Source organism: Saccostrea echinata, unplaced genomic scaffold (genome assembly GCF_033153115.1).
Source record: "Saccostrea echinata isolate AGI-Se365-2 ecotype Australia unplaced genomic scaffold, CSIRO_AGI_Sech_v1 ptg000009l, whole genome shotgun sequence".
Taxonomy (NCBI): Eukaryota; Metazoa; Mollusca; class Bivalvia; order Ostreida; family Ostreidae; genus Saccostrea; species Saccostrea echinata.
Genome location: NW_026889758.1, coordinates 28,464,013 through 28,518,915, shown reverse-complemented (window position 1 = coordinate 28,518,915; position 54,903 = coordinate 28,464,013). Strand labels below are relative to the sequence as shown.

The following is a 54,903-nucleotide window of genomic DNA, read 5'->3' as shown; positions in this document are numbered from 1 at the left end:
CAAAATTTGTAGTTCTCCACCGGCAAGTGGTGGCGTCTCCATATGAGTGAAAAATTCTCGAGAGGGACGTTAAACAATAAACAAACAAACAAACATTACAACTGTATTTAATTTGTTTGACAATCATTGAATACATTACAGGGAAAGGATTTTCTAAGGTGCGAGAACTTGTATCCAATTCCTTTGTATTCAGTTTACAACAAAATATGTTCAAAACAACGAAAGAATGTTCAATTGTCAACAGCACAAAATATTGACAAGATTATTGTGCAAACATTACATAAAGGATAAATACGTCGCGGGTTCGAATCCCACTGTGGGACGTGGAGACCGGTCCTTCGATGAGACCGTATAAACCGAGATCCAGTGTCGCAGTAGGTGCTGGCACGAAAAAGATCCCTCACTGCGCAATGGCTCCGAGTGCGGAGTATAGGTCAAAATTTGTAGCTCTCCACCGGCAAGTGGTGGCGTCTCCATATGAGTGAAAAATTCTTGAGAGAGACGTTAAACAATAAACAAACAAACAAACAAACATTACAACTGTATTTAATTTGTTTGACAATCATTGAATATATTACAAACAAACATAAAGGATAAACAATACAAACTTTTTTTTTTTCAGAAATCAGCAATAAGTCTTATAGATTTATGTTCACATTGATATTTTGAATAATGTTCTCCAGAGTTAATGTATTAATTTTGTAGGATTTTATAAAAAATGTCATAAAATGTTTTCAAAAAATTATACAGATTATACAGAAAATGGCACAAAGTTTCATATTTAAACACGAATTTTACCATACATTTAAACTTGCCATGGAGGGGGGGGGGGGGTAGCAAAGGAATTGGAAAAAGGGAAGCCAGTTGTAATACAAAGATTTGATTCAAGTTCAAGTTTTGGTGTGTACATCAACCTTCATGTAATGGACAAATGCATTTTATTTTCTGTTCAATAAATCAAGCAAAATAAGACAAAAGTCGAGATCAAGATATCACTTTATACCATCCGTTTTTAATTTATAAAGAGCTTGTTTGTATTTCATACATTACAACAATGGGATTTTTTTTTTACAATTGGTACACGTTTCAAAAGATTTTTTTAACGAATTATTTTTTTTATTGGGGGGGGGGGGGTGTAAAATCAGTATAACAGCTCTGTTTAAACTTATAATTAAGGCATTGGTTAGACATTGCTTCAATTCAAGAAATTAATTTTCAATAGTCTGAGGATCCAATAAATAAATAAATAAATATATTACTTTTTTAAAAATTGCGCTCACAAAGTTCATTCTTTACATCATTAAAGCAGTCTTTAAGATTTTTCGTTGAGTTTCAAAATTCAATTATAAATTAGTGTAAGAAGACGCAAAAATAAATTAAATGTGTCATAATTAACTGTAAAAACTTCGTTGCAAAGACACTGTATCTTCTTCAAGCTTTAAAATATAATTCTGTGACTATCCAAGATAAAACCAAGATTCTGAAAAACGAACATAATCTTCTTCAGTATCGTATGTTTTGTCGAATTCCCTAACTTCTTTATATTTCAGAGCTACTACATGTACATGTAAGATAAGTATCGAGCTTTTTCGACATATTATCTTACAATCTATTGGAATTCCCATGGGTACCAATTGCGCCTCGTTATTAGCAGACCTTTTTTTGTATTCATATGAAGCAGAATTTGTTCAAAATCTTGTACGTGAAAAGAAGAAAACACTTGTTGTGGCCTTCAACTCGACATTTAGATATATCGACGACGTATTGTCTATTAACAATGGCTATTTCCATTCTGATGTCGATACGATATATCCTTGTGAGCTTGAGATAAAAGATACCACAGAGTCTGACACATCTGTTTCATATTTGGATATTTTACTTGAAAAAGACATTAATGGTAATCTAACAACAAAGCTTTATGATAAACGTGATGACTTTAACTTTTCAATCGTCAACTTCCCTTACTTATGCAGCAATATACCTTCATCACCTGCATATGGGGTATATATCTCCCAGTTGATTCGATACACAAGAGCATGCTCTACGAATGTACAATTTCTAAAACGAGGTAAATAATTGACAAACAAGTTGATGAAATAAGAATATCAGCTGTCTCGTTTAAAGTCATCATTTCGTAAGTTCTATGGTCGATACAATGACCTTGTCAGCAAATACAATTTATCATTGAGTCAAATGTTGACTGACATTTTTCATACAAATTGTTAGGCTATTATTTACACACTGAATTGTCGACGGATTTTTCCGTTATTTCCCGATGATGACAAGGAGCACACGGCGGGTGTGACCGGTCGGCAGGGGATGCTCACTCCTCCATGGCACCTAATCCCACCTCTGATGTTTGGAGGTCCGTGTTTGCTCTGCTCCTATTTTATATTGTTTGATGGAATTTTGAGTCTGAATACTGTTCATTATCTTCATATATTTCATTATCAAATTTTAAAATACAATTTCCACCTCTCCGGAAAAAAAATGATCATTCGGACGAGACTTTGCCAAAAAATATTAATTAGATAAAACAAGAGGCCCAAGGACCTTAACGGTCACCGGAGTATAATACTGCAATGTAAAGGATCCATGAAGTATGAAACGAAATTAACTGATATGCGAAGCAATGCTGCTCAAGAATTTCAAAAATCTGGTAAAAATACCCTTGTTTATTGTAACGTGCTAGACCGATCTCCTCGGGATCATACTTGGTTTTCCCAAGTCTTACAGGGATGATAATGAATGCAAATATACAGATACAATGGACACTTGCCTGTTGTGTAAGGTATTCAATTTATACAGATATGTTTTTGTTACTTGCCTAGTGCTACAATTCAGTACACACAGACTTGGGTATACAAAGGGGCTATTTGCAACTTGTCATTAATTACAGTAAGTCACCCTGGCTCTCTGTGATTCTTTATTCACTTTGATAAAGTATAAAACAACTGTATCCAGTCTCTTGTCAACCTTGACTCTTCTACCAGTGAGAATAACTTAGATCAACACAGTGTAAACATGTTGTGTATAACTACAACTTTTGCTGAATATATAAATAATCTTGATGTCAATCTTTTATACTGCTTTCCAGGCAAGATTGATTGATTGATTGTATGTTGTTTTACGTTCCATTCAAATATTTTTCACTCTAATAGAGACGTCACAATATACCAGTGAAGGGCTTCAAATTTAGACATTTACTCGGCACTGAGGGCCATTGAGCAGTGAGGGTTCATTATCGTGCCAACGCCCACCGTGACACGGGGCCTCGGTTTCTAAGGTCTCATCTGAAGAACCCGCAAATTTCACTTCGAAGTGCCTAGCGCTTGGCGAAGGAACAGTTGCTACCTACTTTTTATCCACTTAAGTCAGTCGCGGCTGTGATTCGAACACACGACCTTCTGATCACGGAGCGAGTGCTCTACCGACTGAGCTACCGAGACAGTCTTCCAGGCAAGAATCTGACTTTGAGCATGCTTTGCTCATTTAAACAAAACCTTCATTTTTATTTTATTTCTATATATACAACATTCTTTCTTGTATTCTCGTTCAATCAAAAACCCTGTTAATTAAACTCTCCACCGGCAAGTGATGACGTCAGCAAACAAACAAACAAATAAAGACATTGGGCCGAATTAAAATTCAAATGCTTCAATCGTTGTGTATTTACCAGTGAATATTTCAACAAATATATGAATCATTGAGCAATATTTTGATGAAAGACTGCAGTATGTCGCCCTGAATTTCGATTATCAAACTTGACGCACATTTGTTTTTAATGAATGATGTACATTTATGTCAGTTATTTTGCTGCCACTTTTAGCTCCATTGCAAACATTGAATTGCTCCTTAATTAGAATTAATGACTAAGATTTTTAATTTGCGAGTGCATTTTGCTTCGAAATTAAATGACAATTTTAAGAATACTTTGAAATCTGAAAGTGCATGAAACAATATATAACCAAATGTAATCAAAGATAAGTTATTTTTTCTTACAGTTTAATGAAAGTAAATTCTAGTCGTGTTTTTCAAAGCAATTATTTTTAACTTTGAATACATTTTGTTAAAGAAATACTTTGCATACAAATGCCATTTAGTTCTTCTTTATAACTAAGGTTAATGTAATTTGGTAAATTCTTGTGAAGAAATAAAACAGTACTTGAGAATAACCAGAAGCCCTAAGTTACAGAACTAGGTTCCAGCGACAATTTAGAATTAAAGAACGATCAACAAACACAAATACACACATATGTAAGATCTCGGCCTATATTCATGATAATATTCAGATTTGAATGACTTGCTAACAATTTTTTTTTGGCACAAGTATTAATTGGGGCGTTGGGATGTTATTCCTTTTTAAATTGCTACCCCAATTTAGTTGATATTCAGTTCATAAATGTATGTCAATTGAAAAAGTGAAAAGCAAACAAAGAATTACATCGCGAATAAATTTAAACCTAATCGCCGTTCTTTTCAAGCATTGGAAATAGCGCCATACTCATAACCCTCATTATTAAAGCCATCAAGATTTAAAAAGGGAATTTTCCTTAAAGATCCCAAGAACTAATTTTAATTCCATGCAATATGGGATAAAACCAAGAGATCGAAAATAGATACACTCCTTAGTGCGTGCAAACAACAAAACATATTGGTTTAAGGTAAGAGAAAGCAGCTTGTTTTATGTATTTACAAATGATGTTAAATAAATCCTTGATTTTCATTATAATTAATATTTAGATATAAGTAACTTGTTTAAATAAATATTACTTGTATTAGTAATAATAGAGTTAATCCCCTTTGAAGTTATATTGTTATCGTTCCTTCATTAAAAAAGTTTGTTATAATTATAGAATATTAGAATATGAAACCAACAGTAGTGGTGCTCTATTCCATGATATTCATTATAAGATGTAAATTAACGCCCGCTGACAAACTTGCCGGAGGCTTACGTGTACATGTAAGTACGCTGTGTTTCTAAGGAATCGGGGCTCCATTTTACAAAAGAACTTACGACTAGGATCAAAAACTTAGATGACTGTAAAATCTTTCGGAATTAATCATTTTTTTTTTTTAAAATTGCTTGCAAGAAGGATCTTTTAAAATGCTTTCGAAAAAGTTTAATACCATTTTCAAATTAATTACAGACGAAAGTTAATTTCGCAAAATCAAATGCTGGTCTTTGTCGTGAGTTAATTTGCAAAACAGACCCTAGGATCAAATATTTTAATTAATGATTAATCATACACTTTTGAAATAATATGCGTACATAAATAGTTGCATACAAGTATGCCAATATATCAAAGTATTCTCAAAACTAAGTTCAGTTGACAGCAGCGTGTTAAATTTTTCCCTTTCTAACGGTATAAAATGACGACTTCTTTGTGAAATAACACTGTGGAATTTCCTTTTCTCTCAAGGAAAAATGAAACAAGGTGAAAAAATAACATTCACATTATATTATTATGCAGAGAGTGATTATAAGAATCAGTTATATTAGAGTAGGATAGAGAAATCTCACACAAAGGGGTCATTTTTTACCATCCAGGAAAAAGTTTACCGAGTCCAAGACAGCATCTTTGATTTCTTTGAGAGTGGGATTTATTGAATGATTGTTTCCCTCGCAATTACTGACATTTATTTCAGATCATTTATATTTATTGCTTTCACCCGAATGATAGAAAAGAGTCATTTGCTATATGTATCACTGTAGGACACAATTGTCATATTAGGTATCGCGTTTGCCGTCGGTGTATAAGTACGAAATAATGACCCTAGTAGAAATAAAATAAAATGAATCCCGGTCGTAGAAAGAAGTAATATGTTGTATGAAAAGAACCCTAGGGGCAATTTTCTACAAGTACATCCTATAAGAAATTGAACCCCGTTGAAATATGACTCATAACCCCCCCCCCCCCCAATGATACAAAATTTTAAATTGGATGTCAATGTTTTTTATTGACTCTTTTCCTTTGCAGTTCTAGGGATTTACTTGATAGAAATTTCTTTCGCAGTTATGGATAGATTACTTGCATCTTTACTTTATACGATTGCTATATATTCTGGATGGTTAATTGATGTATGTTCTGTCGGTTTTATTGAAAATTCACTTTTTAAGTCTTTTAAACATTTTCTAATTCAAATTGTATTCAGCTGGTTCTCAACACTTCAATGTATTATCTTATTTTTTCAAGATATATTCGCTATATGCACTAAAATTAGATGTATGTAAACTTTTAAATTCATTGACTTATAGAAAATGCACTCAAAGGCGACTTGGTTACTCTCTCTCTCTCTCTCTCTCTCTCTCTCTGGAAGATACAAGGGAAAACAAAAAATATATGTTTAAAACAATGATACATTTGTCAAATCAACGTGGAAGTATTTCTTCATAATGTAGATTGAAGAAGATTAATATTGTCAATTTATCATAAATCATAGTCCGAGATTCCTCTCTTATGCGGGGGAGAGTCAGAGCCGAGGCCATATTGAAAGTGAAAGTTCAGCAATACCAACTGGTGTCACGACTCTGCCTACCTTTTTCAACTTTACTTCGCAGATCTAATTTCCGAGACTCGAGAACTCAGTAAAGGAATGATTCTTCTATAACTTAAACGGCCCTATCACAAGCATCACTTGAATTAGGTCGATAGCCACCTCGCCATTCGGTTTCTTTTCGCAAGACGTCACATACAAATACAAAAACTGTCACGTGAACAAATCATGTGTGATGCTGTTGCCATGTTTAGCTCACCTGAGCTGAAAGCTCAAATGAGCTTTTCTGATCACATTTGTCTATAGTCCGTCCGTCTGTCTGTCTGTCTAGCTGTCTGTCTTTTTGTCTGTAAACTTTTCACATTTTCAACTTCTTCTCCAGAACCACTGAGCCAATTTCAACCAAACTTGCCACAAAACATCCTTACGTAAAGGGGATTCAAGTTTGTGCAAATGAAGGGCTATGCTCTCTCTCAAGGGGAGATAATTCAGAAATAATGAAAATATTGTGGTATCTTTAAAAAACCTTCTTCTCAAGAACCACTGGGCCAAAAAAGTTTAAACTTATATGAAGTTTCTTGACATAGTTTAGATAGATTAAAGTTTGTTGAAATGATGACCCCTGGGGGTAGGGTGGGGCCATAATGGGGGATCAAAATTTTAGATAGGAGTATATACATGTAGGAAAACATCTTTAAAAATCTTCTTCTCAATAACAACAGAGCCATGTTTAGCTGTATTGATAAGGAAGCATCCTCAGGTAGTGTAGATTCAAACTTGTTCAAATGATGATCCCTGGGGGTAGGGTGGGGCCACAGTGGGGAACCAAAATTTTAGATAAGAGTATATAGGAAAAAATCTTAAAAAATCTTCTCAAGAACAGCAAAGCCAGGATTAGTCATATTGTTATGGAAGTATCCTCAGTGTTCAAATGATGAATCCCAGGGTAGGGTGGGGCCACAACTGGGGATCAAAGTTTTACATAGGAGTATATCGGAAAACATCTTTAAAAAAATCTTCTTCTCAAGAACAGCAAAGCCATGTTTCGTCACATTGATATGGAAGCATCCTCTGGTAGTGTTGGTTCAAATTTGTTCAAATGATGACCCCCCGGGGTAGGGTGGGGCCACAATGGGGTATCAATGTTTTACTCAGGAATATATAGGAAAAAATCTTTAAAAATCTTCTGCTCAAAAACAGCAGAGTCATGATAAGTCTTATTAATAGGGAAGCATTCTCAGGTAGTGTAGATTCAAGTATGTTAAAATTATGACCCCCCGGGCATAGGGAGGGGCCACAATCGGGAATCATAGTTTTACAAAATCTTTTTAAATCTTTATGGATCTTCTGCTGTAGAAAAGCATTGCCATTAGTTATATTAGAATATATAGAAGCATTCTTAGGTAGTGTAAAATTCAAGTTTGCCCCCCCCCCCCTCACTCCCGTGTAAACTTTTCAATACTGATTTGTGCTTTAAAGGTCAAAGGTTCAAAGTTGTTGATATCCATAGGAAGGTCTTGTCACAAGGATTACACATGTGAAGTATGAAAGCCCTAGCACCAACCATTCAAAAGTTATGGCCAAGGTTAAAGTTTTTAAAAAGTAGGTCAAACTCTTAGGTCAAGGTCAAAGGGTCAAAGTTGTTGGTATGAAAAGAAAGGTCTTGTCACAAGGATTACACATGTGAAGTATGAAAGATAAATGAAAAAATACGGCCAAAGTTAAAGTTCGGTAAAATTTTGCAAAACTGAGTCAAACTCCAAGGTCAGGGTCAAAATGTCAAATATGGTGGTACCCAAAGAAAAACACACATGTGAAATATGAAAGTCATAGCTCCAATCAATCAAAAGTTATGTGCAATGTTAAAGTTTTTGCGGACAAACAGACAGACAGCTAGACAGACGGACAGGGCTAAAACTATATACCCCCGAATCTTCGATACAGGGGCATAATGAAAAATCATTTGTTCTTTTCTGTGCTTTTCACAGCACTTTTATGTTTTTGTGAAAACTCCACACGTGTTTTGCCCACGTGTAAGTTTGAACGATTGGAATTTTATGTATTTATGTGCTGACGTCATGCGCAAAGAAATCGAATGCGAGGAGGCGACCTAATTAAAGTGGTGCTTCATGTCTGTAAATTGGTCGTTTAAAAGGTCCATACCGATGTATTTTAATAGTTTGTTCGGTAACTGTATATTATACAGTTTTAGTTTCAAAATAGAGTGTCATTAGCTCATAAACATGTGTTATATACTACTTACACATTTTATATTAACGTTCGATGCTAAGAATAGAAACACCCTTTGAATATGCTATTTATACTATCAATTTGAGCCAAATAATTCAAAACATTAATGAAGCATCTGCGTTTCCGTCGATATATATTCACTATGAATAAATAATAAAATAGATAATAAAATAAGTTAACGGCAACAAAATATAGACGGAGTACTTTGAACTACCAAATTTTGCTTCCTTAAATGAAAACATGTTTTGTTGATATGGTAGTGAAATAATATTTGTTTAAGGAATGAATTTAATAGCTACCCAATTTATACGGTATAAAGTGGGTTGGAACAATTTACGCTTTTTTTATAAACCGCGAATATAATTTAATTTTCATTCATTTAGTGTGAGAAAAAAAGATGATTGCCCTTAAAAAAAAAGAGTTCAAATTGTACAAAATTTAAATGTAACGTCAGGCGGATCGGTACGTTTTTGACGCAAGTCATTGTGACGTAGGAAACCCAATTTATACGATATAAAGTAATTTTTTATCCAATCAAATACCGCGTTATAACCAGAATTAAATTATTTTAGGAATGACTCTAATTCTTGGCCAAATTATTCGAGTATAACCTGGTTTGGGTCAGTTTACGCTTTATAATCCGCGAAGCGGAAATGAGAGGATTGTATGGATACAGATAATTCAGCTGGTTGTCAGGGGTGTGTGTCCCCATACCAAACCAGGTTATACAGAAATAATTTGTGTTCCTTTTTGGATATTAACCAATCAGATGCAAGAATACAAACAAAATTAAATTATATGTAATTATGGAAGAAAAATGATAACTCATATGTGCTGTGAATGAATGTAGAATAGGTAAATTCTACCCTGAGTTTTATAAATAATCCAAAAGATCGAAAGAGATCTCTCTTACACTGTGTCATACAAATTGTTGCCATATTCATTTTTTAAGCATTCAACGCCTGCACATGGAATTGAAAACTATACATTGTCCAGAACTGGCGAAACACAATCGTTCAAGGAATTTGCTTTACTTTCAATAAAAGGTACGTTTTTTTTGGTTTAAAAAACACATATTGAGGAAGTGGTTTCCAAACACAGTACCGATCAGATGAGAACTGCTGATCCTTCTGATCTGTTTAAAGTATTATTAGAAGTTGTATCCAGTGCTCCCTTTACTGCTAGGAGTATCATTTTTAGGTTTTTAATTTTAATCGATGATATACCGGTATTGTTTATAACTTGTCTTTTGGATTTTTGGGATTAGAAGCTTTAAGTTCTCGAAACTAATAAATGTGATTAAACAGTTCATTATGTTTTAACTTGTAGACGTGTGGGAAAGAAAATCATGAAAAGTTAAATAAGCACAGAAACTTCAAAATACACCAGTACTTTTTTTTTTGCAGGAGAGGTCAGTTTAACAAAACATCATGTGAGCAAAAGAGATGCATTTGGAAAATTTGCGAAAGGCTTTGTTGATGGTTCTATACTGGGTCCTATTGGTGGTGTTGTTGGCGGTTTTATTTGTTTATTTTTCTGCCCTGGTGAGTAAAGATATTCCAAATAAACGATTTCATTGAGCATGAAAGACATATAAAAATCACACCCTATAGTCATTTTATGATTCTACTGATATGACCAGACCCTCCTCCTCCAAACCAACCTCCTAACTTTGATTCCTGCTATGGACCCACGGATCAATTCGCAGACTATGGACAAAGATCAACAGTTGTTTCCTGGCCGTCCCCATCTGCTTCTGATAATGAGGATGGCACTTTATCGTAGATATTATATTCTTTCTCTCTATAGGCATTCTTGCTGAATTGAAATTAGATTCTTCAAGAATTTTCTCTCTCTCTATATATATATATACATGTATATATACATGTATATAAGGTATCCAAAGTGATATACATGTATTTAATCCTCTCAGGGTGTCTTTGGTTCAAGGAAGTCCACCTGGTAGTACTTTTGAGAGTGGATCTCACACAATCATCTATAGAGCATCAGACAGCAGAGGTGCCACTACACACTGTTACTTCTCCTTCAAAGTGACCGGTAAGTTTATTAGAATTTTACTTTTCTTTTTTCTGTTTATAACTATTCGTATTTTGTGTCCCTTTGATTTAACTCTTTCCATCAACAAATCAGCTTTGAAAAAAGTTGGTCAATAAGCGAGGGCATTCCTGAACGCCGATTGAAATGAAGAGCGAAAAGGATCAGGCTATTGAAATGAATCCTAATGTTGAATCCTAAGTCAGAAAAAATAAGGACAAATTGTTTCCAGTGCTGAAAAGTGAAAAGATGAGTTGTCTTTTAAGTACATGTATGGACCTTAGAACTAATTTCAAACGTGTTTATCATAACATCCATAACACATACTCTTTTACGGAGACAATATTTGAATTGAACGTTGACATTACTCTCGAAAAGAAATATTATTTACGTGGACATGCTTCTGTTTTTATTTATTTGTTTAATGTGTTATAATTTATGCTTATTCAATTAATAACCAAGAGTTCATTTCTTCTAACTACAATACTTTGCAATTCTTACATACTATTTTAGCATTTAAATCAATTTGTTCGTATAAGCTTCTTATCAAACAAGCAAAGTGCTAATTAATTATATTCTTTTCAGTGATTTCTTGCAATCCTATAGTCTGGCCACTGCATGGATATGTTAGATGTGATAAAGCAGAATTTATATATGGATCCAAATGCACTTTGTCCTGCTTTGAGGGCTATGAAATGGCAAATAGTTCTACAGAGGAACCCACTATTATCACGTGCGACAAAACAAGTGACAACCTGCCAGTTCTGGATAAACCTCTCCCAACATGCAAAGGTAAATGCATTTTGGCACTGTCATAATACGCATAGATACTTAAATCGAAATTTTAAAAAAAAATCCATGGCATCCATTATATCCATGTATACTAGTCAGGAACAAAACTTCAGTGAATTTATAGCTCACCTTAGCCGAAGGCTCAAGTGAGCTTTTCTGATCAAAATTTGTCCGTTGTCTGTCGTCGTCGTTGTCGTCGTAAACTTTTCACATTTTCATCTTCTTCTCAAGATTCACTGGGCCAATTTCAACCAAACTTGCCACAAAGTATTCTTGGATAAAGGGAATTTAAATTTGTTCAAATGAAGCCCCTCCCCCCCCCCCCTTCTTCCAAGGTGAGATAATTATAAATTCGTGAAAAATTAATTGCATCATTTAAAAATCTTCTTCTCAAGAACCACTGTGCTTGAAAACATGAAACTTATATGGAAGCATGCTCAGGTAGTGTAGATTCAAGTTTGTTCAAATCATGCCCCCGGGGGTAGGGTGGGCCCACATGGGAGATCAAAGTTTTACAAGGGAATACATAGGAAAAATCTTCTTCTCAAGAACAGCAAAGCCTTGATTGGTCATATTTATATGGAAGTATCCTTAGGAAGTGTAGATTTAAGTTTGTTCAAATCATGACCCCCAGGGGTAGGATAGGCCCACAATGGGCGATCAAAGTTTTACAAGGGAATACCTAGAAAAAATCTTCAAAAATCTTCTTCTCAAGAACAACAAAGCCGTGATTGGTCATATTTATATGGAAGCATCCTTAGGTAATGTAGATTCAAATTTGTTCAAATCATGACCCCCAGGAGAATAGACGGCCATTTTTTGTCATATCAATTCAAAAGCATCCCTATGAAGTATAGATTCAAATAAGTTCAAATCCCCCCGCCCCCCCCCCCCGAACCACTTTTGTATTTAAACTTTTCAAGACTGAAATGATTTCTGCTGTTTACTAGCCAGAGTGCTCAGGTGAGCAAATGTGGCCCCTGGGCCTCTTGTTTTCTGTAATATTCTTGTATCGTCTTACTAGTACTCTGGTCAATTTTTAAGCTATCACCTGTCCAGCCAATGATCCTGCTCTGATCCCAGAGAATGGGCAAGCAATATGTACTCACAGCAATTACAAATATGATACTGCTTGTATAACTCAGTGTAAAAACGGATACAGTTTATCATCAGGGCAACTGTTCTCCTCCTGCAAAGCTGACAAAACATGGTCAAGTGAACTTCCTGATTGTAAAGGTATATCGTACTTATACATGTACTCCATGTGACTTGTATTTTCGCTCTGTATCAATTATTGTTGATATCACTCTGTCACTAAAATGTCGTAATTTTTATTCAATCAGATAGCGAATCACCAGAAATAAGTAACTGCCCTGGTACAATATTTGCTTATACTGATCGAAACAGTCGCACAGCTTCAGTATCATGGTTGGAGCCACTTGCGACTGACAACCAAGGGTCCGCCATCCTGAATAGGACCAAAGGACCTGCTCCGGGATCAATTTTTAATATAGGATTTACTGAGATCAGATACAGGGCTGAGGATGCCGAAGGGAACGTATCACCCGAGTGTTCCTTCTTCGTAAATGTCGAGGGTATTGTAATAATTGTCTATTGTTTTGCATCTTACCAACTGAAAGGAAAAATAATTCTATGATTGCTATTCATCTTTAAAGAAAACATTCTATACATTTTTTGAATATAGACTTTATATAAACTTATAATTATTACCTTTAAAATGTAACCTTTAAATTTCTTTTTCAAGAGGTTCGCTGCGACCCACCTTTAATCGTTGACAAGTATCTGTTTTATCAATGTCCTAATGGGTACACTTACGGCTCCACATGTCAGTTACGATGTATGGGAAGCTTTCCATTAATTGGCAACGACACGATCACATGTGAGAGGAATGACAGCTTTTCTCCTCCTCTGGGATACTGGGATATGGGCGATGCTGAACCATTCTGCCAGAGTAGGCAATGTTTATAATATGCATTTTTGCATTTCAAATGCATTGTATAATTGTCTGAACATGCAAAATAAACTTTTTTCACAGAAAATCCATGTGATATACTACCACCACCAGAAAATGGCGCTATGGTTTGTGACACCTGGTTATTCGGAATGCAATGCCAAATGCAATGTTCTGATAAATATGACATACCATATGGCACTGTTGGTTCTAATGGGGCTCCATTTACGGGACTTTTTACATGTTCAGAATCGAAAGGAGAGTATACACCATCTAATAATGTCCCCGGATGTACGGGTTTGTATTCTCTCACTTTACTATATTCTATATACAAATAGGTTTTGATAACTTATTTACAGTAGTTTTGTATACCTTTACTGTATAAAGGAAATATTTTCTGTTTAGAATTTCGAAGACCAGGAATGACCACTGTCTTGGGGGAGTTCTTTTACTATACTGGTAATTGTAACGATCTCACTGTATTGGATGATATTAAAGAAAACTTTATCGACAAGATGCAGCTTCTTGAGACCCAAGGGTGGAATGGTGTATGCCCCACACAAATTGACTGTAATGTCAATAACACTGTGGTTACATGCGGTCCTGTGACCGGAAGGAGGAAACGTGACATTTCTAATTTCTTCCGGGTTGAAAGAAGCACCCACGAGATACGGGTCGAATTGACAATGATAACTACTTGGTATAACTTCAACTCGACTGGAGGTTCAACATTTTATTTCCTTGAAGAAATACAGAAAAAAGTATTTAATGTTATAAAATCCTCCGCATCTAATGGCAATTTAACTGTAAGAGGATTAAGTCCTGACCTAAACAGTTTTGTGCTCGGTTGGAGTGATCCATATTGCCCCGAAGGATCAATCATTCGGTGGTCAACTTTGACTTGTGGTAATATTATTACTAATTGATTCATGTATTAATTAATATTTTTCGCTTAATTTAATACTGTTAAAGCAGTTAAATAATTGATTCAAACTTACATCTATTCTATACTTGAAATGCTGCAGTTCCTTGTGCTGCCGGAACATACCTTGACAAATCAGATGCAATGAATCCAGCGTGTGTAGAGTGCCCAGTTGGAACTTATAAAGATAATGATATTTCATGTACTGCTTGTCCAGCAATGACATCAACATTGACCAATGGAACTCAAAACTTTACCGACTGTTTAAGTAAGTAGAAAAAAGGTTATGGTAAAATTTTATAAAGGACTCGTAAGCCATTTACATTTCTATTGACAATGTTATATTAAGTTAATCTAAATAATTGATATCGATATTCAATTGTGTACACACCAAGTACTTTATTGTTTTGTGCAACTGCATTTTTTTTTTAAATTTCCCGGCTTCATGTATGTGAGTGTTTTCCCAAATAAACGTGATGTAGATTCACTGTGCTGCTTAAGGCCATGTAGAATATTGACAGTTGAAGTATAATTTTTAGAAAAATGTCAACCTGGAGAATATTCCACAACGGGTCTTGAGCCGTGTCATTTTTGTCCACGTTCCTCATACCAAAATGCAGAAAGTTCCAGATCATGCATGGATTGTCCTGCCGGTAAAACATCATATCCTGGAAGCACATCAATAAGTAATTGTTCAGGTAAGTTAAATACATATATGTTCCATGTTACAAGTGGTTTTCTATCAAGAGTCATGCTTCTTTAGTCTTGATTAGAAGTTTTGTTATCACAAATATACATCAAATCAGAATTAATGATTTGGGTATTAAACTCTTTGAGCTTTAAACTTGAGTGAACTTTTATGGTCACCTTTTATCCGGCGTCCGTCTTTCTGTTCGTTATCCGTAGTTGTTGCATATTTTTAATGACCTCTCTTGAACCAATAGACCAGTTTCAACCAAATTGGCGAAGACATATCTTTGGGTAAAAGGGATTTGAAATTTTTCAATTATAGAATCCTTTCCTATTCTAAGGGAAGATAATTAAAAATTAGCAAAAGTAGGAAGACGTCTAAAACTCTAAAGAACCATTGAGTCAGAAAAAAATTTAATGATCATTAATGATCATATAATCATAAAAAAATGACGTCACATACATGTAAGAGTTATAGAGATAAGCTAAATTAGGGATTCAAATTTTTCTTAATTAGAAATATACATGTATAGAAAATCATTTAAAAAATTATTTTAAGAATAGCAGTACAACATTATTTTTTTTAATATGCAAGGACTTGTTAGTTGTGTGGATTGAATTTTTTTTCAAGTATTTGATCCTAGAGAAAGAGTGGGGCTAAAATCCGTGTTAAAATTTTACATAATGCATGTATATAGGGGAAAAAATCTAAAGAACAAGAATAATTTAGTCATATAGATTTGGAAACATCCCCATGTGTTGTAAATTCAGTTCGGCTAATTCATGACTACTTTCATCAAACGTAGGGCCACAACAGGGTGTCAGAATTTTCACGGAAAAAGGAAGGAATTAGAATCTCTTAAAACTTCTTTGTTGTGGCCCATTGGCCTTCTGGCTTGGTAATGAGCCAAATGATTTGCTAATAATTTTATGGACTTAGAATTTCTGTTGCATGACTACAGAAAAGTGAACTATCCCAACATTTCTCTTATAGATTTTGATCTTGTTCTCTCCAACGCCAGCAGTGAAACATTGTTTTTTCCTGCATCAACTGCTCAAGTTGCCTTTTCTTTCATGACATGGATTAACCCCTCTCAAACGAGGGCTAATATCAGTCTGTTTCAGACGAAGTCGACGGCATTCACATTGAATGTATATTACACCAATGAACTATTTATTGAAATAAACAGGTAATTAAATTTTGACAGCTGTAATAAGGATATTTTTAATTGAATAACATTTTGATATTTTGTGAAATCAGAAGGAAAAATCGATTGAAATTAATGAAAATATTTTGTCTCTTTTATGTATTTTAGCAAAAGTATCCAAGCTAATGTAACGTTTCCTATAGCCTTGTGGTCACATCTGCTCGTGCGAGTTACTTCTGTGACGTCTTCTTTGACGGTATTTTTGAACGGTGTCAGTGTATTACACACGCCGATTTCTTCGTATGTCCCAGCAGGGAGTACACTAATTGACGATACGTCCCAGTTAAGCCTAGAGTTATATGAAGATACTAGAACAGGTGAACAGTTGTTTATTTGGTTCAAAACTACAACTTGCAATTGCCCATATATAGTTATCTTTGTTAAGTGTAAAGTTGCATTAAATGATATTTTAATTTTCTTTCATTTTAAGGCTATTATATCTCAGAATACCAAGTTGAGTTTACAGCACTGTCTGATGCTGAAGTTGCCTCTGTTGCCACATCCTGTCATATGAAGAGAACGGAGGCACAAATAACAATGGACACGTTCAAAAACTTTTCACATGTTACTGGACAGAAGCTTTTGATTCATAGTCCGAGTGTATGTGACAGTGCGTGTTTTTTTCCTCCTTTATAATATATAACGATGACACCAAAATTTCATAAGCATGTTATAAATATTCATCATATTTGGTATTTTTCTATTTGAAGATGTGAATCAATGCATTCCAAATCCTTGTAATGACCACGAATGCCAAGACAGAGTAAATAGTTATAAATGTCTCTGTACTAATGGATATCACGGGGAAAACTGTCAAAATCCACCAGATTACTGTCAAGGTCATCCCTGTAAAAATGGAGGAACGTGTACCCCTGCAACAAGCAACTTCACATGTACATGTCCTACTGGATATAAAGGATTCATTTGTGAAATCAGAACGGGTAAACGTAAAAAATAAAATTTATTAAACAAACACACACACACCCTCAACCACCCCCCCCCCTTATATATATATATATATATATATATATATATATATATATATATATATATATATATATATATATATATATATATATATATATATATATATATAATTGTCTGTTCATTTGATGTTTTTATCGAGCAAATCTATAGACTGTTTTAATATAATCATTGTTCTATACAAGTATTCTGTAATCTATTTTGTTGACATCAAATATTTCGAAAGTTGATTTGATTTTCATTTTTGACAACCATAAAGTTATGATATAACAAAATAAAAAAAATCATTGAGGATGTTTAAAGAATCAAATTTTGATTCAGTAAATGGTGGGTGGAGTACCTGGGGGTCATATAGTGAATGTTCCGTTTCTTGCGGTGGAGGACAGAAATCCCGCACTCGACTCTGCAATAGCCCAACACCAGATCCGGATGGTATCCCGTGCAATTCTTCAGAATCTACTGAAACTACATTGTGCAATACTGTTATATGTCCATGTAAGATTTACCAGCAGAATGGTTTGAATTCACGAATTATTAACTGCTAGAGTGAAAATGTCTTGAAAGTGAAAACGATATTATTTATTTTTTGGGGTAATGTTTTAACCAATTTTTTTTTTTTACCAATACAGCTTGTCCCTCCATACAAAGAGGATTCGGAAATATTCTCAATTGTACTAATACTGCAGATGGCCATAAATTATGTACATTGCAATGTCGTCCTGGTTTAACATTTATGTTTGGAAATTTACCTCTTCCTTTGTATATCTGTGGTGTAAATACATCATATATATGGAACGGAAAACCTCCATCGTGCGGTAGTAAGTAATAAATAATAGAACCATAGCTCATGCCAAATTTTTAATGAAGTAGTCTTTAAAAATTATCATTGGCTCTTTTATTTAAATACAAATTCTACTTCAAATGTACATTGTAAGCATAATTTATTTTAGGAATATCCAGTCCCTCAAGGATTTCCACACTTTCAAACGTACAGTACAGCACTTCTATTCCATGTGATAGTTCATCAAATGCCGCTGCAAAGCTGAAGAATAGCTTAGAGTCTGACCTACAATGCTCAGTAAATAAATCCTGCTCTATTAATGTAGACGTTCCAGGTAAGAATTTAAGGAAGTGCGTCACTCTGTCAAGAACAATTACTCCGAAGAGTATCATTAATTTGAATAAGATTTAAAAAAGAGAATGAAATTAAAGTTTTTTGTGCAACAGTTTTCATGTATCAATGATATTGTACATAGCCGCATGTATTTCCTATAATAGGGCAACAAATAAAAATGTTTTGGAGTGAAATATATTGAGATATGAAACAGTATTCAAGCTCAAAAGTTCATTTAACCAACATAAATCAGGAGCAGAGCAAGCATAGACCTAAAAAAACATCAGAGGCGGGACCAGGCGCCATGGAGGAGCGAGTATCCTTCGCCGACCGGCCACACCCGCCGTGTGCTCCTAGTCATGATCGGGAAATAACGGAAAAATCCGTAGACTCATTGTGTAAATAATGGCCTAACAATTAGTATGAAATTAAGCAATTAGTATGAAAAAACGCCAGTCAGCATTGGATCTAATGATAGATTATATTTGCTGACAAGGTCATTGTATCGACCATAGAACCTTCGAATTGATGACTTTAAACGAAACTGTTGATATTCTTGTTTGTCAATAACGTACCTCGTTTCATACGTAGAGCATGCTCTTGCGTATCGAATCAACTGAGAGATATAAACCCTTTATGCAAGTAATAATAGTATTTTGCTGCATAAGTAAGGGACGTTGACGATTGAAAAGTTAAAGTCATCACTTTTAACATAAAGCTTAGTGGGATATATCATGTCGACAAATGAATAAATAGTGTTAATTGATAATACGCCGTCGATTTATCTGAATGTCGAATTGAAGGCCACAACAAGTGTTTTCTTCTCATGTATAAGATTTTGAATAAATTCTCTTCACATGAATACAGAAAATATGTCTGCTAATAACGGGGCGCAATTGGTACGCATGTAAATTCCAACAGATTGTTGGAAGACCTGGTCTCCATAAAAACCACATAGATATTGACAATCAGATACTCAAGCATCTTTTTAATATCATCTTCAGAGTACTTGTGTGTACAATCAAAATTTTTTTTTAAAGAAAATACTTTTGCAAATGACCAATGACAAGGAAAGTATATTTACGCGTTCCATTTTTACAGAGTTAGCCTTGTACATCAATATTTATTACCATAAAATTAAAATTGAAGTATATTGGGATGTCTTGCAACGATATCACATATGATATTTAGTCTATTCTATTGAAAATGTAGTTAACAAAACTGAATTATAACATAACTATCAACAACGTCATAATTTCTGGATACTTATTTTATTTTGAAATATATTTGTTTAACAATTTTTTAACTAAAAATGCATAATGAACTGATAATGAACTTTAAACATTTTTAGTTACTTAACTGTTGAATTCAGAACCTTAGAGATATATTCAAAGAATTTACGCTCCATCATGTTTATGTATTCGATAAAATATGAACAATAAACTGCAGTGCAAGAAAAATTATATAACTTTTTAATAATATGAACTTTCTTGAATTAGTATTTTATAAGATTGCATTTTTCTAGAATACAATATATATATATATATATATATATATATATATATATATATATATATATATATATATATATATATATATATATATATATATATTGGAATCTGAAAATTGCAAAGATATATATATCACATTTGCAAGATGAATTATCTTACCAGGTTGCCCGGCAGTAGGTGTCCGTCGACGACGTTCGACAGCATCCGATACTCAGACCATCACATTGTCGTACAATCTTACTGCTGGGGATAATTTAGACTTGCAGCTATTTTACGAATCAAATAATGGTGAGCAGAAGAAACTGAAATACATGTACATTAGTGTTGTTTTAAATATACAATAATTTTCACTTATCACATTACGAATTTAGCAAGCCGGAACCTTCAAGAATTACTATTTGCTTTGAGTGAACTAGAAGCATCTGCAAGTCAAATAAACAGCTCACATAGCATATTGTCGTTTGAATTAAATGGTGTGCAATATACATCTGAGGCAGTATCGACAGACTCCGTCGTAGAATGCTCTCCTGGACAAGGCCGGCAAGAAGCTTTTTGTAGTATGTTTTGAATATTTTTAACCATGATGTGTTCTGATTCGCTGAGACATTTTCTCCATGCTATTTCTGTTGGCTAATTTCAGCGTTGTATTTCAGTTGACTGTCCATTTGGTACTTACTCCTTCTCAAATAATTGCCCTCTGTGTCCTTTGGGTTCATATCAAGATGAGGAAGCACAGATATACTGTAAACCATGTCCTTTGGGAATGAAAACAACCGCAGAAGGAAGTCAAAATATCTCGGAATGTTCAGGTGAAAAGTTTTCGAAAAAAAGATAATGTAATGTTGTATTATAGTACATACATGTATGTCATGTGTGTTCTTTTGACGATACATGTATATAAGAGTTGTAATTTAAATTTTGCAGTGACCATTGAGTCAACAACATTTGTACCATCAAGTACTGTGACGAATATGACATCCCCCGGGTCTGCTTATATATCATCGACCATCTCAACTTTAATTTCGTCAGAATCTTCCCAAAACACTTCTGACATATCCACCACTTTAGACACACCAGTGCTAATAAACACTACCTTTTCTTCACAACCAACAATGGAGTCTAGATCTTCTTCTGCTACAACTTTCACAGGTCAAAGCACGACAATCCCACCAACCACCTTCATAAGGAGTACCTCCGAATCACAACCAACACAAGAGGCAATGACTTCAAAAGCTCATCATTTTACAACTACCCCTGATCCATTGATAACATTATCGTCAAATAATCAAGCAACAAAACGTTCAAAGGAAAGAAATAATGAAGGTATTATACAAATCGTAATTATTCTTCATATCATAGACCCATAATTTTAATGCAACAATTAGAGTAATGCAAAACAAAATATTTATACAAGTTAAAATACAATTTTGATATCATAGTAAAATAAACCATTTTACTTGAAATTTAGATGGATCAAAAGCAGTTGTCATTGCAGTTGGTATTATAGGGACAATCTTTGTCCTGCTATCAAGCATTGTTCTGAGTATGCTGTTCCATAAAAAATGTCAAAGGTAGGTCAAATATTCGCTTAATTCTGTAAAAAAAAAAATGAATAAGATAAAATTGCTTTCTTATGGAACTTGATATTTAAGGAACTCCTAGTGAATGCCAGCACCATCAAAGATTGAGAAATATTTATTTAAATGTTTTAAAAATCTTCGATTACATTGTAGAGCACGACATCGAAGAGATCTGTCCTTAGTAGGAAGTTGGGTGAGCTTAAATATGGTCAAACCACAATATTCAGACATGTCAGCAAAGACAAACTTTAGCTCCAACTTTACACTGAGTGGCAAAGAGCATGGATTCTCAAAATCTTACACTTAACTGAAGAGAATGCCCATAAGTCAACTATCTACTGCCTACTATCATTGTGATTCATGCAAATAATAATTTAATTTGATATTACTAAATCCGAGGTAAAAAAAAAACAAAAAAAAAAAAACAAAAAAAAAAAACATGTAACATTGATTAAGGGTTAATGAAAATAAAATCTCCTTGATTTCAAAATATTTTCTTATTCTACGAATTATTAAAAAAAATGCTGAGCAATACTTGCACCTATTGTCAACTGCAAAAAATATATATTTATATTTTATTAGTTGTTTTAAGTAAGGAAAAAACTTAAGAAGCGGTGACCTAAATAGTCAGAATAGAAAATATCTCATTTTAAATGTCTGTTTAAATATGTTCATTTAATGAATAAAATGATACAGTTTTGTAAAATTTAAGTTTAATAACTTTTTTTATTCATCTCCTTATGCCTCTTTCAATCGTTATGTAACAGTAATTTAAGAGAAAATAGTGAATCACATGAAGTGACATAGTGATGCAAAAAACGAGGAAATGAAACAAAATTGCTTGGCTCAATCTAAATTTTGTTCAATTCTTAGTATTTGGATTCATAAAATTGCACATTAACGGCGATAAAAGAGTCATTGGCTCAGCACAAATTTATTTTTTGCTTCACCTTCAATGCATGTAAGCATGCGCAGAAAACATGAACAATCATCATGGTCTCAGTCCAAAGAAGAGGGAAACAGAGGACTTTGACTGAATCTGGAAAACCGAAAAAAAGAACAACATAATTTTACCAGTGGCACATGCTCCTATTCGATGTTTCTAATCGCTTTCAGTTTTCAATGTGACGTTTATGGGTTATGTGCTTTTTCTGCAATGTTGTTACCGTTGTTACTAGTAGATGAGAAACGAGGAAAATATTTTATTGTTTTATTGATTGTAAAAGTGAGTGCATTAAAAAAAAATTGACACGAATAATTTTATTGCATAAATATAGGATCTCCCATGTTTTGTAGTTAGGTATGATTTTCATCCAACGAGTTATGTGGGTTTTTTTTAATCCCCGAGCCTTGGCGACCCTTGACATGGGAGATTCTTTTTATCCCACGTTTTATACATTACTATCAATATTTTTACACTGTTTCTATATAGGAATTCACTTCATTTTACGTCATCACTCACGCAAGACCAATTGTGACGTCAAAGCAGTGGGTTATGAAAAAAAAAATATCCAATGAGATATTTGTTATCCATGGGATAGACATGGGATGAATAAATTATGTATACTTATGTCTATTTTCACATGATTGTCTCATGTTACTGACTATTCTGCAAGTATTTAGTTATAAATTTTCATCTTTTTTGCGACATTTTTCTATAAAGCAAGTGCATTTTACACTTTGTTTAGGACATTTATTGGAACAAGATATAAACTTTATTTTTCTCAATTACTAGTAGATATTCCTACATTCATAGACAGGGGTTTCAAATGATCGTTTTTGTTTGTATATCCGTTAGTTATTTCATCTGCTTAATTTGCATGATCTTAGTACAAATATCGTTTCTGCTTGAACTTTAGTAAGGCGTAATATTCAAAGGCTTGGTTTAACTGACATGTATAATAGCAATTGTATTGATAATAATTCTTTGAACATCGTATTTCAAAGAATGTATGACGGTTATAAACAAGATATTATGGCAAGAATTTGTAATTCTCCTAAATATTTTTTATATCAACATTTAGTGGATAATGTTGTACTACAGAGGTATTTAAGAAAACCATTACATTCAAAGTATAGAATACCTATTAGTCGTTTAAGACTATCAGCGCATGATTTAAAGATAGAGAGGGGAAGGTATTGTAACATAGAAAGAAAAGATAGAAAATGTGAAATATGTATATCAGATGAGATAGAGGATGAATTTCACTTTGTATTAAAATGTCTTCGATATGAAGAACTAAGAATTAAATATATCAAGAGTTATTATTTAAAAAAAAACCATCAGTATTTAAATTAGTACAGTTACTGAGTTCCACAAATACTAAAGAACTATGTAACCTAGGTAAATTTCTGTATTTTTCTTATCAATTAAGAAATGATGTATTAAATAGTGTACAATAAGAAATGATAATACATTAAATGTTATTGTTTATGTAATTGCCACATGTAATTTATATTGTAAAGGATATACTACACTTATCCTGTGCAAAGCTTATGTATAAATATTTATGTCTCTGGTTCAAATAAAACATGATAAACATTCTTACATAATTAGCGTCTCTCAATTAGTGACCTAGATTCTCATTGGTTGCCAGATTAGCTCATCAATACTGAGATTTACACAGCTTTTCATTCACGGGTGAAATACACATGGAATAAAAATGTTTCAGACGTCAACGAGTGACGCAAGGAACCAATTACATCGTTTCTTCAGTAAAGAGGTGTGGCTTATGTCATCTCATTGTTTGTTAACAACAATCTGAAGTTGCTAATGTTATGAATTTCTTAACCAATGAGAATCTAGGTCACCATTTGAAAGACGCTAATTATGTATCGCCGAGATTGTCACGCCTTACTGAAAGTTCAAGCAGATATGATATTTTTGCTATTTTAATAAATTGTCTTTGTTGAAGAAATAATTATTAATAACTCTAAGTTGTATATGAAAGAGTTGGTATATGATGTACATTTTATATTGTCGATCACTTGGATTGGGCACAAATGGAAATATGTGGTTTAGTCCAACCAGAATGTTTGCAAGTATTCAAGCAAAAATCAAGGTCATATCACAAGTTCAAAAGCAGTCTAACTAATTGAAATGAAAAAATGTTTCCATGCATTATTTCTAATCACTGTAAAAATGCCTCAATATTCAGGAAGTTGATGAAATCAAAACCTGGAGCCGCTTTTCAAATTGGCTAGGTTAGGCTTCGGGGTCATAAAACTCAGACGAGCTCATTTTTAAGCGTTAAGCGCAGCGCAAAGCGCTTACTGGCATCTTAATACTACTTCCGTTCGCGATCCAGCGCCAATAAGCAAGTAAGATAACTCCACTGACTCTTCTAAAAGTATGCAACTGGAAATCCCCGACTCCCTTTGGGCTATTTTGGTCAAGTACTGCGTTACGCGCAGTTCTAATTATAGATGTCAATAAGAGAGATAGAGAGTACGAAATCCGCTCCTAGTGGATGTGGGCGGTTCTTATCTCTTTACATTGTAGTTCATTTAAAAATTATGTAGGCACACACCACTTGTGCAACATATAGCTAACAGTTACTATAGTGTTAATTCGAAAAAGTTATGAAAAAAAACATCTTTGGTGCAAATATCTTGAAAAAGGCTCATAATAGGTCATGTAATGCAGTGATTGAATACGTACATATTTTTAATATTTGAATACGTACATATTTTTAAAACTCAGAAAATTGATTTACAGTGTACTTACGTTCTATATAATTTATATCGATATTAACTAATATTTCTTCTTCTAGACCCTTATTTCAGACAATGTAACTAAAAACATGATCGATCTTTTTATTATCATCCTTGCTCAATGTACAGCGCTATCAATGATGTCGAATTTCGCATCTCAGTACCAATTAATAACAGACTGGAATGCAGTCATGGACTGTCTATACTCGTGTTGTAATCTATACGTTTAACACAGATAATTTTTTTTTATGAAATATGGGGAGATAACGAGCCGTATTCGAGCTCAAACGTCCATTAAACCTCACAAAATAGGAGCATAGCAAACACGGACCTCTAAAATTATGTAAATAATTTGCAAGGAAAGGCAGTTTGCGGCTGTACGTACATGTAGGGCGCAAAGACTTATAAATGAAAACTAATTTCTCGGAATTATTTATGACAAAAGTGTGCAGTGCGCAAGATATGGCGAAAAATGCAAAACCTTAATGATTTTCAGTATTCCGTTTCACCGAACACACCAGTGCAGTGGATATTTTATTCCTATCAGGACGCCATTGAATGTACTTCTTATAAAATCCTTTCTATAGAATCGTAAATTTATAACTCGCTTATGAATATGCACAAAAAAAAAATGAAATATACTAAAAAACAATTCAGACAAAATATTTAGTTGTTTGAAGATTTTTTATTCTTAACTTTAATAAATATGTTATCAATTAGGAATTATTTTATCGAAGCAGTAAAAAATAACGTCTATTTTTAAGTGCACTTCTTACAAATAAAATGATCACAGTCAACCTTCAATCTGAAACACTCATGAACACGGAATGAATTAATTATTAACAATTTTTAGCTGTCATTGTTGCACATAAATGAGAGGAATAAATCAGCGACATTTTCATGTGTTCAAAATTGATCAAAATATACATTTTCCAGCGAATATATAATGTATAGCTATGTGTATAGTCTGAATTTTGTTGGAAAACTCGTCGACCCCCCCCCCCCCCCCCCCATTGCTTGCAGTTTATACGTAAAGCTAAATTTTATAGACTCTTAGGGTGATGGAGAATGGTAGATGTTGAATATAACTAAGTGTAAACCGAGGCACCCCAGGAATCCAAGAAGACGAGCGTCGAACCTTTCAACTTTTTATATACAGAAATATTATATATAATTTTAAAAGTCCTAATTACAACGACTTTTTTGTTTTAAAAAATGTATTCAGACCCACCTAGGAAAACACATAATACACAAAATAAACAATCCGGAAACCAAGCGCCTATGGTTGAATACACCGCAATATCCATCACTGTGGGATTTATAAAAGCTTATCAAAGACTCTTTAAGGCACAGGAGAAAGAAGTGCTCTTGAAATATTTTGCCTAACATTGACCATGTTAACAAAATTTAAGAGAAACTATATGTGATTGTCTTATTATATTTTTATGATACTTTACTGATACGAAGCATTGTGAATAAGCCATTTTAATTTGAAGTTTAGCAAATTACATTGGCTCGAATTTTCTATAATTTTATTTTCTCTTTTTCTTGTGTAATGACTTTTCGAGAATTTTTCACTCATATTGAAAATACACCACTTGACTGAACTTAGACCTATGGTCGGCACTTATGGCCTTTGAGCAGTGAGGATCTTTTTTGTACTAACACCTACTGTGACACGGAACCTCGGTTTATACAGTCTCGTCCAAAGGACCGGTCTTTACTTCCCTTTGTGGGATTCGAACTTGCGTCGTATGGATAAATTCGCAATGATGTTAAAAAAATCTAGAAGCGAGTGCTGCTCATAACTGCAAACTAGCTCTTAAAGGAACGTCGGGGCGAAGAGTAAATTTGGATTGTGCAAATTGCTCCAAATGAACGTTTTTCCATAATAACTTCTGGAAATGCCATTTAACACAAAAAGACTTTTTCCCATAACTGCAGTATTGCTCTTTCATGCGATAAACAAAGTAAACTTATGAAAATGAAAAAAAAGTAACAGACTTGCTTTGATGAAAATGTATAATAAATTTCACTCTCTTTTTTAAATAACGACGCCATGTGATGACACAGTCTCGAACCTTCAAATCTATCCTTGTGCGGTTTAAAGAGGCTGATACAAGTTTTATTTTAAAGTGAATATGTATAAACAGCAGTTGCACTGTCAACATATTGATTATTCCAATACAACAGACAATTTAAATGCAAAATAAATCTGATGAGTTTCAAATTGCAAACATTGCTTAGCGCTTCCCAATACTTTCAGTACTTTGATTTATCTAGGTCTCACTTTCCCACTATTAATCCCTTTGTAAAAGTGAGACTGAAATCAAAAGTGAGCTCGTCTAAATTTTATGGCCCCGTACGAGATATATTGTGGTAAAAAGTTAAAATATTTTTCTCTCAAACATGCATAACTTTCGGATGATTTTACAATGAATTTTATTTTAAATGAGCGAAGCTTGCTAAAACTGTTAGGTATGCACTGTATACATGTACATTGTTGTCTGTCACTTTTGTGACGTCAATTATAACGATTCTTTAGGAATCATGAAAACGGTATATGGAATAGGAGGTCAAATGGAGGGGGGATATGAATTTTATATCTGGTGAGCTAGGGTGTCATGTTGAGATAGAGGAAGTATGACCTACATGTATGCCATGTCAGTAGGCAACATCATGTGGTATGGTTTTGTACAGAATTTCTCTCTACAAATGGAATCTCGAGATTTTTATCAAAGGCAGGAAGATTACGGTTTCCGGACAATATATTTAGAACCTATTTACAAACGTTTTTCATGATAAACGGTTGATTCTATTGTTTTTCAGGTGAAGCTACGCAAGTTTCATTATATCTGCTTTAATTGATTTGTGGGAACCTTCCGTTTCAAAAGACCTTCCTCTTAAGAAACTGACCATTTTACATTGTAGATTTTGAAATAATAAGACAAAGAGGCAAGTGTATTGCTAGAATTTCTTCTTGCTTTAATATGCTGAATTAAGTAGCGTGTAAGTTTTATTGTCTACGAAAAAGAAAGGTCATTTTCACCATGGATCACACCTTTTCAACCATATCTGCGAGAAATTGATATGTAAACATCATAAAAATACATGCTTCTTTATCAAGATTATTGCGCCAAGAGATAAATAAAACTCATTTTTAAAAAAAATCGAAGCCTAAAAGAGAATAACTTTCTGCTTGTTTTTTTTCTGGTATACTTTATTGATGTACAGTAAATCAATATAAAAGTAACATTTTTAAATGCAAAACTGCAAACTGAACTCTGTGAATCAAAAAATTTATCTGTTCAACACTACTGAAAAAATAATGATTTTAATTGTTGCAGAATATTTATGACAAGATTTTGTATCCTTTAAAATTACATTCATGTAGTTAAAAGCAAAATTTCCACAGGTTCTGAGATATACATTTGTAAGTAAAATCAACTAAATAATTAATTTTTTCCAGTAATTTTTCTGACATTGTACAATTGCAAGTTACCTCTCCATATTTCTTGAAGCACAGCTAATTTATCCAATTCATTGGGTGATAAAATTACATATTTAACAAGCCACCTGTACATTTTCTTCGGAACATAGATTTTTATACTTATCACAGAAATCATTGTAGTTAGAAATCTTCAGTTTCTCTATGTAAGACTTCTGAATTTTGTCAATATCCCCGGACACTGAGCAATCGTTAAATCTGTATGAACTGGAAAAGGTAAGAACCTCGGGCGTCAAAATAAAATCTGAAAAATATAAATACGGTCCACAACAATATAATTCTCACACTGATGGAATGGTACATAAAATACTTTACAAATGGTCATAAACTACAATTAAGGTTAAACAATCATTGTTTTGATAAAAAGAGAGACTGAAATGCATTTACCTGTACAGTTAGGCAGGGGTCCATTAGCAATCCAGTTCCCACTAGATCCACAAACATACCACTGATTGTGATCGAACTGTAAACTGAGGCTGTAGTTCCCTCCACAATACACTAGACAGAACTGACCAAAGTCGGTCTTCCAACCATTACAAACCCGAGCACCATTCACAGGTACGTTTAGTTCTGGGCATGGATGTGCTGTACAAATTTTCATTTTTAATAATAAGTAAGTAACATGGACCATAATAATAACTTTATTTATGAAGCAGAGAAAATCCAATATACTTACGTCGAATGGTAATATTGAATTCACATGTTGTTCGAAGACCATTGGAGGGCTTCAGTGCCACGTACTGTGCGACGAAATCTCCCCATGGAAACGTCCAACTATCATCTGGATAGTTTGTTGTAATATCAATACTTGTCCCAACGGGGTCATGAAAAGATGGTGCCGTCCAATTTACAAAAATTGTTGGTTTATGGGAGAATATGAACATGTCACTCGGGCAATCAATTGTTACAGGAGGCTGAATATCTGTGAATAAAGTTACAATAAACAATAAGAATGTCTTTCCTTTTCTTTTACTTGGTATAAATTTAAGTTGAAACATAAGAAAGGACCGCTGTATATCCTTACCGTTTTCACAGTTGACACCATTGTAACTTGATGTACAGAGACAGTCATATCTGTCTAATCCATTTACACACGTGCCCCCATTCAGACAGGGATTACTTGCGCACGAATTTATGACTATAAGAGATGATACAAGTCAAATACAAGTCAAATATGAACACCCTATGGAAAATATATACATGAGTATTTTTTCTTAATACTCTTATAATAAAAAAGGTTAATACATGTAAGTGTAGATTCTGACCAAACTGGATACTTAGAGAATAGATTTATAGGAGAAAATATTAGAACCATATCTGATCTTATAAACTATACTAGTATTAAGAATATTCCTGGACTAATTCTCTTAGTTGATTTTGAAAAGGCATTTGATACAATAGAATGGCCTTTCATCGATAAAGCTTTAGAAATATTTGGATTTGGTGAAAGTTTCAGACATTGGGTTCAAATCCTGTATACAGATATCTCTAGTAGTGTCATAAACAATGGGTATACAACCTCTTTCTTCAAATTAACTAGAGGAGTGAGACAAGGATGCCCTTTATCACCCTACCTGTTCATTTTATGTGTCGAGCTACTTGCAATAGCCATAAGGGCAAATAGAAATATACGTGGAATAAAAATAGGAGAGACAGAATTTAAGATTAGCCAGTTAGCAGATGACACTACATGTTTTCTAAGTGATGAAAAATCAGGAATTGAAATATTAAATGTTATTCAAAAATTTAAGTACTGTTCTGGTCTGAAAATTATTTTGAATAAAACTGAAGCAATTTGGATAGGAAAGAACAAAAACTTCAAACCAGGAATCTTGCCAGTGAAATGGTCTGAAGGTCAATTTTTTACTCTTGGTATTTGGTTTAGTTCAAGCGGTGAACAAAAGACCCTTGCTAAAAACTTAAATACAAAACTAGATGAACTAAAAGCAACTTTGAATTTATGGAAAATGAAGAATTTAACACTTATTGGCAAAATTCTAATTGTAAAAACTTTAGTAATATCAAAAATAGTATACCAAGCACAAGTACTTCCAATTCCCCTACAAATGATAAAGGAGGTGTCTAAAGAACTGAACAAGTTTATATGGAATAATGAAAAGCCAAAAGTTAAAAGTTCAGTATCCTGTCAAAAAATCAATAAGGGTGGATTGAAAGTTCCTAATCTTGAAGCACAAATGAAATCATTAAAACTTGGTTGGATTAGAAGGATATTTATTAATACAAGAGCAAGATGGAGAAGTATAATTCAATCTTACCTGAATGATATAGAATTGAATGATTTTATAATTACCAGAGGTTGTCTAAATAGGCTACATGCATGTTCATCATTACCACAATTTTACAGAGACATTTTTGAAACATGGACACAACTTAGATGCAATGTTATTAATATTGAACCAATTATATTTAAAGAAGCTCTTTGGTTCAATGATAACATTAAAATAAATAATGAGACTGTGTTTTGGAAAAAATGGTATAAAAATGGTATCTTATTTATTGGAGACATTTTAGGTGATAATTATGATTTTTTAAGCCATGAAGAATTAAGTAATTTGTATGACTTGAACATACCTTTTTTTGATTACTTTTGTTTAAGAAATGCAATTCCATATCATTGGCGAAAATATATAAGACAAAACAAAAAAGGTTCTTTTAATAGAGATTCTTTGACCTTATGTTTTAATAATAAAAGAAGTCCTTTGTCAAAAATATCTTGTAAAGACTTTTACTGGATTACAGTGGAAAGTTTAAATGAAGTACCAACATGTGTACAAAAATGGGAGGAAATATTTAAAGCAAATTTTTCGCAAACAGACTTGGAAAAAAATTTTCATGCTACCTTTTGTATGTTCTAATGAAACATCACTACAGTCTTTTCAGTATAAGCAAACTCATAGATTTTTATCTCATAATAAACTACTGTTTCAAATGAAAATTAAAACTTCCCCCAATGTTTTTTATGTAAAATGGAAGATACTATAGAACACAAGTTTTATTACTGTACTTATGTTGCTACATTTTGGAACCACTTTCTAACTTGGTGGAATGATTTACATATTTTCCACATAGACAAGCTATCTTGTCAAAATGTTATATTAGGTCTGTATGAGAGAAAATGTGATAGTTTGAATTACTGTATTTTGCTTTCTAAGTTTTATATACATTCAGTGTCTATAGCTAATTTGAATGTCCTTAAAAAAGAACCAAGTTTTCATGCCGTTTTATACCCCTGAAAAAGAAATTACTACTTAAAAAGGCAGCATATTGCTCAAATAGTAATTTAGATATTTTTAATGAAACTTGGCAACCAATATTAGATGCATTATAGTTATTACATCAGAACTAATGGTATTATCTCACTATGTATTTAAATCAAATGTCATAATCAAAAAGTAATATCCCCTGTAACATATTTCTTTGTAATAGTAGTGAAAATATGTTTTGTATCTGTAGAGAGTATGCACTGTGATCTTTCATGATTTGCAAAACATTGTCTTGCAGGATGCAGACTGACGCTACTGTATATAGTTAAATTTGTTGCATGTTTATTATTTTATTACATTGTATATGAAAAAAAGAGCCAATAAAAAAAAAAATTAAAAAAAGTCAAATAAAAATAAAATTACAGCTGTATCTTCTGAAAGTTGAAAAATGTATTACTGTAATGATGTGTCAAATCTTACATGCACATCTCGGCTGCGTTCCACTCCACAGGAAATTTGATTGGCAGGTTCTTGAAACTGATCCACCGGTGAGGTTGAAGTGGGCATTACAAGAGTACGTCACAATTTTACCATAAGTGTACGCCGATCCCGATACGACACCATTAGATAGTGTTCCTGGGTTTCCACAGATTATTTCTGTAATATTCAAGATTATATTTTAGCATGTTTGTTTATAAAGGATAAAATCTTTTGGGAGGGGTAGGGTGAGGTGATAAAAAGTCACTTCTTGATTGATGGATATTTAAATGTTTTATGTTTATTTCCCCGTTTATTATTTGTTTGTTGTTTAACGTCCCTCTCGAGAATTTTTCACTCATATGGAGACGCCACCTTTTGCCGGTAGAGGGCTGCAAATTTTGACCTATACTCGGCACGCTGGGTCATTCAGCAGTGCGAGATCTTTTTCGTGCTAGCGCCTACTGCGACACGGGACCTCGGTTTAAATGGTCTCATCCGAAGGACCGGCCTCCACGTCCCGCAGTGGAATTCGAACCCGCAATGTAAGGATCAACTCCTTACACAGCGACTCTAGAGCATACACTCTAACCACTGCGCCACCCGGCAGCTATTTCCTCATTTATGAATTATTTATATTTTCTTATCAGTCCGATTGGCATTCATAAAAAGTGAAGATATATGTCGTATATGAAGATAACGAAGATTCATCAAACTCAAAAGTTCATTGGAACAATACAGGGAGCAGAGCAAACATGGGCCTGCCCTCTAAAATCATCAGAGGCGGGATCAGGTGCCATGGAGGAGTAAGCATCCACTGGTGCCATGGAGAAGTATGTTTCCCAGTCGTACGGTTACATCCGCCGTGTGCTCCTTGTCATGATCGGGCAAATGGAAAAAAATCGTAGACAATTCAATTTGAAAATAATGGACTAAGAATTTGTATGAAAAACATCAGTCAACAGTCGACTTAGGTATTCATAGATTGTATTGCTAACAGGGTAATTGTATCAACCAGGAAATCGCTAAATGTTGACTTTAATGTGACTGTTAATATCCTTGTATCATCAACTTATTTGTCAATAATGGACCTAATTTTAGAAATCATCCGTACATAGAACATTCTCTTGGGTATCGAATCAGCTGGGAGACATAAACTCAATATGCAGCTGATAATGGTATATTGTTACATATGTAACAGGCGGGAAAAATGTCGGCCAGACTGGGACTCGAACCCGTGAACTCCCGCTAACCGTGCGGGTGCTCTAACCACTGAGCTACCGGGCCGACGTACCCAGTCCCCGTTACACTCTTCCCCCCTTTTTCTTGAGGTTTTCCATCCTGAAAACCTCACCGAGACTCTTTTAAACCACCCGTGGGTTTTATTGTTGGGCGCCAAATGTAACGGGCAGGAAAAATGTCGGCCAAACTGGGACTCGAACCCGGGACCTCCCGCTAACCGTGCGGGTGCTCTAACCACTGAGCTACCGGGCCGACGTACCCAGTCCCCGTTACACATAAATAAAGTAGACGATGAAATTTATTAATCATTATTGAAATAAATTCCACATACAGAAGTAAGTACTTTAAGACAAACATAAAAAGAAATACCATTCGAACAGCAGCTTCCGTACCATCCTGTCACACAAGAGCAGTATCCGGAAGTTGTAAATGTCCCTCCATTATAACATATATTGTTACAGTCTCCGTAATCAGAGCCCATATCATCAGTGGCACAGTTGTTAAAGTCAAGAGAGCATTTGTCTGTCCGTATCCAGACCTCTCTGGTCCGGTACCGTCTGCCACCGCCACAGGTCCTCGAACAATCGGACCAGGCCATCCAGTCAGCCCATCTGCACCCACAGGCGTCCCATGTCGGCGCATATCCACAGAAAACGTCTGTCGAAATTGTGACTGTTAGTAGAAGTAAAATGTCTCTGTATGCCATGGGTATTCAAACCTATTCACCGTAAAAAAAAATTTATAGCCACACATAAAGGGTATAATTTCTTTTTAATTCTTCCGTTTTTTTTTTTTTCATTTAATTAAAACAGTAATAAATATTTACTTTTAATGTATCGTTTCATTTTGTAAGAATGTCTTTTCGGCAATAAACAGCCTTTATACTTTAACTTGCTTATCTTGAAAATATACTGTAGTTTGAAAACATATTTTTAACAATAAAAAAAATAGTGTACAAACCTTCAGCCAGCCAGTCTTGACAGTCTTGGCGAGTTTGACAAAGAAATCGGCTATTTAAAAACTACACGTAAATTCGATAGCTATGAATTTAAATCCTCTGACCTACCTGGTTTATTTTCTTTCTCTTTGATATTCACCCTAACTTTTCTCGTACTTTTAATGATAAAAATGATTCCCTTGTACGGCTTATGTAAAATTTACAAAATGACGTAAAAAAGGTAACTTTTGCGGATAAATTGAACAATTAAATTCATTGTTATATTCGGGAAAAAAAACACAAAAACTTTGACATATAGTACGTAGTTATAGTTTATTTTTTTTTATTTTTCTTTTTCACTAACCCAATCAAATATTGTTAAGACGATTATGATAATTAAGAAAGTCGTTTCATTACAGAGGTATAATTGGTTGAGATGAAAGATACATGTATCCTTGAAATAATCATTTCATAACCTTTTTTTTCTTCCAAATTTAAATGTTGCACTTTTGTAAGTCAGAATTCTGTTTAAGGAAGATTCTGCCGACCCTTGATTCAGAGAAATGGGTATTTAATATTTTGCCTTTAGAAAACGAGCAAAGCCATTTATTGATGACTTTGGAAATTTAAAACCATCCAGGAAGTTGGCGAGAATCCAAAGATGGTCGACTGATTTGGTATAATACCGAATATCCCATATCGACACATTAAATGTTATTTCTAAACTTTTACTGTAACTCTAACTGTAAAGTATATCCAATTTAACTTTAATTTTGCATTGCCTATTTATAACGGTGCGACAACTTTCAAATTGGAGATCCAACTATAAATCATTCTTTTAATGGGAACTTTTTTAAACAAGTACATCACTTTATTTCTGCTTCTAAACGATTTTAATTTGAATCTTAGTTGTGGCCGTATTGTTGAATTGTTAATTTTGGATTGTATGACTGTTTATTCCTCACTTTCTAACCGTTATATTTAAATGTAAATAAACTCAGGTTATGATATCTATCCAAATATTTGTTCATTTTTAGCTCGTTTTTTTTTTTTTTCATTCATTTATTCTTTATTTTTCATTATTGTTTCTATTATATTTGTCATGCAAGAAGGGCAATGTATTATATTCATAGTTGAAACGGATTGAAATAAGTTGTAACTACTTGTTTCCGAGACCTGTATGTATTATTTATTGTGTACATATGGTGATTTATTTAAATAAAATAAAGTTTAAATTATAAAATTTAGCTATTTCGTTAACATTACTTTGAGAATTCAGAGATATTTTTGCAAACATTTTTTTATTTTTCATCGCCTGATTTTTAAAACCTGAGGATCGGACTACCTTAAATAATTTTTATTTCTATTTAAGGGGTACAGGTCATAAGTTATAAATTCCCCATCAGTACCATTTAACAGCTTGAAAAAAATAAAAGTACAATAACACAAAGCAATGTATACAAATGTTTTATTATTTATTATTTTAATTTTTTTTCTTTTAATTTAATTAAGTTTTAATTAATTATTGATTTTAATTATTTATTAATTTTTTGTTACTATTTTTTCTTTTAATTTTAACAAAAACTATAAATTAACATTTTTCATATATATCTGATTTATCAAATATTGTTTATCCAGGTAAACACAGGTAAATCTACCTGTACCCCTTAGAGGGCCCCTTAATTGAGTGTGATAATTACTTGTTGTTTTTGGCGAGTAGCCGTTCGGGGAACACCCCCCCCCCCCCCAGCGCAGGGTCTTTTAGAATATGCAAAATTTTGTCGAAATTCCACATTTCTTCATTTTTCAGAGCTAAGATACGTAATGAATAACTTCAGAGTAATATATGAAAAAATTACGATACTTTTCTCCCTTGTCTGTAGGATAATGCTGAACCGAAGGGTAACCGAATAAGAAAAACTTAAGGTCTGACAACAAGTTGCTCGAATATTTGTTTTGTATCTCGTCGTAATATACAACAAATTAATCATAATTATCATTATCTTGTGATTTTAAACTCTTTTCAAAATGTCCAAGCAGATATAAAGACACCAAAAATTGTGATATTGGCAAATCAAAAGATTTCCAATTGGATAATATAGTAAATACCATCTTCTGTTATCTTGCACAAATGCCTGGTAAGATACCTCATTTTTTTGTGAGGAAACTTGTTTAAGTAGCCAAACTTCAATGATAAATTCTTTGAAAAATTATATATTATTAAGGAACGTGTCGCCTGACCTCAAAAGTGTTTACTACTTAAGTGCTAAATTATGCTAGGTCATAGTTTTTTTCATGAATAGTTTCTCCTCATATCTTCCGGGGAAATTTAAATGTTTTTCGAGCAAATAAAGAAAGTATGCATTGATTTGCTGAAATCAATTTTTGTTTGCTGGGTACAGGAAGTTTAAATCATCATATATAAGGATGGTATTTTCTAAGATGAGATTCTGTAAAAAGCAAAACGAGTATACAGTAATAAAAAGTTAAGAATGTACTTTAATAGAGAAATAAGTCTCCTGATTGTTCTTATTTTTTTCTGTGCATCTGCAACACTGTGTAGCAAAACTGAGAGTAAAATGTTTGACCCATGGAATGGAAAGGTATTATTATATTACTTAATATACTACTATGAAATATAATTAAGATATTGACTTCATCTGGATAAATAAAAATTGGTATTCGTTTATTTAGTAAACATGATGTAATATATAATAAACATTCTGTACTTTCTTATGATAAAACCAGGAGGCTAAAGTGGACGGCTGTCGTCTTGGTGATCTGGACGTGAATAAAGGCGTGGATCAACTTGTTTCTGATGAAGAGACTTATGAATTTGAGGACATTGTATACTACTGTGATAAAGGCATCTGGAAAATCAATGGTTTGTTAATTGTTAAACATTCAGCAATCTTATATTCTTTTACTTTCCAATGTACAAACATAATATATATCTTTTTTTTTTTTACTTTGTTCACACGTTTGATGAAATACAAGTCTTGTAAAATATAATCTCTTTCTCCGCTGTGTTTTAAAAAATATAGGAATTTTATATCTTTTTGCAATAAAGAAATATTCAGATAAATGCATATTTTTAAAAAAATCTTTTCTATCACACACAGCCAAGGACAAACTGAAATTGAAAAACAAACCCCGTATCAGGATTAAAAGATCATGGTGGGACGGTGTCCGGTGTAATGTTTTCTCTGACAATTCTGCATGCCCTGATGTTGTAGGTAAGTCATTTAATATTCTTGAGCAATACCATTCCCGAGTCCTTTTTTCGTTTTGGGTAAAATAATGACGATTTACAACATGATGTCATCATCTCATTTCTATCTGCCTTAACCATGGAGATGTGATGCAGAGACATGATCATGGTACTAAATAAGATCATTAGCAACATCAACACAACCTGGATTTTGAATTTATTCTACATGTAAATACAAGCAATAAATACTAGTACAGCACTTTCAGCTTGTGGCATGATTCAACAAATCACGTAATCTTCATCTTTCTGAAATACTAGTAATCTTTAATGAGAGATACTTTAGTCACTGAGCTCACAAAATGATATCCTCGCTCCCATATGAGTATATTGGCAAAGCCCATGCTACGGGCCTGAAGAGATGGGGGTACCCCCAAATATTATGGAAAGAATGATAATCCTAAATATGTGTCTGATCGAAATGCAAATTAGAAGGTCTTAATGGCAATTCTTGATAAAGGTTCTGTAAAAGTCTCAATAAATATTATTCAGTGGTATAGGAGGACTTGCGTATAAGAAATGACTATCCCCAAAATTAAGCGCAAGGGACGTAGAGACATATACCCCAATCACTTCATACCCCAGCTTTTCAAGCGGAGAATATAATACTTTTTCCCTTTCATAATTTGTGATAGACTTACAAACTAACGAACAGTGTCATTTAGGATTGACGCATGATTAAATATTAACTTTAATATACATAACTTATACCATGTAAGACATAAACACGCTGTTCAGCTACTAGTATGTCAAATAATAAACGCAATATAAAGTAATGTGTTCTTTTTTAGTACCGCGAAATCACTAATTTTCGTTGGGGTTAATTTTCGATTTGTAACTTTTGTTACTAATAAGTTAAAGTAATTATCTAAAATTGTCAGAAAAAAAATGTATGGGAATGTCAGTAGCTTTCTGCCTTATAGTGTAACTTACCATAAGTCTTTTACAAGATGTCAAGCCATGTCAAATTATCAATTTTATAAAAGGCAATGTGTATTTTAAGGTATTTTGTAAATCATAAGTTTATGTAAATAAAATACAGTTTATCCCTCTCCCTGAACAAGAAGCTTGATCATGTTAGAAGACTCTACATTAAGAAATGTTCAATGAAAATTCGTGAAACAGAAACCAGAAAGTTCTCAAAAACATTTTATATAGAATGATGTTTCCCTGTCCCTTGTTTCGGATATTACTTATTTTGCAATTTAGTTAATAAACCTCCAACGATGTCTGGCTGTCCAGCAAGTGGAACGGTCGTTTTCGCTGACAAACTTCAAACTTCAGTGCGTCATGACTGGACAGAGCCTACCGCCTTCGATCCGGAACAGGGGAATCTAGAGTAAGTACACGTATATTTATCTGAACTTTTAATAGCGATTCTCTGTAACCACTTAAACTTCTTTGCCACGCATGGTCACCGATTTTGATGAAACTTTGCCCATTATTACAAATTGACACCAGAAACATATATCAAATAAAATTTCGTTGCTATGTGTCTTGGTTGCCATGGTAACAGCCAGAAAAGTTGAAAAAATTGAGATTTTCAGCTACTTTGAATCTTTATTAAGCCTTAATAAAGAATAGGAATAACAAACAAACCATTCTCCCCAAAACCTGACACCTTGTTCCCACTTATGCTATAAAGAAACTATTTAGAATTTATCTCTAAGTAAGTGGTAACCATGGGTACAGTTGGAATACATTTTAGATGCTGAAAAATGCAGAATAAACGCTCAATATTCACTAATGATAGGTGTTAAATGATCAAACTCAATCAACAACCTAAGAAAAAACAATAAAAATATTTGACCTTAAGTAATTAGGTATTGGCAATATTATTCTAAAAATAACTTTCATGGTTGCCATGGTAACACAGTGTTACCATCCAAAATGTGTTGCAAAGACTGGATTAATGCTACTATCTTCAGGAAAAACACTAAATTTCATGACTGGCACATATATATCTTTAGGACCTTGCAACACCGACAACATAAGAAAAATTGGGATTAATTGTTACTTTGCAGTGTAACCATGGAAACAATGTACCAGTTGTTTATAGTGATATTTGTTTGCGGCCTTAGGAATTTACTTACTTTTATTCAAGAAACATATTATTTGACTCACCTTGAATAGTACTTATCTGGTAAAACTAAAGTTGAATATCATATATTGATAACGTTTGTTGAAAAATACAACACTGTTGCTATGGTAACCAAGAAGGGAAAATGTTCGATTTTGTTAATTTTATATCAATATTAAACCCTATGTGTCAGCTTTTTGCATCCAGTTAGAGATTGGGTGGCAGTCAAAATTGAAAGTCAGGTTAGTTGTTCATAATTACCAATCATAAAAGTTTTGGGAATCTACATACAAGGGTACGTATCTAAGGAAACAGAATATTTTTCAGATTTTTATGCATATTTTTTCGGCTTATTTCCATAGCAACGCTCCATTTAAAGAATTTAATTTGCATTTTTTGAAATGTGAGAATTAGGGTCACATGAACATCTTTAAAAATTGATCATTAGTTATATAGAAATATGCTTTTTAAAAAGATAGGATTAGATTTAACCACTAAGAGAGTAAATTTAAAATCCCTTCTTGGTATTAAAACCATGGCAACCATTGCCAACCTATACGAAATATCACATTTCTTCCATGGTATATGTTACAAGGATCTTTTGTCTATTATTTGCTTGTATTTCAACCTATATTTTGTTTTATTCTTAAGTGTATGATGTTATAAAATTAAATGAGCAAAATTATTACTTTTGAATACTTTGTTTCCATAGTAACGTATGTAATAGTTGGTTTACCAAACATGTTTATCATGCATTTAAGACATCAGGCCTTCAACTTTCAGAAACAATCATTACCACTTGCTTGCTTTGCTGCAAACGTTAACTGTGGGACTCTGAACATGTTGAAAAATGACTTTTTTTAAACTTTAGGACATGTTGCCATGGTAACTATGTCACATAGCAACCAATTTCTGCCTGATTTGAGTTTACGGTATCAAAGACTTTTATCATAGAGAGTTTGGAGAAATTCTGAGACTATGCGTGCCACAGCTTCTATATAAAAGTTCAAGTCGTTACAGAGAATTGCTCTTAAATCTTTAAAATTAATCATGTAGGAGATCTTTTCACTTGAACTGAATAATATAATAGAATATAAAAGAATATAAACTTGTAACTTACAGTGTCTGTCTTGTTAATTTCGAGTATCTGTCTTGTTAACTTAGAGTGTCTGTCTTGTTAACTTAGAGTATATGTCTTGTTAACTTAGAGTGTCTGTCTTGTTAACTTAGAGTATATGTCTTGCTAACTTACAGTGTGTGTCTTGTTAACTTACAGTGTATGTCTTGTTAACTGACAGTGTGTGGCATGTTAACTTACAGTGTGTGTCTGGTTAACTTACACTGTCTGTCATGTTAGCTTACTTTGTGCATCATGTTAACTGACAGTGTGTGTGTCTTTGTCAACTTACACTGTGTGTCATGTAAACTTACACTGTGTGTTATGTTAACTTACAGTGTGTGTCTAGTTAACTTACACTGTCTGCCATGTTAGCTTACATTGTGTGTCATGTTAACTTACAGTGTGTGTCTGGTTAACTTACAGTGTGTGTCTTGTTAACTTTTAGTGTGTGTCATGTCAATTACAGTGTGTGTATCTTTGTTAACTTACAGTGTATGTCTTGTAAACTTAAAGGGTGTCATGTTAACTTTCGCTGTCTTCCTTACCATATAGTGTCCATCTTGTTTTCGGCAAAAAACCTGGTGCTGAGTTTAACAGAGGATTTCATTCAATCTCATATGAAGCAACCGATAATGGAGGCCAGAAAGCTATCTGTTCCTTCACTTTTGAAGTAAAAGGTAATATCAAAACGTTACTCGAAACATTGAAAAAGTATTGTACCTGTCACACTGACATATTTTCTTTGTGTGTTTTGTGACGTCCAGTATTTTATCTATTGATCGAGAGCAAAATCAATTCTTCAACCGAAAATAAAGTCAAGTTAAGAGAGACATAATTATATTATTTATCCTGTGTGAAGCAACATAATCATGTTCCGGAACACAGATTATATATCATTTTAATAGTAATTAAAAACTATATTTCAGTTATATCGTGCCAGCCTATTGCCTGGCCATCACATGGAGCAGTGAATTGTTCTGCTGGAGAGTTTATTTACGGATCAACCTGTCAGGTAAACTGTTTGACAGGTTATGAAATGGTACCTATGACAAGTTCTGGAAGCCAGACTATTAGCTGTACTGCAAGTGGTCAAGTAGATTCTACACCAAACACGTGTCAAGGTAATGAACCACAAGAACTATATTACTTTTTTTGCCTAATCAAAGTTTAGTATATTTTTTCATTTTTTGTATTCTTTTTTCATTTTACAGTTATCAAATGCCCGTGGAATGATACAAAGCTTCAAACAGAACATGGTTATATTAACTGTACTAATGAAAACACATTCAACAGTCTGTGTGTCACCAAGTGCAAAAGTGGCTATGGTCACGTGACAGGAAATAGTACTGTATGTAATGAAGACAAAACCTGGTCCAATAAAATATCAACTTGCAAAGGTATATCAAATACATACCTTGGTAAAAATTAGTTAGTGAAAACACCATATAATATCAGAAATATTTTGACAATTCATCAAATATCATTTTACATATGAGTACTAGTCTTTACACAGATTAAACTAATTTTGCTCTTACTCATTATTGCAAAATATAAACCTCCTTGAAAACTGAATAAGAAAAGAGAATCTTGCTAAATAAATATATCTTGCTCTTTTAATAGATGTTCAACCTCCATCTCTGAAAAACTGCCCAGCAAATATTGTCACTTATTCCAATAAAAATAGCCAGTCGGACCCTGTTGTGTGGGCCACACCATTTGCCGAAGACAATTCTGGAACGTCATTTGTCAATCAAACAAAAGGACCGCCCAGTGGAACTCTGTTCCCGGTGGGGATTACAGAGGTTCGATATGTAGCATTTGATTTGGATGGAAATGCCTCGCCAGAATGTACTTTCTTTGTGACCGTGGAAGGTAAGTGATTATAAAAATAATGTGATACGTTGTTCTCGAATTCATTATCATTATTTAATATGAATTTACAAATATTATAGTGCATCTATTAGCTGTCTTAATTTCCTAATGTTTTACAGAAATAATTTGTGAGCCGCCAAATATTCCTGATTCATATATGACAATTGGATGCCCAGAGGGATACACTTATGGCTCAGTTTGCAATATTGGATGCAAGAGTGTCTTTCCCTTAATAGGACAAAACAACATAACCTGCGAGAAAAATGAAACTGTGTCACCACCTAAAGGATTCTGGGATATGGGAGGATCTGTTCCTTACTGTCAAAGTAAATAATGTTTTATTTCCAGAGTTATGCTTATTTATACTGTTCAAAAACGCTTACTTGCCAGATGTTAAGATTTAGTTTATTGTTCCAGTATATATAAACCGACGAATTAGAAGATACTATTACACATGGTATTAACATATATCTTAGCTATATACGTTTGAATTAATAGAAAACCCTTGTGATCCTCTCCCCGCACCACTTAATGGCGCTATTGTTTGTGACACGTGGTTGTATGGTCGTCATTGCCAAATGCAGTGTTCCAGTAAATACGACATTCCTTTCGGGACCGCTGGAACAAACGGTGGGTCGTTCACCGGTGCTTTTACTTGTACTGATCGTCAAGGGACATTCATGCCTTCAAACTTTGTACCAAACTGCACAGGTAATCAGAAAATATTGCTTTATTGTGTTTATTGTTCTTTGAGGAAAAACTGAATAATAGAAAATGCATACACGCTACAATTGTTAATATATATATTTTTGGTATCTCTCTCCATTACATAAACATGCAGAGAGCACGAAACTCTACGTCTTTCCTTATTTTCCTGTAGTCCTTTAGTTTAATCATCATTCTAAACTCTGAATGGTATATTTTTCTTCGTTTAACTTTAAGCACGATGAATTTGCAAATCTCCTGGAAAATATCAATGCAGACATGCCACAAACATTTTCGGCAAACAATCGAGAGCGTTGTCTTAACCATGTTTACAATGTAAGCTGTCGCCAGTGTTTCTGTGTCTACATCATAATAAATATCAGAATATGCTTAACTGAAATCGTAGATATAATGTTTTGGTCTAATAAAATTAACTGGCTCAGCCTAGTGTCTCCATACCGAAATTCTTCCCTTTCTTATCAAATATCGGACGAGTTTCTTGCGCCTTTTCAACATCGAATATATCGGTCTCACAAAAACAAAAAAATCCCAGACAACAATGTGCTCACTATTATTGATCACAAATACCCTTTTACAGAATATTCTCTTCGAATAAGAACCCTTTACCAGGTGAATATTCGAAGCGTTACCGCTTTTCAAGCCGATTTACACCTTGCGCAATTTTGACAAAAAATCTACAAATGTATATGCAAGTGATAAATAACAAGTTTAAAAAAAAACTTCACTGGGAAATGAAGTGGGTCGGTATGTGGTCAAATCTACTGAGAAGGCCTTCGGCCTTCACAGGATTTGATCACGTGACCGACCCACTTCATTTCCCAGTGAAGTTTTTAAACTTGTTATTTATTTCTTAAATGACGTCTCATTAACTAGTTCGAAAGAATCCAACAAGAACAGGTGTCCTGGGCGAGTTTTTCTACTATAATTATACTGGTGACTGTAACGATGACAGTGTTCTGACAGAAATCAAAGGCAATTTTATTAAGCACATGCAAAAGAAGGAAGTGAGTGGATTTGGAGGGGTGTGTCCCTCCCAGACTGAGTGTAACGTTGACAACACAGTTGTTACGTGTGGTCAGACACGAGTAAAGAAAAGTACACATGATATGGAGCGTGAAAGGCACGGTTTAAGGAAAAGAAGCACTCATGAGATACGTGTCGAATTTACACTGACAACCTCCTGGCACAACTTTAACTCATCCAATGGAGACACATTCTACTTCCTTGAAGACATACAAACTAAAATGTTTAATGTTATTAAACAACTAGGAAGCTACGGCAATCTAACAGTGAGAGGTCTTTCACCTGATATTAATAGTTTCCAGCTTGGATACAGTGACCCGTTCTGTCCCAATGGAACAGCAATTCGCTGGAGTACTTTGACTTGTGGTAAACATAATCATTATTGTTGATAACATGCTTTTAAAATCAATCTGAAAAAGTATAATTCACATATATTTTGGGTGGATATTATTTAACTTCGTGACAAAGTCAGGTCTTTTAAATTTAAATTATGTCGACCATGTAAGAGATTTGCAAGCAAGAAAAGCCGGCGTTTCTGTACTTAGTCACATTAAAACAAACATGAAGTTCTATCAAACAAACGAAGTATTATTATAGATAATCTGAAGAAAATACATTGTTTCTTTTGGTCAACACGACGAATTATATTGCAGTGCCTTGTTCTGTTGGTAATTATTTGGACACCGCGGATCCATGGAGACCTGGCTGTCGTGATTGTCCATTAGGTACTTATAAGGACACTGAGGAGGCCATTTCATGTACACAATGTCCGGCAGGAACTTCTACTCTGAGTTATGCCTCAACTAGCTTTGATGATTGTATAGGTAAAATGGGACATTGATTCACGCTAATTGTATTAGAGAAATTAAAATCACATGTTATAAATTCCTATTTCTATTGAACTGTATAATAAATATACGCAAGGAATTCAATATCGCGAGAAACACCACTCGCAAAATAAATTAATAGCTTTTACTTTAACATTGTTGTAATACATGTAAAACCTCCTAGTGAACAGTCATTTCGCGAATTCATATTCTTGTGATTCGACGTCTACTTAATTCTTTTCGCGGTATTAAGTATTCGCGTAAATTGAGCAATCTACAGTAATAGCATTCTATGAACACACAAATAAACAATTAGATTAGGGACATAAAAACGTAAATGTAAATAAAAAAATAATAATACGCAATTATGAAACAAGCTGAAACAAAAACAAAATCACGTGGCTCAACAAGACATCTGTAATATGTGAAGTACCTTCACTTTAGTTTAATTTTGATTTGCTGCTTAGGGATTCTAGAATCAGATATTTATTTTATACTTACTCTTTTTACAGACAAGTGTAAGCCAGGTCAGTATTCAGGTACAGGCCTTGTTCCCTGTGTACCTTGTCCACGATCCACTTACCAGTCTCAGTCTATGGCTACATCTTGCTTAGCGTGTCCCCCTGGAAAAACCTCGTCATCCGGAAGTGTATCTATTACTGACTGCAAAGGTAGCAAAATTAAACATTGTATGAAGTTCATATGACAAAGAATGTACTAATTATTAATATTTCGTTGATAAATTTGTTTTTAGAATTTTTTTTTAGTGGAAAAGGAAAATATTTTGCATATAAAAATTAGGTTTCATTAGGAGAAACTGCAAAGACACTCACAGTCATAGCTTACATAAATAAATCAGCTGATTTTACAATCTCCTTCAGATTTCGATGTCGTCTTCAAGCAATCGGGAGACAATATTATTTTTCCAAGCAATCTAACCTCAGGAGAAACTGCATTAACAATTACAACGTGGATGAAAATAACAAAGGCTGATAATAAAATTGCACTATACAAAGCTGGAGTTACGCCCTTAGACATAGAGATAGTGTACAAAGATCAATTTGCTACTATTGTAAATGGGTAAGAATACCAATATCAAAATATTTATTGCTCACGACTACTTTATTTTACTGAATACCACTTATACTTTATCAACAAAATATAAATGCTGGCCTAAAATGCAAAATTATGCTTTTACAGACATGAAATTCTTTCTAATGTGACTCTTACCTTTGATCAATGGGTCCATGTTGCCTTTGTCCTTGATACAACAAATCAAAAGACGCACATATTTCTGGATGGTGAAAAACAGTTTACGTCACCAATTTCTGTGGCAGCTGGTACATTTTTGATAGACTCCCAATCCTCTGTTTCTTTACAACTATACCAGGAGGATCTAAATGGTACAAATTTTATTTTAAAAAAAACTTTAAATAGAAATTTCGTAAGTAGGTATTTTAATATTTCCTTGTCTAACCTGTTCTTTTTTTTTTTTTTTTTTTAGGTATTATGTTATCTGGATATCACATATTAAGTGGTGTTTCTACTGATTCTGAAATAGCACAGTATGCATCAACCTGTCATGTCACGCTGCAATCTCTGACCAATCTAACAACAGATGTTGTAAAACGGGCCGCCATAGCTGTGCCCAGTCTCTGTGATGGTAATGAAAACAAATCAAGAAAAGAAAAAAGAATTCCCAGATTTTCTTAAATGATCTCCTGTATAAATAATTCCTGTAAAAAGTTAATAGCAGTTGCTGATTATATATATATATATATATATATATATATATATATATATATATATATATATATATATATATATATATATATATATATATATATATATAATGTTAATTCTTATTTAAAGCTTCAGATCAATGCAGTCCTAATCCATGTAATGGGCATCCCTGTTTAGATGGCGTAAATAGTTTTGTGTGTAAATGTACAAATGGATACACAGGTGAAAAATGTCAAATCAAGCCGGATTTTTGTTCCGGAACTCCTTGCAAAAATTTTGGCACCTGTCAAAGCAATGAATTTAATTTTACCTGTATCTGTCCATCTGGATATCGTGGAGAAAGATGTGAAACTAAAATAGGTAATACGACTAAAAATATCCATTGAACAGTTTAAAATTTCCAAATGATAAATTTTGATGAACCCTCCCATCTAGTAAGCCTGACCATGCAGTAATTAAAGTTCTTTTGTTGTTAGTAAATGGTGGTTGGAGTGAATGGACCGAGTATACGGCATGTTCAGCTTCCTGTAATGGCGGCACAAAGTCGAGAACTCGAGAGTGCAATAGCCCGTCTCCAGATCCAGACGGTATACCCTGTAATCCACAGTTTTCTTCAGAGACCATATCATGCAATACGGATCAATGTCCTGGTAAATAATAATGAAAATTCATCCTTACAAAAAAGTAAAAATGGTTAAAACACAATATGATTAATTTTTTTTAAAAAATCAGGTATGTTTTATTAAATTTCATTGCAGTGTGTCCCTTGTTTCCAAAATCATTTGGAACGTTATCAAACTGTACGACTAAACAAGACGGAAACATTGTGTGCTCCCTTTCTTGTCGACATGGTTTGATCTTCTCAGAAACAAATCTACCTTTATCAGAGTACAAGTGTGGTCCAGATACTGCTTATAAATGGAATGGTATTCCCCCAGCATGCGGTCGTAAGTTACATAAAAAAGTTATTTGAATTTTAAGCTTCATTTGCAGACGTTTTAACAGTTATTACCGGTAATACATGTATTACTGATAATTTGCAGGCGGATACGGTCCTCAGAAGATAATAGTAACGTCCAAAGTATCTTACCATCAAATCCTTCCCTGTGATGAAAGTGCCACTGTCTCTCAAGCTTTGAAAAACAACCTGCAAAGTGGTTTGCAATGTGTACTCAACAACATCTGCGATGTACAAGTTGATATACTGGGTATTTGACAATTTTTTTTGCATACCCGGTATTGGATCTTTATTGAATAAATGCTGTAATATTACATGTTATTTCTTAGTTTTTGTTGCTTTATATCTGAATAAATTCAAATAAATAAGAACAAGTGGATTATATATAGATACTTTTTTTTTTATTAAAACGAAAGGTTGTTCGTCAATCGGGCGTAAAAGGAGATCATCCACTGGTGAAATAGTGTTGACTCTCTCGGTTACATTCCTAAACACTGACATTGATTTGGCGTCTTATCAATCCTACCAAAATAGTAAGTCTCTAGTATACTCACACTGAATTGTTTTTATTCGAATTGGATCAGTGATATCAAAAACAGTCATTAACATCATGTATTCATAGAACTGAAGCAAATGTGACTTACCTGAGATTTTTTTGCATAAATCCTTCAGAAATCATCAAATCCAATATCCATCTAATTAATAACATCTCGGATCTGAATGATTTTTATTTACAGCTCATTTACAGTTCTGTGTTAACTTGCTGGAATAAAATTCAAAAATTTATCAGGAAAGTAACTGGAATGTAAATAAGAACTGAACTTTTTCTACAGCAAGTCAACCTTTGGCGGAACTGATAACTGCAATGGAGGAGATAGAGGCTTCTTCTAGACAGCTCAACTCTACCTTCAGTTTGTTCACTTTCCTGGCCAATGGAATAACGTTTTCTTCCTCCTCTGTGTCATTATCCAACCTCGTTCAATGTGAAAACAGTTTGGGAACTTCTGGAAGTCTTTGTGGTAAGATGTTATTAAGTAGCTCCCCTTCCACTCTTGTCTCGATCCATTTATGTATGTTAAGGATAATTCTTGCTACTATAAACAGATTGACTCTGTTTTAGTGGAGTGTCCAAGCGGAACTTACCTGTCATCCAGGATTTGTCAGGTATGTCCTATAGGGACTTATCAAGACGTGTCTGGTAAAACATCCTGTAAAAATTGTCCAAGTGGTTATACCACAAATTATGTTGCTAGTCAGGATTCGTCCGCTTGTTCAGGTAAGGTTAAAATCAGTTGAGTTTTATGGAACTTTTGTTTTAAATTATAAAAAAAAAAATTATGTAAGTGCATTTGTTTCCAAATAGTACCAAGCACAGATACATCCTCCATGAATAAAGAAAGGAACGGAAGTGAGGACGGATGTAAGTACCTTTTTTCTACAGTAAAAGGCGCATTTAGTGTAGTGCCATGGATAAATGATTGTGATTTGTTATAACACTAATTCGTTATAATCTTTGAAAAATACGAGAAAAGAAAATTATTTTACAGTAAAGCCTGAATTCATTGTAAGCTTGCTCGTTTTAACCGTGTTTCACTGTAGTATATCATATCTTACTTATTTCTTAACTTCGTTTATTTAGTAAAAATCAACTGTATGACAATGGCTGAAAAAGTAAATTCCATAAACGATAAACGGTGAAATCTTGAAATCTTAAATTTGAATTAAAATATCCTTTTAATTTATTCAACGACATTAGGGATTGCAGAAGAAAAACAAGTGTCTCTTTATTTTCAGATGAAGGGAACAACACTCTTCTAATCGTTTGTGTTAGCGCCACTTTATGTATGATTGTATTAGTGGCATCATTTGTCATCTTTTTCATCTACAGACATATCAAAAGGTACCAAATTACGATACCCGTATTTATAAGCTATTTGCTATTTAAAATTAACAAAGATATGCAATTAACTACTGAAATTTATTTCAAGGTCTCAAATGAAAAACGAACAAATGGGAACCTGGGCGAGTCGGAGTATAGTTGGTTGCAAACAGAGTCCACCCCCTCCTTACACTGCCTGGGCCGAGAAGAAATTTTAAATGAAACAAAACACTTTTGGAAAATGTTAAGAAAATGAATTACAACTGCACAATTCCCTACCTCAAATATCATGCCTTTCATTAATATCAACAATGTCAGTATTAATGTATTTGTAATTTGTTTGTTCCTTGTTTTTGTATTCTATGTATTATTTATAAAAATGATTATATGAATAATTTGTGCAATGGTCATCCCCCCTTTAAGCATCTTTGTTTTACAAGAATATATTAAGAATACTTTGTATTACAAGAATATTTTGTTCATCCTGCATTTTTGATAACCTAAACCAGTGACTAAAAGTCATGATGATAAAGAAATTAGAATAAAAGATTTAGAAACATATTTAACAACGTATATGTATAATAAAGAATATTTTGGTGAACATCTTGTTTGCATTTTTTATAATCATGAAAATGCTGAATATTTTAACAATATATTTTTTTGTATTGCTGGTGTAAACAAACGACAAAAGTTCCTCGAGTTTATCTTACAAATTAAAACAGGGAAAATATCGTATATTTGCAACATTTATCATTAGGACCTGGTATTGTTTCAAAAACGGTACTAATCATACTTTCAAAGCAACATTGCAAAACGCATGGTCCTTATGAAGCAAGGGGGGGGGGGGGCAAACATTTTCAGTTTGGGAAGTACTTCCAAGCAAAGATTCCTTGACCTGCAAAAAAAACCAAACAAACAAGCAAAAAACCAGTAAGTCATCAAACTTATTATTGAGGTGGGTTAAACATAAAGTAGCTATGTTTTCTGTAGAATACTACATGTGTATCGGCAAAATTATTGGGGACACCCCCCCCCCCCCCGTTTCCTATAGTCAAGAAACGCACGTGTCTTTTATCTCACGTAAACACGCAAAATAAGCCTTCAATTGCCCAGGTTATAAAATATACTACATAATCAAATCACAAAACTTAGACATAATAAGCTTAGATTAGAATATGAAAAAAATAGGTGTGGCCGTACCTATACTCCGCCAACAAATTTAAACAGCATCTACCACATTCAAAATAGGCCAATCCTACTCAAACTACATCTCTGTATCATGAAAATTTTGAATTAACTTAGTCGTCATAACTTGTGAACAAACGCAATCTAAAGCACTGCCCGTTTAGAACTGAATATCTGTAAAACAAGAACACAGCCTCATTAATAGATATTTTTATCCCATTTTGTGACACGTAAATGATCACTGCGTTATACAATGTACTAATACTCATACCAAAAAGTATGAAAAAAATGTAACCAAGAAATTTTAAAAAAAAATGGATTTTGAAAACTTGTCCCTAACATGACATCCAATTATACTCACATTCTGCAATGATTGTTAAACCTTTTTCTTGTCCTTTTTTAATAGACCTTATATTTACACGTAGCATAATTACGTTTGTATGCATTTTGATGATTTAATGAAGTTCACGTCAACAATGCATGTTTTACTGGTGTTTCAGCTTATTCAAAGTGTGATTTAGTTTTATTATACAATTGAATAATTCCTATTTCTCCGATTGCTTGAGATGCTACATCTAGAAAAAATACTTCGTTGTATTCACCTCAATGTGACCCTCTAGGTGACCATAAGGATATATTTTTTTCTACATTGGAATAAAAATAGATCAGGAAATTCCAAATTAATACAAATAATTTTGGAAAGCTTTTTCATTTACACTCGACTTCCACTCAGGTGGACGTTACATTCAGGAATATAGAATAAATTGTGGGGTGGGAGGGTGCAGGGGGACTTCCCCTCTCCCCATATCTTTTTTTTCTGAAGGTAAATATTTACTTTTAATTGAAATATAAAAATATTCATTGAAAGAATGGCCTCCAACTAATGTTTTGTTTTGTTTTGAACATATTTTATTGACAAAAGCAAATGGATCAAAACAAGTTCTTACAACTTACTGGTTCCTCTCCTTAAATTAAACAATTGTCATGCAAATAAAACATATGCAGAGAAATATTAATGTAACAAGTAACATAATTGAAAGTTCTGTTCAATAACATAGCAATTTAAAATCTACAGGTTTCATCAATAAATTTATGGACAGCAGCAAAAATTGTGTGATTAGTTTGTAGAGGCAAATCTGTGTCACCCCAAAGTAACAAAAATGTGTCAATATTGACCAACTCGTCAAGCAAAAAGAGGCGGTTAAAAAGCTTATTTCTAGCATTTGGATAATTTCTACATGCAAAAAAGAAATGATAAATATCTTCGTATTTACCACATGAACAAAAAGTCATCAGCCGTTTTTATTGAGGGGGCACAAGCATATAATAGCTAAGTTTTCTATAGTATTCCGTGCGCCCCCCCCCCCCCCGTTCCTACGGCCATGCCAAAAGAAAAATATGTTGGCGGATTGCTGACTTTTGTAATAGTACATAAGTTTTTACGGAATGAATTAATTGAGATGGCTTCTCTCGCTTCTACTTTTAATACATTCCACTGTTTAACAGCATCTGGTACAAAATACCTTTTGTATACTTCTAATCTACATCTTGGGACAATAAACTGTTCTTTATTACGGGTATATATTTTGATACATATTTTGATACATTTTCATGCTTGTTGGGGACAATATTACTCAAATACTCAGGAACACTCCCTTTATGAATTTTGAACATAGTGATCTTTTTTTGGACCTTAAACCTCATCCCTCACCACGAAATAAAATTTGGAGTTGGGAGAATCTCCTTTTTGGGCGGAGGGGGGAGGCTAGTCAAAGATTTTTTTCAGGTAAGCTGTCATTTTCCCCCTTATAATACCCCAACACCCTTTTAAAAATCGATTCTAAATATGTGCCTGACATTTATTTTTTCTACATCGCACATGAAGTAGATTAAAAAAAATCCAAATTAATACAACTGGTAATGTTTATTTTAACCCCGCTTCTCTCATTGCATTTGGCTACGACTTCAGCAAATGTAAAATATGAACAAGATAGCATAGATTGCTTAATGAATTTGTATCATTGAATCATTGAATCATATAATAAAACAATTATTGCTGGGTTTTTTCCAGTCAATATGATGATTAATCCACCTTCGAAGTAGAATATTAACCTCGCCTTTTGGGCTCGGTGAATTATTGTACTCTCAGGTGGTGAAATCATCGTATTGACCTCAGAAACGGCAATAATTGTATAGTAATGTACATATGCCCTATTAAAAATTACACAAAAAAATATTACTGTCACACATGTACATGGAAAATTTAAAAAAAATATATTAAAAATATTCCTATCATACATGGAAAATGATATTCAATGATATGTAAAAATTACGATAAGGAAGAGTATATGCTTATTTTATTGTCCTATAACAATTTTAATAGAAACGAGGACTAAATACAAAAAAAAAATACTTCATGTGTATTGAAACATCTTAGTACATGTTCTAAACGTTAATTTTCTTACAGAATAATTTGTAATACATAAAAATACTATAAATATGTAAATAATTATAATCAGAAAACAAAAATAAAATTAGTGTAAAGCGTGTAGACGTTCTTAAATGTTTTTTTCTAAAATATTACCATCAGAATAAAACAAAACACACACATACACACAAAACGCACGAAGCATAAGAAAATCAACAGATATACTGATTTCATTATTTGTATGTGAAAGTTGGTTCTTCGACTGTCATGTCGTCCATTGTATCCATGTTCAAAATGAGGTCATCATCATCATCTTCGGTCAGTACTAAGTGTCTACAATGTAAAAGAAAAAGATCATCTTCCACCATTAAACGCAAGATTATTTAAAACTATGCAACGCTTTGTGCGATTTACTTCTCTCTCTCTCTCTCTCATTTCAGACAATCGTTTGCACTGGGAGTTGAATTATAATTGTGTCTCTAGACACTACCTGACAACAATAGTTCTTCTGCTCCTTAACCAGATTACAACAATAATTATCAGCACCAGCAAAACGACAAGACATCCGCATATTACAGCAACAGTCACAGATGTTTGGTCTGTAATAAGAAGGTTTAATGGTTAGTGACATTCATCAAGATGCAATCAACGAGCCTGAACCCCCTATTCGTCAAATGTTATACCGTTAACAGTACAGCTGTAATATGTCATACTGTACACAGTACAACCATTCATAACATATGCGATACTGTAAACAGTACCCTATAAATATATGTCATACTGTAAACAGTACAGCTGTAATTTATGTCATACAGTATGCATTACAGTTTTAATATATGTCATACTGTGAAAAGTACAGTACATTTTTTTTTCTCACTATGGCATGACTTTCTATCTACTACATGTATTAACTTGCTGTATTACTAGTTCAGTCGTGGAATTTCTATGAATTTTTTTTATTTCTACAAGCAATGAGTTCAATCTGATGTGACTGTTTTAGAAAACTATATCGAATAAAAGATTTCCTAATTATTTCAATACACGTTTTACATTTTTGCACAGAGTAAAACATTCTAAAATTACATTTTTGTCACAAAACATTATTATCCATTGTTA

The 54,903-nt window shown here is 33.4% G+C and overlaps 3 protein-coding genes across 3 annotated transcripts; 2 read left to right on the top strand and 1 right to left on the bottom strand.

Annotated features, from left to right (window-relative positions):
* Positions 1-9,859: 9,859 nt before the first annotated feature.
* Positions 9,860-21,969, top strand: LOC133182623 (sushi, von Willebrand factor type A, EGF and pentraxin domain-containing protein 1-like). The gene is made up of 25 exons (XM_061317470.1): positions 9,860-9,935; positions 10,155-10,292; positions 10,391-10,529; positions 10,682-10,806; positions 11,389-11,595; positions 12,640-12,831; positions 12,939-13,190; positions 13,361-13,567; positions 13,652-13,864; positions 13,973-14,473; positions 14,593-14,757; positions 15,029-15,187; positions 16,174-16,369; positions 16,496-16,704; positions 16,818-16,997; positions 17,098-17,328; positions 17,693-17,866; positions 18,001-18,189; positions 18,322-18,486; positions 20,159-20,284; positions 20,368-20,553; positions 20,650-20,805; positions 20,921-21,319; positions 21,465-21,567; positions 21,730-21,969. Exons 1-25 carry the CDS (start codon positions 9,860-9,862, stop codon positions 21,881-21,883), a joined length of 4,842 nt encoding a protein of 1,613 aa, XP_061173454.1. The 3' UTR covers positions 21,884-21,969.
* A 6,645-nt stretch (positions 21,970-28,614) lies between these two features.
* LOC133182152 (CUB and sushi domain-containing protein 3-like) lies at positions 28,615-34,462 on the bottom strand. Its single transcript, XM_061316881.1, has 6 exons — positions 34,111-34,462; positions 32,503-32,679; positions 29,823-29,936; positions 29,475-29,720; positions 29,186-29,383; positions 28,615-29,042 (listed from the first exon to the last, which is right to left on the bottom strand). The coding sequence occupies exons 1-6, from the start codon at positions 34,445-34,447 to the stop codon at positions 28,855-28,857; spliced, it is 1,260 nt and encodes a 419-aa protein (XP_061172865.1). The 5' UTR covers positions 34,448-34,462; the 3' UTR covers positions 28,615-28,854.
* A 4,710-nt stretch (positions 34,463-39,172) lies between these two features.
* On the top strand, positions 39,173-50,392 carry LOC133182622 (sushi, von Willebrand factor type A, EGF and pentraxin domain-containing protein 1-like). The gene is made up of 20 exons (XM_061317469.1): positions 39,173-39,285; positions 41,699-41,823; positions 42,073-42,267; positions 42,358-42,543; positions 42,767-43,018; positions 43,517-43,729; positions 44,618-45,133; positions 45,421-45,591; positions 46,107-46,265; positions 47,099-47,257; positions 47,467-47,697; positions 47,814-47,987; positions 48,096-48,284; positions 48,381-48,545; positions 48,712-48,828; positions 49,129-49,314; positions 49,416-49,571; positions 49,659-49,715; positions 50,090-50,195; positions 50,284-50,392. Exons 1-20 carry the CDS (start codon positions 39,173-39,175, stop codon positions 50,390-50,392), a joined length of 3,579 nt encoding a protein of 1,192 aa, XP_061173453.1.
* Positions 50,393-54,903: the final 4,511 nt, after the last annotated feature.

Bases quoted from the DNA above. Each gene is read 5' to 3' on its own strand.
- LOC133182623 (XM_061317470.1), top strand. From the start codon at position 9,860: ATGAGAACTGCTGATCCTTCTGATCTGTTTAAAGTATTATTAGAAGTT. The intron at 13,865-13,972 runs GTTTGTATTCTC...TTTTCTGTTTAG, and splicing joins TAATGTCCCCGGATGTACGG to AATTTCGAAGACCAGGAATG. The intron at 18,487-20,158 runs GTAAGAATTTAA...TTATCTTACCAG, and splicing joins TATTAATGTAGACGTTCCAG to GTTGCCCGGCAGTAGGTGTC.
- LOC133182152 (XM_061316881.1), bottom strand. From the start codon at position 34,447: ATGGCATACAGAGACATTTTACTTCTACTAACAGTCACAATTTCGACA. The intron at 32,680-34,110 runs GTATTTCTTTTT...TGAATATTACAG, and splicing joins CGGAAGCTGCTGTTCGAATG to AAATAATCTGTGGAAACCCA. The intron at 29,043-29,185 runs GTAAATGCATTT...TATATTTTTCAG, and splicing joins ACCCCTGCCTAACTGTACAG to ATTTTATTTTGACGCCCGAG.
- LOC133182622 (XM_061317469.1), top strand. From the start codon at position 39,173: ATGTCTGGCTGTCCAGCAAGTGGAACGGTCGTTTTCGCTGACAAACTT. The intron at 39,286-41,698 runs GTAAGTACACGT...CTTACCATATAG, and splicing joins CCGGAACAGGGGAATCTAGA to TGTCCATCTTGTTTTCGGCA. The intron at 50,196-50,283 runs GTACCAAATTAC...ATTTATTTCAAG, and splicing joins ATCTACAGACATATCAAAAG to GTCTCAAATGAAAAACGAAC.